Genomic DNA, 72,089 nt, shown 5'->3' on the forward strand with positions numbered 1-72,089 from the left:
ATCAGTTAAAATCTTTCACATAAACTTATTGAATCAATTGAAATAGACACTTACGTGTTTAAAAGGGGTGTCCAAAAACTTTTGTTAGATGAACCTGAAATTTGAGGCCAAAATCGGCCCTTACCGGACCTACTCCTTTTGTCTTGGTGATCCTTAACTTTTGCGTACAGTTCATCTCACGTCCCTATAGCAACTGAAGTCTTATTTTGTATCCGGACAATTGAAGCAGATATTTGTCTGATAGAACTTACGAAAAAATACCTAAACCCATCTCTACATCCCCACGGAAATTTTAACGAAAATAGTTGTATATTCACATTAATATTGTTGTTTGTCTTTTGGTGAGTTTTCGTTTTGCCCTTGCATTGTCAGTTCGTTTCCGAATGATAAGTTTTAATACCGTTTTTGGTATCTTTTATCTCTCTTTGCGCATGTGGAAAGTAATCAGATTTCGTCTACGAAGTTTTACAATTTTAGAATATATATCGTGCTTCGTGATTTATTTAATGAGATCTGGTGATATGTTGGCAACTCAAGACCTACATTTCTAGCTTTGTAAAGCCATGACATACGTAATTTAGTTCCAACTTATAGATAAAATATCATATCAAGATTATAAAAATAAAATGCACTAACTGGCTTCCGTAAACATTTTCACAACAAGTACACGCAATTTTAAGGTATGTCAAATAGATTTTTTAAACATAATATTGTTGGGGTTTGTTTTTTCATATAATATTCATGTACTTGGTAGATCAAATACTTTAATTGTTATGTATGATCCTTAAATAAACTGAAATTGTACACCATGAATACCTCACAATTTGTTTCATTCATATTAAAATACAAGGTGTTTTCTTTCTTTGAAGTAACGTAATTCGATAGTTAATTTTGATATCTACCCATGCATGTAGGTGCATATCTTCAGTGTTATGTAACACATAATATTAATCAAACCTATATGTGAATTATATAATAGTTTGTAGTAATTAAAAACACATGAAACTTACATAGATATTGAATTACATGATTTATAAAAGGATAAAAAAGAATTTTACCTTTTGACAGGACGGAATACACGAATATGTCTTACATTTCAAAAAAATGTATATGAATAATACTGAGTTATATGAGTTTTATAAAACGTTAAAACTTTATGATGTAAACATGTTTAACAATGTTAAATACCGAAACTTAATACGAACGTCCTTGTATGTATTGTAAAGGCGGAAAACTTTATATATAATCATTTACAATGAAGGTATGTTATGTCTTTATATTCATATAATTGTGATAATTGTGGGGGGAAACGGGAAACAAGGAACAAACACTTTCAAAGAAGCCAAGATTATATACATTGTTATAAAAGTGCCCCAAAATATGTAAATAATATATATATATTATGTATTGCACTTGTAGGCTAAAGCCAATAAGACTAGAATAAAGCATTGTATTGTTAGCAAAATAGCTCCAAATTACACGTCTGGCCATTATGACCACCGAGACTACTGGTTTGAACATTATATATGTAAAATCTTTGTGGTGCGGTTCAACTAGTTTGAGTTATCCTCCCTCTCGTATTATTGTTGTCAAGGAAGATAAAATAGTGATAACATCGACCATATCAATACACGCCTTAGAAAAAGATACTGATTTTATTGCAGCATAACATACTAGTACCTCGAAGTAAAAATTATCGAAGTACTCAAGTTTGTTATCAACAATAAAGTATTGCTCTTAAATTTGATTTAATTAAATCAATTATAAATATGCTTACAGACAATTGGTATTGTAATGACTTTTGATTAGCCTCCTCACCAGCAGACTTGTTTTGAGCTCATATATAAAACTAATGTATGCTTATTTGGTCTTCAAATTAACATTGGTTTCTTTTTATAATGTCAAAACCCTTGATGGTAACTGTTAAATATATGGCAATATCCGAACTGTTTTTTATTTCGATGAATTCTCATTTACAAGACATTAAGGTAGATGGGGTGTCTAAATCATAATCCATAGAATCTTTTAATAATTTGCCAAAATGTAGTTCATATCCTGCTTGTTTAAAAACATTAATAAAAATAATGGGTCACCAGACTTATTTTCACGCTACAGGTTGTTCAAAATTGTCAAGATTTTGTATAGATTATGCATGGAAAACCCATTTTTCCGCCATAAAACGCAAACCACACCATAGAATTTTGAGATAAAATATGAGAAGATAGCTTCAATATTATGCTTTCAGATAAGAAAAAGAAAAAATGGGGTCACCGGACTCGTTTTCTTGCTACATGTAAAAATGGGTAAATTCCTAACACATTCTATTGTAAAAGTAACACTATCTGGATTATCTGCCCTTGCATATGAGTTGCCTCCCCTTATTTGACAAAGTTGGAAAAAAATGAATCAAACAAAAAAATTCTTATTTTTGTAAAATACAATCATAAATATGATCAAACATGGCATTTTCTATATTATAATGAAAATTCTTATACATGAATTACCTACTACTATAAAAATTTGCACATTTCATCAAAGATCTAGACCTTGTTTTCTAGTATTTCAAAATCCAAGATGGAGGAAGACACCCTATCTACCTTAATGTTAAATTCACGTCATCTTTTGACTAGACTTTGATTTACAAACCTCGATTATATGCTTGCAAATATGCTCTGTTAAGGTAAATAAACCCCAAATCTATTATGCGTTTGTAATTGGTTGTTTCATCAATGATATTTTAGCACTCATGGGGAACAGAATACAAATAGTATATGATATTTCGGAGCTTATGATATATTTGAACTTATGAAAAAGGTTGACATACCGTAGTGCTCAGTGATTTTTAATAGTCGGAACTCTTAACATAGGCATATCTCCGTAGGAGAAAATACATGTCTAGAAATTTACTGTGGTAGGGAAATGTCAAAAATTAGTCTTTACGTAATAAATATATGATAGCTTCAATGTTACACACCATACAAGTGGATTGTATGCATACGTACCAGTTGCAGTTTACTGATTAATTAGTCCTAGCGCATTAATGAATTTACACAATTAAAGTAATTAGCTATTGAATAAATGAATGAATGAATTTATTTGCAAAAAGCATTTACATGCTATGGCAATCAAAACATATATTACATATATGTCACAATAATAAACAGCAGAAACAACACATCATACAAAGTTAAGTAAGAATTTGACATCTCATTCTCCATGCTGCCTTAATATAATTACATAATTTTATAGTTACAGTTTTATTGACAGCTTTTAACAATTGATCCAGTTTATAAATATTTGGCCAAGAACAAAAGTATTTTGGTAAATAGTGTGACCTTACAGGTCTGTATACAGGACAAATTAAAACAAAATGATATTCGTCTTCAACAACGTTGACTTCATATTACAACAAAGACATAATCGTAATTCTCTTGGAGTATTGGTATATCTACCAACTTCGATATTTAATTGAAGTGTCCCACTACGTAGTTTTGTAAGTAATCGAACATCACAAAAGAAATTTAAGTAATTTTCAAGACAAAAATCTGTCTTGATTCTTCTATACATGCAAAGTTTTTCACAATCACATAAAGATGTGGACCACTCTTGTAAATATTGATCAGTAATACGTTTTTTAACAATATCAAAAACTACCTTAGTTACATCCTGTGAAATCCACAAAAAGTTCAGGCCAAGATAAGACAATAAATCTCGTACACAAGAAACCCAATTTGTTTTACCATTAATAACATCTTGATACAGAAGCATATAAACATCGTAAACAATACTTGTTTTTTTCAATGAAATATGAAACCAATATTGTAAACACTACACTAATGTTTTTGTTAGAACGCATTTGAGTGCTGAGTTAAGATATGAAATAATATGACACCGAAGTTTTTTTATATTTCATAACTGCACTATATATATTTTTTTTAGCAGCAGAAACAACGTTAAAAAACCGAAAAGAATTGCAATAATTCGAAAAGGACACAAAAGCTAGCACTACCCATGCATAGTAGAATACCTTAGATATTAAAAGATTTGAGTCAACTGAACCCCGAAGGTACGTTTTGGTTTTATTTTCCTCCTGGAAATCTGCAAAATAAATCCTTGTATAATACCATTATTAAACTTATTTTTGAACTTTCACGATAAAGCCTTTTGATAAAGACGTAAGAATTGACTAAGCCTTAATTACACAATTTGAAACAGTCACCATTTTGTTCATCAATATTATATGCTCAGTAAAACAATTGGTTAGCGATGATGTTCACCTTCCGATGAAATCAGATAAATATATTTGCAAATTGGTGAAAGATTAAAACCACCTCTGCATCTTAATTGTAATTTGACAATGCAAAGAACAGTTCTATAGATACATAAACGCTGAGATGAGCATTGTCAGTTATTGGTATATCTTGCTGTGCTTGGTACTTTTATGAATACAGTCTTACAAGAAGTCTAAATATATTTTTATTTTGTCATTCAGGTTAAAGGTATTAAAATCTGTGAAAATGGAAGGAATGGTCGATGATATAAAAATTTACTCGATTACTTTAGACAATATTCTCGAAACTGTTGGTGCGTCAGAATACGTCCGTCGAACACAACAACATGGAAATATTATGCAAGAACTTCTGATCTCTGCAACCCAAAATATAACCGGGAGTTCCATTTTAGAGATGTATACCTATAAATTTGGTAGTGCAGTCGAAGGAACAACAACTCCTGGTCTAAACTCTGATCAAGATTGTCTGATATGCGTTGATCGTCCTCAGGTTGTCGAGGAAATTCCCGAGAAGGGTTTGACAGAATACATGTTAATGATAACTGATGAAAATACACCGCCTGGATACACAAAGCTGCAAAATGTCGTAAATAATGAACCAATGAATCTTGAAGAGATGGAGGACGAAGATGAAGAAATCGATATAACGGGAAACCGGGTTTTAGGGAATAAATTTCTGATAGAAAGCATGACAAACGACGAGATACATGGACCTGCTGGAACTACCTTGAAAAGTAAAAAATTGCCAGGAGTACCAGATCTGGACTTTGTGCCTTCATACAGATGTAGGACATGGCCAAGACAGGCTAGTAGTTGGTTGTCCAGACAACGCCCATCTGGCTTTCCCAATGCTGAGATGATTGGAAGATTCACTTCTTATGGATGCTTTTTAGTTCCTGTTGGTCATTACGTGAGCCCAGAAAAGCGTTTACAATGGAAACTTTCATTTTCATTCCAGGAACGACAGATAATGTTCAGTATGAACCCAATTCAATTTAAAACTTTCATTTCATTAAAGATGATTAAAAAGGATTTGATAAGAGCCAGAGTACCCCCAAAATCGCTGACGTCGTACCATTGCAAAACGTGTATGTTTTATACAATGGAAACCTCTCCTGCAAACATGTGGACGTCAGACAATCTGGTTCGGTGTATCAGTGTGTGCTTACAAACGCTTCTTAAGTGGTTTAAAAATGGCTTCATTCCAAATTACTTCATTCCAGAGGAAAACCTTTGGAAAGGAAATACTGATACACGTGTAACAATTGTTGATATTTTGGGATCACTCCTAGAAACTTCACCAATATATCTTACAGAGATCAAGTGTGATTCTGTCGGGATATTCTTACAAAACACCTTACCATCAAGAGGAATTTCCAAAGATATCGACAATTCACCTGCAAATCAGGCCGAATTAGAAAAATCTCAAAGTGAATTGGATAGATTTATCTACAAATTGCATATGTGGACACTTGATTATATAATCAAATGTGCAAAGGAATTAATTATCTTTGCAGCGGACGAAGAGCTAGATACATGTATCACTCTACACAATGCAATTATTCATCGAACGAGTATGAACTGCGATCCAAGATTAGTGCTTGAGCATTCAAGTTTAGATCGACGAATGGCCTCTGCATATATCCTTCCATTTTTACAAACAAGCCTTGGGTCTCAGCTAAGTGTGAAGTATCTACACGCAAACAGTAATGAGGAGAAAGAACATCTTTGGAATGAATCGATAAAATTCCTTACAAAAGGTACAGAATCTGATTTGATGTCCGGGCAATTGAAACTTGCAACCATTTTGTACATGATCGGAAGAAACGAAGATTCCAAAGAAATGTTAGACAGAATTGACAAAATGTTTGTCCCTCAAATTTTTAATACGCATTGTGGATGCAGCAAGGAGTCTGGTTATGTCTGTGAAGCTCTTCGAAACCGTATCAGAGAGGAAAAAATGTCTACGCTCGAGATTCTTAGAAAATATATTGGAGTTTGTGTTTGGTTTTTGAGAACGGAAAGGGATATCGTACCAAAAGATCTCCACTACGAAATGTTTCGATCTGTCTTTAGTGAGGTAAGTAAAAAGTAAAATCACAAAAATACTGATCTCGGAGGAAAATCAATTCGGAAAGTCCATAACCACATGACAAAACACATCAAAAACGAATGGACAACAACTGACATATTCCTTACTTGGTACAGGCATTTTCAAATGTAGAAAATGGTGGATTAAACCTGGTTTAATAGCGCTAAACCTCTCACTGTGTACGACAGTCTCATCAAGTTTAATATATTGTTCATTATCTTCCCCTACACAGATACACTTTGTCGATGTGTTTAAAGTATACAATATAGTAAAAGGGAATTGTGGATTTTTGCATACTCACTAGAACAATGAAGATGTGCAGATTCATAATTATGCGTGACGGAATAGGCATTGGGTTGAAGTGCAGATACATAATTACGCATGCATATTGTCTCTTTCAATCGTTAATGTGATCAAATCTACAATTTAGCCCTTACAGTTGCACAGAAAAAAATAAACGAACTAAAATCATTTCTGCAAACAGTTGATTAATATGTACATAAACCCCACAAAAAGGTTAACTCTGAATGCACTGATTCTAATATATGAAAAGGATAAAAAAAAAAAGATACTTGAAATGTAACACTTCCTGAAAGGAACCACAATATCACAGTACACATTATTTATCAACGTCATTCATAATTAGATGATTTAAATGAATGGACACATTTAATTTAAATGTAAATATGTGTGTACTGTACCGATTTTTTTCTCAATTTTCAGACTCCCAGAAAACCATACGTTGACGACTGGTTTGATTGCGCAGCCGTAGACTCTGATGTATTCCTGTTTTATATGTTATTCATGGTTAATCAGAAGCTTGGAAATTATAAAGCCATGGAAATATCAAAACTTTCTTTACTTATGGTAATAAAACAAAATGTTAATCTTACTCATGTTGATACGGCACACAATCTGATTGGCTGTCTGTTCAAGGAAAGCGGAGATCTTGATTCGGCATGGGAATGCTTTATGGCGTCATGGGCTTTTAGACCAGACCATAATGCTGCAAAATGGCACATGGCAATCATGCTGTATGAGGGAATTACATGTCTAGGTCTTTGTGATGAAATCGTAATCCATGGATCAGAAGAAAGAAAAGAGCTTGAAGATGAACTCGAACTAATTTATAGTCGATTATTTGATAATATAGTTGATGAGTAGGGCTAACAATACCTTTCTGGTTATAAGCATTACTGGTCAAAGGAGCAAAAATTTTCAATCACTCATAGGAAACAGACGGTCCAATTTTAAAGAAAGTGCACCTGTCTGATAGATAATATTTTTCTGTTCTTATAGTGGATCATTATTCCCTAATACGCACACACTTGTGTTCATATCCTTTCTTGAAAAATAAGTATAGATTATAACATGCCCTTTTCCATATTGGCCCTGGTATCATCCCGAGACTCCCATATCGGCCTCGAGCCTTTAGCCGAGGGCCGATATTGGTCGAGGGCTGATACCAGGGCCTATATGGAAAAGACATGTTATAATCTATTTATCACATATAAGTTTTGAAGAAAAGAGAAAAAAAAAGTTCAAGTAAAACAATTTAACGAAATAAGTAACAGGTATATCTCGTTAATATAGTCGTTAAGGACGCAATGACGTCACGTCATTTGGAATCAGGGCACACTATAACCAGTATACTCCCCCCGGGCAACTTAGAGGTTATTACATATGCACGAAACAATACTGTATATGGTTGCAAACTGAATCATTCTGACTAAAGGAAGAAATGGATTGGGTGCATCAGCTCTTTATAATCTATCAGCGCTTGCGTACAGATTATATGTCTCCCATTTGATACGATATTCCATTTCCTTGTATTTTCTATCATTACATCTTTGATTAATAGTTGATGTTCACAAGGGAGCTAATAAACCGAGATATAGAGTTGAACTCATCCCCTTGTATAATTATCGTATACCCTCACGAGTTGCGTTATGGAATAACTTTCACAGATGACGCCTATATGTTCCAATTCTCGTAACTTAAAGAGTCATATTTCGCCATTCGTGAAACTTGGACATTTGTAAGTGCAGTCGGGGAATAGGGCATCGTGTCTGTTATGGAATATACATAGCCCTTGTTGATAAATATTCCGTTTAAACTTCACAAATAATACATGATGGTCCTGGTGTGAAGTTTCTAAGTGCTGACGTTGACTATCTTCTTAATTATATATACTTGTTATAGTGTTCTTTATGTATTTGTAAATTATCAACTTTTACTGTTAAGGATTTTTTTTGTTATAATCCTTATGGCGTGGCCCGGTATTTGGCATCCAACCAATGTGTTATGATGTCGTAAGTTTTGGAGTCTTATGCTTATGAACTTTGACTATATGCCATTTTTTTTTACATATTTGCTTGTTCTAATAGTGATTAAGTCTATTATACAATTTTGAATGTTATACCCCTATTTGTGACATTTTTTACTTATTATTTCTGTTTGTTTTGTTCACACATTGTTAATATAATGAAATTTTATGTGACTGTCATACAAGTGAGAGGTTTTGTTAGCTATAAATCCAGGCTTATTCCATTATTTCATAAATAGGGAAATGTCTGTAACAAATCAGGAATATGACAGTTGTTTTTTCGTTTGTTTGATTTGTTTGAGCTTTTAATAATGCCATTTGATTAGGGACTTTCAGATTTAAATTTTCCATGGAGCTCGGTATTTGACTTACGCTAATGAATTTTTTTAGGTCCTGATGTATCAGCGGATAATTGATCCCCTACCACATGTAATACAGACCGTTGAGACATGCAATATATATTTGTATAAAATAACCACTTGATAATAAAAGTATGAGACTTTGCATTGTTGTTTACAATCCTAATAAACATTTTTGTATATGAAGCCATCTATAAAAATCTACAAGGGAGAGGCAAAAGAAACCAAAAGGATGTTTAAAACTCAGACAACGCCATGGATAAAAAGACTAGCAGACAAACAACAGTACACAACACACGACTAAGAAAACTGAATTCAGAACAACGCGAACCCTACTAAACACTGGCGTGATCTCAGATAACCTGGAAGGGTGAGCAGATCCTGCTCCTTGTGTAAGTACAAACCCGTTGAAAAGTGTAATTCGGTAGGTCACATTTGGTGAAAAGGGAACGACATTCAGTGTCATTTGTAAAATATTAATCAACTAATTGAAGTTCTTTTGATAAGTTCCTCTTGCAATAAATTGGAATGTCAACGTATATCAGCGATTTCTGCTTCAATGAAATTTGTAAACACTTAACCAGCCATTTAACCACCTCCGAATTTAAAATCGGTCATATGCTATCAATGGTCAAGTATGGTGTATATTAAATAGGATTTAGCATTTCTTTTCTCGCTAAATGGCACACCGATGTTTACACAAATTCTGTCTAAATCTGCTGTGGGTGAAGAGGGCTGGATCTGATTGTAACCCTTGGCTAGCGAAGATGCTAAAAGTATATACACTTTTTGATTATTGTTCAAAAACGTACGGTGATTTGGATTTGTGCACTTTCTACGGTTTTTGTTACAGTTGTCCATTGAATATAAAAGCACATTTCCGCATTTTCATATATAACATTGATCTAGCAATATTTTTTTCTGTTGTATAGAATTCACTTGCATGATAATACGTGGTTAGTGATGAGCATAGCGCATGAAGCAACAATAAATCTATAATAAAAGTTGTATATAAAAATGTGAACCCCTTAACCTGAACCTCCAGGTGTATTTGTCAGATTTGTCATAAAAAATGAGGAATTTGATGACTTCATATTGAATAACGATGAATTCGATGTGATGTTGAAATCTGTAGAATTACTGAAGACCGGAATAGGCTCTGTGTAAAGCATGCCTGAAAAAGACAAGTTTAAGTAATTATAGTCAATGCAAATAAATATAATAAGAATGTGTCTCAAGTATACGGATGCCCCATCCCGCACTATCATTTTCTATGTTCAGTGGACCATGAAAATTGGATAAAATCTCTAATTTGCCATTAAAATCAGAAATATCATAAGGAACATGTTTACTCAGTTTTAAGTTGATTGGACTTCAACTCCATCAAAAACTACCTTGACCAAAAACTTTAACCAGAAACTCGCACTTTCATTTTTTATGTTCAGTTGACCATGAAATTGGGGTCAAGGGTCTAATTTGGTTTTAAAATTAGCAAGATCATATCATAAGGAACATGTGAACTAAGTTTCAAGTTGATTGGACTTCAACTTCATCAAAAACTTTAACCTGAAGCGGGACAGACAGACGAACAGACGAACGGACGAACAGACGGACGGACGCGCAGACCAGAAAAACATAATGCCCTTCTACTATTGTAGGTAACATAATGCCCCTCTACTATCGTTGGTGGGGCATAAAAATATGAGCAAGCACATAACTGTGATCTTTGCCGTTTAACTTACCTGAAAAATGTCTTTTGTTTTACTGTTTACGCTCTCCGAGTTTAGGTTCAGCAAAGATTTAAATATAATTGTAACAGTAATAGTATTAACTTATGATGTTAATAAATCATAAGGCAGGCTATTTTTCTTTTTGATTGACCATCATCTTCTCCGTTTATTCATATCTATACTTTCGTTAAGTTCCATAAAAATCGAGTCAATCAGTAAACAATTATAGATCATTAACTGACATTTTCCAATGTAGCCCTGATATCATCCCGATGTGTACTACATGTAACACAGTTGATGATATGGTTCGAGGGCTGATAGTAGGCACAAAATCTTCGTCAGTATGTTGAGCCAATGGATGAATATTCTTTCGACTGCTTCGATGACTTTTTAAAATGAAATGATTAATGTATTCATTTGCTTTAGGCAGGATTGGATTATATACATTTGAATAAATACAGATGTCTGAAAAAAAGTTTAGCAGTCACAATATCTTTATCAGTTCCAAGATCCAGGGATCCAGTTAGCCCCTGAGAAATCATGCAGCGTATAGTTTAAGGATATGTCTGGAAATGGAAATAATATGGATCAAACGTATTGTTAAAAATAGAGGCATTTTATTTTATCGATTACAGGATTGATGTCCTATTGATATATACCCAACTTATTTAAGTTTATTATCGCAGAAGTTTAATAACACCATATACTAACCTGCAATACAAGCAGTCATGAAGCATGCAATATTTCCACAAACAAATGCTCTGAACACTCCTCTGGCGTAATCTCTCCGTCTACTTGGTTCAGCTGCAATCAAAGCTCCTAAGTTTATACCCATAGCAGCTATACTTCCAAACCCACATAATATGTATGTTGAGATAACTGCAGAGCGACCCTGAAATATGGATATAGTGACAGCTCACCACAAAGATCTGTAAATTGTAAACAAAACAACACCGAGGGCAATTTTCGTTTCTTTTCTAAATAATGTTGTCGAGGTCAATCTGGTTTTAAGAAATATTTGTTTAGGTTTGGAAAAAACTTTAAAGCATTTAAGCATTACATGAATAAGCAATAATCTTACCAGATTATTGTCTCACACACATTCCCCCTTAAGAAGTTGAACAGCATTAGATGAGAAAACGCTTCAAACGGTATAGCATGCTAAAAATATGTTGAACCGTATCAAATATGGTAATTTTGTATAAGAAATGCATAATCGCATGAAGCCTTAAAACAAATTTCATGGAGCACTTACGCATACATGCAGTTCCATAGAAAAATGCAACCAAAATTTAATTCGGAAACGAACAGACGGACAGACATAAAGTATCATATGCTCCTTATTTCGAGCAGCTTATAAATTGAAATCTTACCTCAATTTTGTTTTCTCTCATTAGAGCTCCTAGGTCAATATACGCTAAAAATTCATTAAGTACAATTTTCTTTCCAATCAAAGTGGCGACAACTCGGCAATCTTTCCATGGTATTCCCATAATGACAGCTAATGGCATGAAAATGTATGAACAGAGCCACTAAAAAAGAACAAGGTTCCCTATTAAAACGTGCGTTGGGATTTCTACAATATTTAATTGATGAATAAAATGACGATATAAAGGATGTAGGATTTAAAGAGTAGATTGTTGGTCTCGTCGAATTTCAACTTTTTTCATCTAAAGTCCATAAAACCAAATGTTTACCTCATTAAAAGACAATTATGGTACAATTGTACTAGTAAACGATATTTGTTTTTCATATATTATATTTTCATGTAGCTACCCATAAACAGAATTCAATAAGAATCTATAAACTGGTATCATATCATCATAGCTTTATCATTTTGTTCTCAGAAAACGTCGGATATGGTGTTGCTTTATAACAAATTATTTGTTTGCGTGGATTTAAAGTAAAGGGAAAAATATGGTATATACAAATATAAATACCTCAAAATTGACTTCTGGATGACCAACTCTGTCTCCATAAAATGAAATAATGGCGTCAACAAACGATAGAATGGCAAGGAATGCTATCAGGTTGACAACAACATAAGCAATAAGTTTGACGGTAGATGTCGCTCCGGCAGATGCTGCTTCCATTAAGTTTGATTCTTTTCTAAAAAAATATTATGCATAACTAAATGAAAGACATCAGAAGGTATAATACTATACATTTTTTTTTCGAATTTCTATATATTTATTTTATCAATTTACTATTTCATATCCTGTATGTACTTTAACAATTTTTACTGTATATATAGAATAACCATACCTTGTCTCGAAGTATCAATGTTATTTGTACAAGGCTTAGAAACAGGTAGAAAGCGAGGCTGTGCCGAGCATTTCTACCTGTTTCGAGCCGAGTACAAATAACATTGATATTTCGAGACAAGGTATGGTTATTCTTTATATACTGCAACTCTCATAACTGTTCTAAATGAAGTATTTCATTAAAATCTTTATTTATATTGAATCTTCACATATGCATATGCGCATGGATTATACAGTAGAAATAGTATTCTTAACAGTTACATTCAGGAACAAGCAAATTGTTTCTTTCAATAAACCCGACAAAACGAGGCAATGTTTAAAGAAACATGATGCACAAGAAATTAAACACTAAGTACAAAAACATAACAAGAATTGACTTGGGTTTTGAGGTATGGTCAACTGTATATCGCCCGTTTGGCAGTAAACCAGCCAGGAAGTTTTGCTTAGCAGTACGTGGTGAATAAAAATACATCCCCATTCCCTCAGCATGTGGATGTTTCATCACTGTAGGAAAAGAACCATTGCACCAATTGTTAACGGTTCAGTATTTGACAAGTGTGTCCAAGGCAACACTTACCTCTAATCTCCTGTTCTCAGTAAGGAAAAGCTAGGCTTTATCTCAATCACAATCTTAAACTTAATCTTAAACTTTTTCTCATCCAAACCATTATGCTGAACATAGTAATGAGGCTAGTTTATGTGTTCTGGTCTTGAATATGCATGAAATATTTGCCATCGGACGTAATACAATCAATCAATCAATCTAACAATTAACATTTAAGACATGATTTCCTACAATCTTTTTTAACTAACCTATCCCCTATTCCCCTTTTTCATACATGTTCCTATAGCACGTAAGACAAACTAAACATTCAAAATAATCATTGGCGATTTATTTTATGATAATTCAGATTGATATATATTTATACTTACCCTACGTTAATGCTTATATTATCCATACTAAATCCATCTACCTTCTTTTTCTCTGGCCATCCCAGTTTAGAAACCGCTAATGCCGCCGGAGCTGACATAAACGATGCCGCTATTAAGTGGTTGGCAGGAACCTGTAATGTTAATAAGTCATAATCCTTACAGTTAAAACATTTTGGACACGTTTCGTCTCATTCGTTTGTGCTGGTTTTTTTTAAATTCAAATTAAAACGAAAGCCAGCAACGATCATATTTTAACAAATTAATGACAATTTGTTTTTTCATTTACATTTGTAATTTTACATTTGGGATCGGTACTTGTAAAGGTCACTAATTTATCAATTAATTATATTTATTTATTTATTTATCTATAGGACTAAAAAGTATTTGTGATAGACATCAATGAGGCAGTAACAGAACGAGACGAAATTCTTAAAAGTTGAGAATGTGAATTTGAGTTTATTTACTTTGAACTAGCTGTCAGCCACAGCGAGTAATCTCAGATCAGTATCTTTTTTGTTGTGTGGGATGCATAAATATCCTGCCACGTTCGGCCTGTGTTTTATTGGGTTTTTTTTCTGGTTTGTTTCGATCTGATAAGTCTTATAGTTTGTTCTTTATTTTATACTGTTTCATGTACACCACAGTCCTGGGTTCTGGTTTGACACAAGCAAACATGGGGAAACTCTGCGCGCCAAATTCTGTACATGCCTGTCCCAAGTTAGGAGCCTGTAGTTCTGAAGTTGTCCTGTGTTGCTGTATATCATATTTGATTTTCGTTCATTATTTTGTACATAAATTAGGCTGTTAGTTTTTGACGTTTGTACTGTTTCACATTTGTCATTTTGGGGCCTTGTATATAGCTTACTATGCGTTATGGGTTTTGCTCATTGTTGAAGGCCGTATGGTGAACTATAATTGTGAATACCACGCTATGTGGTCTCATGTGGAAAGTTGTCTCCTTAGCAATCATACCACTTCGTTCTTGATATCTTTATAGGACTCGATTTTATCGTTAATTCCCTATTAGTCATTCAAAGTTTTACAGTCTAACTTTACACTTGCATTGTTCCACTCCTAATGCGAGATATACTATTTTTTTTTTTTTTTTGCTGTCTTATAGACGTAAGCTTCACGTTGCATATTTATTTATATTTTATTTAGTATTTTCAGTCAATTTGTCTCAAAATCTATCTAGAAGAATGTGTTATTTTTAACCTCCTTTCCTTTACCATGTTTACCAAGTTTTAGCTGTGAAACAACTGTTTAAAATTGTAAAATACATGTACTAGAAGCAATACATACATGTACAAGCCAATTTTGAGGCTAATTTCAACAAAATAAAACCAAAAGCAGTAAAACATGTTATAGTCAGTATGTAACTCACGTGTCAATCATTTGTCTATTCATATGTCAATCATCACAATAAATATATCTAATGACCTTTACAAGGATTGGCAGGTGCATGTTCCCTGTCAGATAATGGCAACACGAAACTGTATTGTTTACAATTCAAATAGATGGAGAATGTGATGTTCATTGTAACACATATGATATATTATTTGATTTATTACACTTGACTGGGCGGGGTTTGACAGGTTCGCTTATACCCCGCTTCCATATACCCATGTAAAGGGACATAACTTTAGTTAAAGAACGGAACCACCAAATTCAGCACATTGTCAATTTGCAAAGGCGAATAACAGTAGAACGATTAAAGTGACAGCACATAAATTCATCTTTGATCTGTGTTTTGTGGTAATTAACATTGTGCATAGGTTTCATAACATTTGATAAAGGCAAGCTTAAGTTAGAGAAGAGAAACTATTTTGTGCATTATTATGCGTTCACGAGTGAAATTTTTGCTGGTTTTAGTCTGCAAGTGACAAATATAAAACAATAATGTCCTTGCCTGGTAAGAGATAAAAAATGTTAAGATGAAATGAATTATTGGCAACAGAGAATGCAGGAATTATTTGTTAAGTTAAGTGAAAATAAAACACCAACGAATAATATAAAAACAGTTTGTTGCTCTGTTTTGACTTTGAAGTGAATATAACGTAATAAAAGCACTGTTCCTTTGCTTTTTGTGCGTGTTTTGCTATTCATGAACTGATTTTGTTTCATCAATTGATATCCCATATATTTTTTTTTCTATCGAAAAATGGTATGATTGGCAATGAGACAACTCTCCACAATAGTTAAATTGAAGTGGATGTACGGAATAACACCATTTTTGACATTTTCAATCAAACAAGAGTCTGATTTTTTTACTAACCAATAAATAAGTACCCCAAATTCTATATAAGCTCCAATGACAGTTCCAGCAACTGTAGCAAAACCGCCCGTCATGATAGCGTTTAATTCTGACCTTGACACATCATTGATAAACGGTTTCAGGGCTATACTCGATTCCACCTACAAATAATATAAAAAAAAACAAGCTATATTTGGAGTACAAAATTAACTGAATTCGTGGAACAATTATCTTTAACCTGCAATAATATCAACTCGGGTTTTAGTTTACCCTCGCAAAGGTGATGAAAGTAATAATAGAACAAGTTTATTTTCAAATATTAAATCCACCGTTTTATCACATGGTCCAGCATCGCCATTTGTGGTATCTTATCAAAATATAGACACAGAGCGTTCCTACATGTGTTTACACAAATTCCTACTCTTATAATTAAAGAGAGGCAGACGACAACAAAGGGATAATCAAACTCATAAGTCGAACACAATTATGATGTCAATTATGATACAACTCCAAGGAAATTAACGAAAACGATGAAAAGACAGTCTTCAAAAACAGACTGAGCGATACGATTCCAGCTCTACATGTGACACCCTCCATGTTGCTCTTGTAAGTACATTAACTACCACTTTTTTTCTTATTGGAAAGTTCTTTGTTTTGATATTATTAGAAAGTCCGTTATACTGATATTTTCTGTTGCAAACCTCCAAAATTATCCATTATTAAAAAATAGCATTTACTTTTGAATAGATTGCCTTAACGTTACTAATGTTTACTGCCCATTTGAACAACCAATGTTTTTTCAGTGACGCTCGAGACCAAAGTAATCTAGCAGAGACATAAATATGTCTCTGATTCTAGTAACATGTCGAAAATCCTAAACATATTTCTAATGTTGAAAAGCTTATTGAACCTAACCATGCTAACGGAACCAACAGGTAAAACCAAATTCTGATAATGAATCAGAGCCACACAATGGGAGGTATTTTGTGGCCATTCATTATTGATTCCAACTGATTTCCAACATTGTATAATAAAATTCCGTATTTAAAACTTAATTCTTTAAAATTATAATTGATGGAAAGATTGTCGTACCTGTCCAACAAATATATGAGCTGATGTGGCAAACGATTCCATTGGTGACGTTTTCATTGCAAATCTAAGCACACGTGCTATACCTTTAATTATTACTTGCATGGCGCCAAGATAGTATAGGATGTTGACGATGGCACTGAAAAATACAACAACAGGCAAAACCTGAAATAAAAATAAAAGTGCTAGAAATATTATGACTTTTATTTAGTGAGCATGCGTCATTGCCATAGTAATGTCTCACTCCGTTTATAGTTCATGTGATTATTCAAATGTTCCCTTCTTTTCGATTTTTTATTCACAACGGATTACCCAGTTTTGAACATTGCTTTAATGCAAATGTTGCTTCTTATTTATGTTTTATACAATGATCGACTGTATTCCTATCAATAGCTTCAGCAAAGTCTTTAAAGTACCACGATACAGCAGTTAGTGTGATATTCGGTCCTGGAATGTACTAGCTATTCGCCTAATATATTCAGTGCTTTCGAGGTAAGTGGGATACTTGCCACTTAATGAGTTATCTTATGATTCCAATTATATGCATGATTACAACTCCTAAGGTAAAATTTATCGTAAAAACTATAAAGTTTCAATTGTTGTGTTCAGATTCGAATTGGCTTTGAAGGTCTTAAAGTTTTATCTGGTTGGCTTCCAAACCTTTGTGACCTTGAGTGTATGCACCTGATATAGGTTACAGGTATTCTTGAAACACGTGTCGAGCGCACGTTTATCGGTATCATCGGAGCTTTAAATTCTGACTGTGTATACTAAACACATGTTTTAAATTTTGAAACTAAAGTTATTGTCTGGAAACCAAATGTGTCTTCGGAAGACGAAGATGCAGACGACGACATCATAGCATCATACGAACCCAAAAATAATTGTGCGTTGGTATAAAAACACATCATGATTATAATGCCATGCAATTATTGCAAGATATAAAAGATTTAAATTTAAGTTGGAGTGCACAAAAACAAATGAACTTACTTTAAACACTACAGGGTGGTCTTTCAATCCCTCGTCACCAAATACAAATCTGGATCCATTGTCTGTGTAGGCCAGGAAGGCTGTCACTTGGTCCCCTATAAACTGACATACTGCATACCCTGTAGGCCACCGTAAGATAATCATACCCAAAACAAACTGAAGAATGATGCCCCATATAACAGGGGTCCATTGTACCTGCAAAAAATGTAGACCGATATAACATACAATACAAGTGAAGGAAAAGATCACACACAGGAGTCCCCTAAACTTCAGTGAACACGAGCAAGTCCATATATATCTGAAATACACAAATAATTGGGACTCATCAATTCTCGTTCAATCGATATATCATCAAATTACTAAAATAAAATGCTATAGATGTACAAATGTATTTAAAATAACAGTTAGACAGCAGACCGTACAATATTTATCCCATGTACATTGAAAGTCCTGATCGTAGTTATTTTTAAATCTATCACTTTTAAATACATTTGTACATCTATAGCATTTTATTTTAGTAATTTGATGATATATCGATTTATAGAAAATTAAGAAAATGCTTCTTATTTAAGATATATAATATAGAAAAAAGATCCAAAAGATGAACGAATATAAAAATGAAGAAACCCAAATTCTTACCCCGTTACAAAATTGCCTTTTTGTGGTGACAAGTAAACTTATAGTTTTTAGTTTTAATATATTTTTACAACACAATTATCATGTTTATTTTAAACATTTTAAAAAGTTTCAAATAATTTGTAAATCATTTGATAGAAACAGTTCTGCGTGTTTCAATGTTTCATCCTAGCTGAACATCCATGAGATATTTGCCTCTGGACGTTAAGCTTAAGTAAGTTACTCGAATAATTAGAGCGCTCTTGTCCTTCAGGCCTTGAAGGCATAAAACTTTGCCCAGTGCTCGGAGCACAAAAATCATGCTCGAAACCTGAAATCCAGTAATTTGATTGGTTGATATTCGAAAGTACAAAAATCATGCTCGAAAGTTTTATGACAATGTAGTAATCGTAATGAGCGGAAAACAGCGACTGGATTATTCGGGTTTCAGAATACGTAAAATACTTCAAGACGAATCGTGTTTCATTTAACTTACCTTTGAGGGTGATCGTGACGTAATGAACACAATAAGAATGAAAAATAATAGTCCACCAAAAGGTACCAGTTTTCGTATATCTTGGTACCAGTCGTAACATAGAAATCCAAATATCACAAGAAGAGTGACTGTTGTGATAATTCTGAAAAATAAAATTCTTTTCAACATATTTATTATGGAAAATAAAATAATTCTGTTTATAACAAGGTCATTCTGAAAAATAAAGGATTCTTAACATTTGTAACATGAGCGACACGAACAGAGCCACGTCACGTATAGAGCAGGATCTAACACTTCTAAAGCACATCAGGTCATCAGATTTTTTCTTGTTGTTCAGTCGTTTGTTTACTAATTACTGGTACATGTATGTGTTTTGTCAATGTTTGTGGGCTGTTGTTTGTCTCTTCGTCGTTTTACGTGTTGGCCATTGCGTTGTCAGTTTGTTTGTGATATAGGAATTTGAAGATCCCTTTTCCGTTCAAAACTTTTACATATATTAACAATACCGTTTAGTAGACTTTTAATTTGGTGGATTATTTTTTGACGATTTTGTTCTATCCGCGAAAATAAGCGAAATTTTACTTCCCGCGAAAATAATCCACTATACGGTATCCTTTAACCCCGAGATTCCATTGACGTCTGACGGGATTTTAATAAGGCTTATAGGAACCTCAGAGCGCAGTCTATGCAGAAATCATGAAAATTAACGGCCATAAATTTCTCTAAAAGCCGGTCATCCGGAATATGAAAACGGAAACTAAAATGACAGTATGGACATGTGATTGAAAAAATGATTCTGCGAAAGCAACTTTAAATAAAACATTTTTTTCTGGCAGATCCAAAATATATACAGGCTGTTTTAAATTAAGATTGCGACAAAACAGATCTTTTTATATAATATTCCAACAAGACCATTTACTATTCTAATTCGTACAATACATTTCAGTAGTGAGAACTCTTTGTAATTCATGCAGTGGCGGATCCAGAAATTTTCATAAGTGGGGGCCCACTGACTGACCTAAGAGGGGGCCCCGCTCCAGTCACGCTTCAGTGATTCCCTATATAAGCAACCAATTTTTTTTCCAAAAAGGGGGGCCCGGGCCCCCTGCCCCCCCCTAAATCCGCCTCTGTCATGCAACATGTTGAACTATGTGTTGCTTAAACATTTCAAAGCACACTTACAAAACTTTGGTAAACCAAATATGCGCTAAAAGAGAAGTGAAAGAAATTTTGAATCATAAGTCAAAAATAACATCAGAGCCAAAAAAATGTAAAAATTCCAAAATACAAAAACAACATGTTAAACGAAAGGCTGAGCAATCTGAAGGTGTAGTTCTCAGGTGCTCCGGAAGGAAGCAAATCCTGTTCCACTGTGGCACTGTAAAAAGTCTAACATATCTTCTAACATATCTTAGATTAATAAGTAAAATTATTTAATGGGGTTCGCGGGTCTAAATCTTTTATATAGGATTTCTCTATATTTTTCTATTTTTGTAAAGGCGGTTTTTTCTATTGAAGTAATAGGAGAAATAAAGGCAGTAATATCGAAATAAAAAAAAAGAAATTTATTACAGAAATCGCTAAAATTTTACAATAATTTAGTTTAAGTACAGCTGATATGGAAATTATATTAAAAAAGATAGGTCACCGATGAGTTGAAAAAGATATTTCTATTTTAGAGCTAAAAAATGGCATTTTTCCACCAAAGGGAGATAATTTGGAACTTTTTCAATGAAGTATACGGTTACAAGAGCGCAATTATTTGTTTACATTTTACCCAAGATGGTACTCAGAATAGAATCCTACACGGCTTCTGATTGGATGATACAGAATTGAAATTACATTTAATCGAAAGCTTATCCAATTAGGTTTAAAAATTGCCGATAATCATATTCACATTTGACGAAGTATAGAAAATATCTTTAATTTCTGCACGTCGGAGCCATTAAAAATATGCCTTTTTCATTAAGCGAAAAAAGTAGACGATCTTATTCAACTGCATTTTAAGTCAATTTGAGCCGCATGACCCTATATTTTTTTGGTTGTAATGCATTTCTAGTAACAGGAACTGCCACCCGTTTTTCCCTAGTTTGAGTAGTCTTCGAGAAAAAAATACGGAACACTAGTGGTACCCTATGGAAAATGCATTACGAATAATTGCGCTCTTGTAACCATACATTTTGAAAGTCGCCAATGAGAGAGCTCTTCAAAAGAGAACAAATGACACACAAGTTTTAAAACAGCTATAATAATAATAATAATAATAATATCTTTATTTAGAGAGAGTAACTCATTTGGATTACACCAATTTTCAATAAGGCTCTCTTAATACAATAATAATTACATTACAAATAAACAATGCATCAATAATAATGGTAAATATATCAATTATGATATGGCATTACAGTAAAAATATGATGGTAATGTTAAAAGTACATAGATTTGTATTTATGTTTAAATTCGGATACTGTATTTGATTTTTTTTATTGAATTAGGAAGAGCATTCCACACTTTTGGTCCATTGTACGAGAAACTAGACTTATACAACTCTGTATTTGGTTTTGGAATAATAAAATTATCTGATTACAGAGGATGAAAATCTCGTATTATATTTTTGGTTTGCAGAAGCTGATACAATAAGACTTGACATATATTCTGGAGCTAAGCCATGTTTTGCCTTATACATAGGCCACCGTATGGCCTTCAGCAATGAGCAAAGCCCATACCGCATACTCAACAAACCACATTTTTATAGTTCCCGGAATACCACTAGATATGATTTTTACAATCTAAAAGGAAGACCGCGCTTAAATCGAATATTACCACGATTACATGTAATATATAGATTCTATAAGTACTTTTAACACGGTATGGAATAATACATCTCAGGACTAGTTGTTTTAAAAAATACGAAGCTGTCCAGATACGTGCAAGTTTATTCATTGGATCATTTTAAAAGCAATTAAATCAAAATTAGAAAGAGGGAATTACTCTTAAAAGTTAAGTTTTTTTTTGTCAAATGTTCGGACTCCTCGGTTGCTTTTTTTCATACGATACAAGGTAAAAGTAAATATTCAACTTAATACATCAGATCCGAAATTATTAAACCTATATATTTAACTTAGTTTTTATATTTTATTTTTATATTAATAAGGCAGCGACCATTCATCAGTTGTTCATGCACATTGTGTAGTGATTGGACATGTACCCCTCACCAAAACAGAATTGTCGCTGCTTAACATATATTTATCGTTCATAGTCAAAATATGATCATGTCTTGCTTCATTGGTTTCTTTAATCACTGTTATAATAATCTCGTAAAGGAAAATGACTGACCATGACCAAAAAGGTCAAGACTTTTAAATATTACTTAACGATATACGTATTATCTAATTTTTATCCATTTTCTTTCTTCTATGAGTTTATCAGGTTGTATGTACATGGCGGATATATAGAACAAACGTCCAAGGATTTTTCGGATTTACAATCTTGATAAAATGAAAAGATAAAAAATTAAAATGCATTTTTTTCAAGTATTGGATTAATTCGCACGTAAAAAAATGCTCGAGGATCAACTAATATGCCAATCTAAGAAAATTGCAAATATTAAATGTTTCGTTAAAAATTACAAAATAGATATACAATGTATATAATTATCATACGAATTAAGCGTTACGCCGATTGAAACTGGAAATAACGTCAACATTATTACCATGACATGCATGATTACGTATATGCAAATAGTAAAACAACAGAAAATCAAACAACGAACACTTTTTCTTAAAATTTGCATACTTACGCTCGCATAAACGGGACTTTTAAATTAAGAGATTTGTGAGCTTTTACAATCTTCCTTCCAGCAAAAATAAAAACTTTTCTAGACTTCTCGGCATGGGCGGCAACCCATATAATTACTATTATACAGTCAAATATCAGTAACATAACATTGTCGTTATCATACCAAATCGCATAGACCATATACATCACATATAATACCAACGATAAGATTTGTCCAAACCAAAAAAAAGCTTTTGTTCTCTTTTTGTGCCACCATTTTGATCGAAGGAACCACAAACGACCGAAAAATGAAAAGGAATCAACACTTTTTACAGAGGTCAATTCGTTTGAGTATGCATTGTCAGTACTTCCACAAGAATTTATTTGTATTCCATTTTCTACATCTGAAAACTTGTCTTTTGAATCCTGAAGAACATATTTATCCATGGTCATTTTCAACTTTCGGTCATTTTGTCCTTTTAATTTAAATTCCGATTTAGATCAACACAATCTTTAGAATTATCTTTGTCCGTCGGTCAAACGCCGCGTGGTTATTGAAAATGTATTTGTTTACTTGATACTATCTAGGTCACCGTGGTCAGTTTAATATGTATACAATATATTATTTATAAGTCTTGAGTTTAAATGACCACAGTATATACATACATGTATAACTATTCAAATAACTTTGACCTAGAAAATTATAACAACCGTATTATTTGAGATGTGATATTAGTTAGGTTCTATTTACATGTATTCTGTTGATCCATGCATGTGGGAATAGTGCATGGGTTATATAACCCCAGTACACAAACATACAATTACGTGTTACGTTACATGTATTCATGTACGTGTTACTTATACAGATCTACTGGTAATTAATGAATACAAGATTTACAAATTATCGTTAAATATTGATAACAGTTCAAAACTTTATCTTTATAGTAAACTTAAAAATGAAATTAAATTCGAGGACTACTTGCACAATCTAAACAATTTTAATAGTCGTCAACTTTTTACAAAATTACGTGTAAGTGATCATAATTTGGAAATTGAATTAGGACGTTATAAAAAAATTCAAAGAGAACACAGACAGTGCAAAGTTTGCAAAATTTTAGATGATGAGGAACACTTTTTCCTTCCTTGCCAAATTAACAGTAATGTAAGACATTCCCTTATAAATGCAATTAAAACCCATTATCCTAATTTTAACCAGCTCGACTCAAACTCTAAACTTAAAACTATTCTAGATCCCAATAAAGATATTTTGTCTAGTGTTGTAAACTATATAAAGCAATCTATGGAATTGCGAAAATAAGGTCCACATTGGTCAATTATTATATATATATAGATACGTTATTAATATCAACTTGACTTGTTTAAAACATTTATCATGTATTATGTTTCTTGTCACTTGTGTATACAATGTACTATGTTTGCATTTTAACCCGTCAGGGTTTCATGTTTTTTTGCAATAAAGAAAGTTAAATATATGTAAGTGGGAAATGTTTATAGATTTAAAAACAACTTTAAGCGACGTAAATTTAATTCATAATTATTATTTTACATCGTGAAGGCAGAAACACATGTGAATTATACACTTAAATATTTCAACATGTAATCAAGGTCTCAGTTCAAAAGAAACAAATTGTTGTAATTTTAAGCAGGTTTGATATGAATTATTAAAATAACCAACTGTATCAAAAGAAAATTAAGGTAAATGTTGCCACGGTTTTATTATAGGGATCAAGTAATCTCATTTATGGCGTAATAGAATAAACTTAACTAAGATTTCCGATAAGAAACTATTCTATTTGAAGTTGTGTAAGAAACATCAAAATTAATCTTGTAAGTAAATTTTGCCACGGTTTTATTATAGATCAGGCAATCATAACTTCCCATATGCTGCATGGTGTTCAGCTATACTTTATAAATTTCAACATACATCCTGCCGATGTTTCACGGTATTTTGACATTGTACAATTAAGGTCAAGATTTTTTAAAACTTTAATGAAGGGTTTACACTTGAACCGTAAGAAGTGAGTGTACTGACTAATACCCAAGCGGTAAAACATGATTATTCTTTTTTTTTTTAATGTAACGGATTTTGTTAGTTTTTCTACTTAAGAAAACATTCACATTTTCGACAAATTTCAACCAATAAAGCCTACAATCTGTAAAATATTCTCTTTATCCGAAGATCATCCCTGAATGGTATTCATGACTATCTGAGGCGATAGATATATCTGAAACTCTGAATCCCCCTATATATAGTGGCATCGATCTCCAATCTTACATCGTTAGATCCACACCAACTTATTAAACCACCAAAGCCACTGTACATAATCATAACTTATACTCTATGTTAATCAATTAAGATAATTGATATTCTTTAACAGTTTAAGTTTTTACTTATGATAATCATTGATACATCCTAATTGTTGATACTGCATGAGTACGTAAAACATAAGATTCGGGGTATTGTAGAACTAATCGAGACAACAACCTAATGATATTAAACCAAACCTCTTATGGAGAGTTGTCTAATTGGCATTCATATCACATCTTCTTTTTTATACATACCAATATTATCCGAATCCTTCAGTCTTCACAAAATGAATGTACCATATAGTTATATTACTATTCTTATTTCCAAAGTGATAAGAAAAATACTCACGATCTAACATAAATTGCCTTTGATATCAATAACCGGAAATTGATGATGAGTGCTGTTTTTCCTCGATTCGCTAAACGTCTTGGTGTTTGCGTGAATAGGAAAATCCATACAATTAAAACACAAATATCCCATGCAAGCAAACCAGCTCGGTCAGAGTTATACCACACCGCATAAATTATATAACACAGATACGCAACAGGAATTAATATTTTCAAGGCTGTCAAGACAAAAGTTTTTGTTTTATTTCTCCACCATGAACTTTTTAACACAGGAGGAGTGTAAAATTGCGAGAACGAGTCCGAATTCATACATGATTTTTTTATTTGAGATTTTCGGTCAACTGAAAGCGTGTCGTCAATTGTAAAACTTTCACTTTTCACAGTAGAACTTTTCTGTAGAAGAGGCTGTTCCGATGCCATCTTGAATTAGATCACGACGTTATTGAAATATCACTGTTCATTCATTCTTCTGTAAAACAAAGAAACAAATGTAGCATTGCTGGTGGAGGTTTCCTATAGTCGTCAGTACTTTTGTGTTGACTAGAAATTTCGTTGATTTGGTAATGTCTATCAATTACAGTTACCGTTTACTAAACTGAATTGTTCCAAAACTATTATTATAATTTTTGTACCCAAGACAAATATTATATAAGCTCTATTTTGAAAAAAAAACTGAAATTTTAGTTCTCAAAGCTATAAATATGTTTAGGATTCAGCAATCACTAATGATTTTTTTTTGTTTACGAACTATGCGTCTGACATTACAAAAAGTGTTTAGTGTTTTATTTACCAGCAAATTAGACAATCTTGAAGCTGTGTCATTGTAATAATGTCAAAGGTCACTTAGACCAATTTTTCTGATGTCGTGATAGCTTAATATTTTAAAGTACTGTTACAAGTTTGTTTGATGTGTTTTTAGTATTACATGGACTTCTGGTTTGCTTTATTTCCAGGAAAAGGCAACTTGTAAGATTTTCAAAGAACATAAGTTTAACTTTAATGCATCAAGTACTTGAACACAAATGCATTTAACAAGTAATTTCCGGAACACATTTAAAACAAAAATATATATATATATCAAAATTAACCAGTAACATTGACAAGTAAATATTGATAACGACATTTGTCGTAAAAAAGTGTCATCGAAAAAATTGCCATTGGTTTTGTTATGGTTGTGTTGGTTTCGATTTCTGTTTCCTTTAGCCGTTTTTGTTTTTTGTTTTTTTGTTTTTGTTTTGTTTTTATTATTTTATCAAGAAGCTTTGTTACAATTACATGTATAATACTATTCTAAATAAAATAGCTTTGAGAATCGTGTAAAAAGCGTTCGTTGTTCAGTCGTCAATGAATCATTCAACGTCCGTGTATCGTGCGTGCGTGTATCGTCCGTGTATCGTGTATTTATCATTCATCGTGTATCGTTCGTTCATCATTCATCATTCATTTTGCGTTAATCCTCCGTGTAACGCTCATCGCTCATCGTGCGTGTATCGTGTATCGTGCGTGTACCGTGTGTGTATCGTGTATCGTGCGTGTACCGTGCGTGTATCGTGCATTCACCGTGCGTGTATCGTGCGTGTGGTCAGTTTGAATTTTAGAAGGTCTGTATAATATGGGCAGTAATATTGCAGTACTTTTGTCCAATTACAGCTGAGAGTTGAGATTGCACATGGGTCCTTCATTTCTTTAATGTTTAACATTTCATTTTTTCTCTATTGTTTTTCTACCCTTATTCTATTATGTGCATTAATTACTTTTACCCTTATTCTATATTCTTTATTTATTTTTAACCTTATTCTATATTCTTTATTTATTTTTACCTTTATTCTATTATTTATCAGTACTCCTTTACTCTCTATTTGTTATTTCTTTTGTCCTATTTTCCTCTAATCTTATACTATTTGCCATTTATTGTTCACTTTTCATCCATTGTTCTCTTTTCCGTAAACCCCTTCCAGACCCCCATTACTCTCACCTCCCAACCTAGGCGATATTCAAAGAATAAGAAAATTAAATATAAAGATGACAAATTTTAAGACTCATCATTACATCATGGCATTTTAAATAGCATTAGGTCAATTGTGTGGTTCTTGAAAAAATTGGGTTTTCTATGTCTATAGATATAGGAAGATGTGGCATGAGTGTCAATGAGACAACTCTCCATCCAAATAACAATTTATAAAAGTTAACCATTATAGATCAAGGAACTGCCTTCAAGACGGAGCCTTGGCTCACATCGAACAGCAAGCTATAAAGGGCCCCAAAAATTATTTATGTAAAACCATTCAAACTGGAAAACCAACGGTCTAAATAAATCTATATAAAAAACGAGAAACGAAAAACACGTATGAACTCAATAAACAGACGACAACTTCTGTACATCAGATTCCTGACTTAGGACAGGTGAAAACATTTGCAGCGGGATTAAACGTTTTAATGGTACCTAACCTTCTCCCTTTTCTGAAACAATAGTTTAACATCACAACATAGAAAAACACACTATAAAATATCAATTGGATTTTACTCTGAAACACTATGTATTCTACTCTGAAACACGTTTGACAGCTTAACATTGAGATCTTTGACAGCTTAACTTGAGATCTTCACCAAAATAGTGATGGTGTCCTTAAATAAGGGTCAGACCACCTATTCAAAGTCTTCATATATTAATAATTTTGTTTTTTTCAATATAAACGAAGTTTTCAAAATTTTTTCTTTGACTTCAACTTCATGAAAACCATGCATGTATATATCCTGAATTATATACATGCATCAACATTCAAAATGTCAATTTGAAACCCATCTTAAACGTCGTGTCGTTTTTGAAGTGGTACGGGTGTAGTTAGCTATAAAATAGAGCCAAATACAGAGAAGCAAACCGACCTCCGGCGTTGGAAAGACTTAAAGAAATATGCCAAAGAGACAACAACCCAACCAAAGAGCAGAAAACCGCCGAAGACCACCAATGGGTCTTCAACATGCATTTGGGATTACTAAAAATCTTCATTAGAATACTATGGAGCATAACAAATCTAAAATTGTGTTGCAAGTTCATACATGCACATGTTTATTTGGGTTCAAATAATTTTTCTCAATCAGAAAAAAGTTACATTGTGAAAATTCAATTCAGTTTAGAGTACTGCCTAGTACTCTAAACTGAAATGAATTTTCACACTGTAACTTTTTCTGATTGAGAAATATATAAATATGATTCTAATGCCAAAACGGATATCATAATAACCATAAACATGATAAAAAAAAACATGCCTCAACAGCAACGCCAAAAGTACATTTTTTTTTCGAGTAGGGCTACTTTTACATATACTCTAAATGGGAATTAATAAAGTGTTGGTATGTGCGGATATCGATAAAACCACTAAACTAAGATTTGTTCCGAACGGACGGATTTTTCTACATGTCCTACGATAAATAAGTTTTACGATTGAATATCTTATTATAACTTAAGTGGTTTTATACATATCATCCCTGACTCCTAAAAGTACCACTTATAATGTATTACTTAATTTCCGATTCCGGTCGCATCGGTGTCATTCTGTACGTAACACTGATGAGTAGCATCCGTAAAAATTCTCCGAATGGAACATATTTAAAACACAAATCTGTTAATCTGTTAATTTGTTTGTAATTGTGTTTTTTTAAACCCAAATAAGTTTAAACTTCTTCTTTTACAATTGATCATGTTCATGGTTATTTTGATATCCAAAAGTTTTGTTATTTGAATTATATATATTTTCATTTAGATAATAAAACCCATTCAAGGGCATAGCATTGCAATCTTTTGTGTCTTATTTAATAACACTGCACTCGCACGTACATGTACTAACACCGGGTACAGATGGTCGTTGCTAATGTCGGAACAACATTTTAAATGTATCGTTTGCATTAATTTTCTCTTCAAATTTATATTCAAAACAGTACTCGGCCTCCATACTTATTTTATGTATTCATTGGCATGCGCCAGTGATGTGTTAGACATACTATACACCCATTCTGGCACACTAAATGATAGTTTGTTGTGTTTAATGAGATTTTAATGCAATCTAGTAGGTGCAGTTGCTGGTTTTGGAGGCCAATATATAAATCTAGATTGATAATTTAGTTTTAGATGCACGATTATTATTTGTTTTTTATACGACCGCAAAAATTGAAATTTTTTGGTCGTATATTGGTATCACGTTAACGATGTCGTCGTCGTCGTCCGTAGTCGTCGTCGTTGTCGTCGTCGTCGTCGTTGTCGTCGTCGTCGTCCGAAGACATTTGGTTTTCGCACTCTAACTTTAGTAAAAGTAAATAGAAATCTATGAAATTTAAACACAATGTTTATGACCATAAAAGGAAGGTTGGGATTGATTTTGGGAGTTTAAAGTCCCAACAGTTTAGGAATTAGGGGCCAAAAACAGGTCCCAAAATAAGCATTTTTCTTGGTTTTTGCACAAAAGGAAGGTTTGGATTGATTTTGGGAGTTTTGGTCCCAACGAATTAGGGTCCAAAAGGGTCCAAACTAAACTTTGTTTGATTTCATCAAAAATTGAACTATTGGGGTTCTTTGATATACCGAATCTAACCGTGTATTTAGATTCTTAATTTTTGGTCCCGTTTTCAAATGGGTCTACATTAAGGTCCAAAGGGTCTAAAATTAAACTTAAGTTTGATTTTAACAAAAATTGAAATCTTGGGGTTCTTTGATATGCTGAATCTAAACATGTACTTAGGTTTTTTTTTTATTATGGGCCCAGTTTTCAAGTTGGTCCAAATCGGGGTCCAAAATTAAACTTTGTTTGATTTCAACAAAAAATCAATATATGGGGTTCTTCAATATGCTGAATCTAACCATGTATTTAGATTTTTAATATTTAGGACCGGTTATCAAATTGGTCCACATTGAGGTCAAAAGGGTCCAAAATTGAACTTTATTTGATTTCATCAAAAATTGAATTCTTGGGGTTCTTTGATATGATGAATCTAACCATGTATTTAGATTTTGGATATTGGAATACCACAAAGGGATGGTAAAAATTGTCTTTGGGAGTTATGGCTCAAACCGTTAAGGAATAAGGTGCAAAAAAAGGGAGAAAAGGGTTTCCAGGTTAATGGACAATTGCTTAAGTACAAAACATAATTTAAAAGCAGTGTAAGGTTGGTAATTGAAACTAATTTTAATAACTCACCTAAACTGCTCTTAAATTATGTATATTGGAAATTTGCCAAAAAATTTGTTATTAATAAATTCCATTGGAAATTTGCCAAAAACTTTAGTTTAATGAACTTCATTGGAAATTTGCCAATATAAAATGTTGCATTGGAGTTATCTTTCTTTGTCCAGAATAGTAGTCAAATCAACTTAAATCATGACTGTATGACATTTTATATTTTATGATGTATTTAAATGAGTAGTTATTGTTGAAAACTCCATTAGAAATTTGAATTGATATCATTTTTGGAATAAGGGAAAGGGGGAGGTGAAAAAAAATTGGTGGGGTTCAATTTTTCTTATTTCAGATTTCAGAAATGAAAAAGAAAATTTCTTCAAATATCAAAGGATTAATATTCAACAGCATAGTGAATTGCTTAAAAGCAAAAAAAAAAAACATTTTAAGTTCATTAGACCACATTCATTCTGTGTCAGAAACCTATTTAATCACAATCCAAATTCAGAGCTGTATCCAGTTTGAATGTTGTGTCCATACTAGCCCCAACCGTTCAGGGTTCGACCTCTGCGGTCGTATAAAGCTGCGCCCTGCGGAGCATCTGGTTGCATTTTAACTAGCTGTCAGTAACTGCGAGTAGTCTCAGATCTGTATTTATAGTGTCTTTTTGTTGTTTGAATGTACATGCAAGTACCCTGCCACGTCCACTCTGTGTTTTGTTAGATTTTTTTTGTTAGATGTATTTCTATTTGTATCCATCTGATGAGTTCAGCTTTTATCAACTGATTTTTATAGTTCGTTCTTATGTTGTATTATTACACCACTGCCCTGGTTAGGGTGATTTGGGGAGGGGGGAGAGGTGGGGAGGGAGAGGCGGATGTTGAATACCGCTAACATGTTTAAACCCGCCAAATTCTGTATGTACATGTGTATGTGCTTGTCGCAAAATTGGTAGCCTGTAATTCAGTGGTTGTCATTTGTTGCTGTGTTACATATTTGTTTTTCGGTCATTTCTTTTAACAAGTTAGAATTGGGCTGTACGTTTACTCGTTTGGATCGTTTTACTATTGTCATTCCGATGCCTTTTATAGCGACTATTCGGTAAGGTCTTTGTTCATTATTGAAGTCCGTACTGTGGCCTGTAGTCGTTAATTTCTGTGTCATTTGGTCTCTTGTGAAGAATTGTCGCAAATGGCAATCATATCACATCTCCTTTTTTTTATACAAGGTAAAAATTAATAGTTCATAATAACATAGTTTTAAACTTCTGTTCAGTTCATAATGACATAGTTTTAAACTTCTGTTCAGTTCATAATGACATAGTTTTAAACTTCTGTTCAGTTCATAATAACATAGTTTTAAACTTCTATTCAGTTCATTATAACATAGTTTTAAACTTTTGTTCGGATCATAATGACATAGTTTTAAATTTCTGTTGAGACAGTGGAATACGTTATTCTAAATACGTGTTAAACTAAATTTCTATTCTGTTCATAAGGACACTGATTTAAATTTCTATTCTGTCCATGCAATGACATAGTTTTGATCTGGTATATTGCTTTTATTTTTATTTTGAATACAACAATAAGGGAATGAGGTATAATTGACAACGAACATAGTCGACATAAAGGCGTTCTACGCTGGAATTGTTTATTGACTAATCAAATATTTGCCACTGTACTTAACCAGCAAGTGACAATTGAATACAAGTGAGATCTAATGTTAAAAATCATCTTACCATGACTGCGTTGACTGTTCCTCTAGGCTATGGAGCAAATGTTTCGACCCTTGTACTATACATGTATATCATATATAGCATATGCAGGCACTGAATGATCTCGCATGTATATTTGGCGGATATTATATATTACACTAATAGGTTTTATCCTGAACTCATCATAATGTCACTTGAAATATTCGTAAAAAATAATTCATTAGTAATTTATTCCACTCAATCTCAAATCCAACACATTACGACATGCAAAAAAGAAGTAGTTTGTCCACGAAGGTTAATCAAAGCGACCTTTACTCGAACTGTAAATTGATTTTAAAGCTTCATAATACAAAATTTCTTTGCCTATTACTACACAAGCTGGTGTCCGTATTTATCGTAAGTTATTATCTTATCCGTAAAATTGAACTTCTAAGATGATTTGACAAATACATAGAGCTCAAGAGATTATCTGTAAATCGAGATATCAACATTCAACTTCTTATCATGAATGTCGACATTTTTCTCTTCTATATTGTAACCCTTAGAATATGTCCCGTTTGTCATTGCACGATTTCGAAGTGTTGGTAACATACGGTTATCAGATCGTATTGACTTCCATGATTGCGCGACTAACACGTAAGAGTAAGATGAGATAATTTGATAATACTTCAATGGACAGCAATCCAACAGCACAATCATTTGGAAATTCCACAAGTCTTATTAATAAACGCGTGTATATTTTTCGCTTTTATTACTTAAATTCCATGCTATAAATCCACGAACAACGAAATCGTTTGATCACAAATTATTTTCTGTCAAGTGCCTTTAACACAATATATATATAATATGTACTTTAATAAAGTCTACTTTATACATTCATGATTACTTTTCCTGTTTCCGATTTTAATAAAATTTTAGAATAGAAAAATAATTAAATCACATGATATGATGTATAATGTTTTCCCCCCGCTTGTTCGCATATACACAATACACAGTTATTGTTACATCCAACTATTTAACAATAAACAAAGTCTCAAGTTTATAGTATGACGTCATTTAAAAAAAAGTAATTTAAAACCTGTATAAACAATATATCTATCGCGATTTTTCTCAGTAGTTATAAAAAAAAAAATTAATCGACACATTGTCCACTTTCTTTCCCTGATTAATATCTAGTATTGTTAAATCATAGCGCATTTGACAAGTTTCATTAGTTTACTATATACATTTAAAAAAAGTCAAAATATATGTATAAAGTTTTAATGAAACACCAATAATACACCAAATATCAGTTTTCTTTGATTCATTTTAAAAAATATTTGGTTTTAAAAGAAATACTTTACTATTTTATTGATACTTAAATAATTTCCTAATGATGTTATCTTTTCACTTACGGTAGTGTTGACTTAACAGTGGCGCATCCTGAACTTTTTATAAAGGGAAAACAGGGGGCGGGCGCTCCAGTCATGCCTCGGTGATTCCCTATATAACCAACCAAATTTTCCCCACAAAAGAGGACACGACTATGCTGAATATGTTGTATAGATTATATGACGCAAATTGGTGTTTGCTTTCTATTTAAAAAGGGGAAGGGTAGCGTATATATATAAATTTTATGTTAAATTAGATTAGATCTTTAGATAATTAGAACACACTTAATTTGATGAACGGATTTTGTATCAAAGGTTTTTTTTTTCATTGTTTCTGTTTCAATTTTTAAAATGTTAATAGAGAAAATCGCACAAACCTGAAAATGATTATGATATCGGTTTAGATGTCAGCATATAATTCTATTGATTGATTGATTAATGTTTCTACACTGAATAAGGAACAGGGAAGTAATATTCCCACCATTATTTGTCTTTTTTTTTTACACTCGTTAACAATTATTGGGTATATTAGTTTCAGATCATATCAGTATTTAACGCCTTCCTTCCGTACCGTATAATAACATGTGATTACGGACGAATCACATTATAGAAAGATGGAAGTACCTTTTCCGCGGGATATCGGGATTTGGGTCCTTATTTTTTTTTAGGGATTCCAGGAACTCAGATAATTTAATTAATGATTATAGTTTAGAGATCTAGGAAACAATACTTACTTCTTGAAATTTCAAGATTCGTCGTTTATTCTTATTGTAGTCTGTATTTTTAGCATTGAGATACGCACATACAAAACATTGTTAAATACTCAAATAAAGTATGAACAGTACTAAATATAATAATGAGGCTATATTCTTTGAAAGCTAAATACAACCAAAGTGTGATAGTCTAAATACAATGCAGCAGATAAACCATGGTGTTTCAGAAGAGAAATCACCCTAACAAAATAATAAAACAAAATGATCAATATAATCTGTTTTAAGAAATTTCCAATAGGTGAAAATATTCTATTTGGTATACGCCTTGTAGTTATAATACTGGAAAGAACGGTTTTGAAGTACAAGGGTAACATAAGATGGAGTAGATGACGGTTTTAAGTAAATCGGAGTTGTGACCACGTAAATAAGAAAGTGTTGTCACATATATACTCATGTTGATTTATCATTTAATTCAGGGATCTGTTTTATGGGTACTTTGTTTATTTTTTGATATTATGTAAGGCTAATGTAGTGTATATTTGAGTTGGCTCGTTAGTCGTTACTTATAAATTGTGGAATTGTGCTATCGTAAATATCTGTATTCTTGTCTTTCGGTTTTTCTAATGTGTTTTGTCTATATGCATATACATGTTTCTTTGTTGACATATTTGATTGTAGTGATTAAGATTATAATACCATACTGCTGCTTCTCAGCTTTTGACATTTTTACCTATCATGTCTGTATTTTGTCTCCCTTTGTTGCCAATATAATGGAATGTTATACGATTGTTATACACCTGAGATGTATAGCTTGCTATAAAAGGATGTTTACTACACCCTTTTCAACGTAATAAAAATCCCATTCTTTGTCAGGACTATGATAGTTATTATCCAATCGTTTGATTTGTTTTGAGCTTTTGATTTTGCCATTTGATGATTGACTTGTCGTTTTGAATTTTCCACGGAGTTCGGTATTTTGGTTACTTTTACAGAATGATATGTGCTATAATATTTGTGGTTGTCCGTTTTGATTCAAACTATTCTTTTCATGCGGGATATTTGTGTCAGTGTATTTGAGTTGGTACATATTATGCTTATTGCAACTGCTCAGTCATTACACTCGTCCCTCTTTCGTTTGACGTGTCTGGGTATTTTATTTGTCTTTATATTTCGTCATTTTTATGTCAGTCTGTGCTGTTCTAGTTCGCTTTTTGTCGTGTCTTGATCTACCTTCTTTCACTAGATCTTCGGTTTCCCGCTAACGCGTATCAGTGGAGTGAAAATTCACCACTATTAACTACATGAATAAATATATCGGAGTTGGATAACACTACCCGCCCTCTTTGGTTGCAACACTTTCTAGCCCTTGTATCACTCATCTGAGTTTCATTTAAATTAATTTTGTCACAGAAATAAGGGACTAATGTTGCGTCAGTCAAATGAGAAAAAACAAAGAGACAAATACATACGCAGATCCTTAAAAATAAGATGATAAGATGAACAAATAGGACAAAATATGTGGTCAGAAAAGATGAGCAATTCCAATTATGAATACGGTATCATGTTCGAGGATGTAAATCCACGAAATACGGAGAGAGTACACAGCACTTCCAATAACGATCGATCAGACATAGTCTTAGAGATCACACTCAATATAGTTGTAGGGATAGGGATTTCATATCCCGAGCTTATTTTAAAATCTAGAAAAAATATGCCTCTTTTAAAATGGTTGCATTTTGCGATGCAGGACTGGATGATGATTTACAACAAAACTAATTATGAAAAACAAATATGACGGACATGAACATTTCGGCAACGTCTATCTAAATATTCATAAGGAAAAGTTATATCGGGTCAGTGACTGTATATGACATTTTGACTGTTTAAAATAGAACGACTGCAGTATAAAAGCCAATAACAACTAGTAAAAAATCTAAGACAATGTGTGACATTCTGGTCCCGCTTGTGTCTTTTTCAAATTGTCTAATTGTAAAAACTTAGTACATTATTTGTTTTGTGGCAAACTTGACACGTATTTTTCATTTAAAGATTGTTTTAAGAAATAATATATCTATTTATCATTGATTTTAAGAAAGGAAGCTGATAAAGTTGAGGATGAGCGTCATTTTTCAATCGAATGCTCACCTCATAATGATTTGAGGGAGGTACTCTTTTAGCATATTTCTAGCACATGTCAGAACTTTAAAAAGTTAGAAAAATATGATAAGTCTTCGATGTTAACACAAGAAAACTTTACTATTATGGTAAAAAATGATGATTATATTGTTTGTTTGTTTGAATTATGTAGTACATGTCTTGATACTGACTGTTATTTGATATCAATGTGTTAGTTTTTTTTTTTTGTTTTGGCTCCGATTTTGACTGAGGCTTATGGTGCTATAAAGGTAATTATAACATGTATTGTAATGTCTTAATGTTGACCATGTTGACCCAATCATTATACCGCCGTTTTGAAAAAGTGGGGGTATACTATTTTACCTCTTTGGTTGCAACACTTTCTAGCCCTTGTATCACTCATCTGAGTTTCATTTAAATTATTTTTTTCACAGAAATAAGGGACTAATGTTGCGTCAGTCAAATGAGAAAAAACAAAGAGACAAATACATACGCAGATCCTTAAAAATAAGATGATAAGATGAACAAATAGGACAAAATATGTGGTCAGAAAAGATGAGCAATTCCAATTATGAATACGGTATCATGTTCGAGGATGTAAATCCACGAAATACGGAGAGAGTACACAGCACTTCCAATAACGATCGATCAGACATAGTCTGAGAGATCACACTCAATATAGTTGTAGGGATAGGGATTTCATATCCCGAGCTTATTTTAAAATCTAGAAAAAATATGCCTCTTTTAAAATGGTTGCATTTTGCGATGCAGGACTGGATGATGATTTACAACAAAACTAATTATGAAAAACAAATATGACGGACATGAACATTTCGGCAACGTCTATCTAAATATTCATAAGGAAAAGTTATATCGGGTCAGTGACTGTATATGACATTTTGACTGTTTAAAATAGAACGACTGCAGTATAAAAGCCAATAACAACTAGTAAAAAATCTAAGACAATGTGTGACATTCTGGTCCCGCTTGTGTCTTTTTCAAATTGTCTAATTGTAAAAACTTAGTACATTATTTGTTTTGTGGCAAACTTGACACGTATTTTTCATTTAAAGATTGTTTTAAGAAATAATATATCTATTTATCATTGATTTTAAGAAAGGAAGCTGATAAAGTTGAGGATGAGCGTCATTTTTCAATCGAATACTCACCTCATAATGATTTGAGGGAGGTACTCTTTTAGCATATTTCTAGCACATGTCAGAACTTTAAAAAGTTAGAAAAATATGATAAGTCTTCGATGTTAACACAAGAAAACTTTACTATTATGGTAAAAAATGATGATTATATTGTTTGTTTGTTTGAATTATGTAGTACATGTCTTGATACTGACTGTTATTTGATATCAATGTGTTAGTTTTTTTGTTTTTTTTTTGGCTCCGATTTTGACTGAGGCTTATGGTGCTATAAAGGTAATTATAACATGTATTGTAATGTCTTAATGTTGACCATGTTGACCCAATCATTATACCGCCGTTTTGAAAAAGTGGGGGTATACTGTTTTACCTCTGTCTGTCCGTCCGTCCAACCGCCCATTCGTCAGTCCGTCAATCAGTTTGTCCGTCCGTCCGTCTCATGAATATTTCGGTTGCATCTTTTTCATGAACTACATTACAAGGATTTCTGAAAGGTTTATTGAAGTCGGCTACATTTGTATATCGTGTGATGCGTTTTCAGATTCATTACTCAACAACTTGAAATCCTGTTTACCGAACACTTTGCACATGACAGCCAAGTTGAAAATTATCGTCACATTTTTCTCAGGAACTACATTACAATGATTTCTGAAATTTGGTTTCAAGGTTTATATAAGTCAGCAATACTGTGTTTGGGCGGGGGCATCACCAGTAGCTCGCACCATCACTGGTTGAGTTATATGCTCTTTTTAGAGCCTCTGATTTGGAAAATGTAAATATTCTTTTCTGTTCTATTCTATATACAGATTTCGAATTGAGTATATAGAAAGTTTTCGAACTACCTTAGCCCTATTATGTTATATATACGCAGTTATTTCTTAAAATATGTTATTATATATATAAACGTAATAATACAGACAGACACATTTTATTTTACCCGGATTCCCCGATACTTGACCTGATAAGTGTCGGACTTGTGGGTTATTGGGTTGGATGGTACAAATGCTTATTTATTATGCAGCAAATATCCTGCAATCTGATTGGTTAATTACCCCGGTGTAAATAACACCCACCCTTGTTCACCCCGGGATATATAAAAATTTCCCCCCACAAAAAAAAAAAAAAAAAAAAAATTATGCCGAAATAAAAAAAAAAAAATGAAATGTAAAAAAAAAAAAAAAATATAATGTCAAAAATCAAAAATAGATAAATTTGAGGACAAAAATAATAATAATAAAAAAAAATATTTAATTTAAAAAAAAAAAAAAACCACGAAATTTTTCTGAATTTTCCCCACAATACACTGGAATTTTTCATTACCAATTTTCAATTTTACATCCTGGTTTGAAAATGAGTAAAGGAATTGTTCCTAAGAAATAAATTCGTTATCTTGGTGTAATCAGGAATGTACACCCTGATTACACCAAGATAACTAAAAATATCTTCGAAAAAACATCATTTTGTGTGTGTGATATTTAGGATTTAGTCTTCAACTACTTGAAATTTTGAGTCTCCACAAAATATTTAATTAGAATTTTTATAAATGTTTATGAATTTTTGAAAATTCCACCTGACAACCGATCAGACAATAGTCTTAATTTGACGAAAAGCAGACAAGAACATTAACTGATGCTCATTAGCTAGTAGATACATTTGTCTTTTAAAATACAAATGAAATAAAAGGATCGTTATGGTGCTATGTGGATACATTTATCGGTTTTCAAGAGCAAAATTGGCAGCGCGTCATCCCTACAATGGCTTCCATTTCTACGATTGTAAAAATGAACTGGCGTAAAGGGGAGATAATTTTGACGAAGTAGAATCCTGACTGAAGTGGATTGATTTTTGATGTTTCTAAATTGGCATTTTAAGTGTTGGTTACTCTGAAATAGTGCATTTTCTGAAGGAATCTACATGGAATTTTGCCATTTTAGCCGGAAAAAAACTTTTCTTTTGATATTTTCAAAGCATTTTCTAAAAGCTTTTTTATTGTATTTTATTTTACAATTCTATCATTTATTTTAGCTTCTAATCAAACAATGATGTTTTTTCCTGTATAAACCATACCAAATGCGATTGTGTCATTTTGTCACAACCTGTAGCTTGAGAAAATGCGCGGTGACCTTTCATTTTTATTATATTTTTGAACATGTATCACTATATACTACCTTTTGGCAAAGTATGAACAAATTCTATCTTTTTTAATTTAGACTCCTATACCACCTTAAATACGTTTCATATGTTTTAATTGATCAACACAACTATTCGATGTTTTATTAAAAATAAACATGTCGCTGCACTCGCCAATGAGCGCAATACCCATTCGTATTTTTGATGTGCTCGTTGAGGAATGTTGTGCCAGCATATATTGTATTTTTTTTTTTTATAAATACTATATTTCTCGTTTGAAAGAATTTATAAAAATCAATCGAAGTTTGTTTCAATCTATAAATATATATCTCTAATCTATGAAATTAAGATAAAAAACAAATAATAAATTCATAAAAAGAAGAAGATGCGGTATGATTGCAAATGAGCCAACTGTCTACAAGAGACCAAACGACACAGAAATTAATAACTATAGGTAACCGTACGGCCTTAAACAATGAGCAAAGTACAACCCACATAGTTAGCTATAAAAGGTCCCAATAGACAAACGTAAATCAATTTAAATGAGGAAACTAACGATCGAATTTATGTACAAAAAAATAGCGAAAAACAAATATGAAACACATCAACAAAAGACAACCACTGAATTACAATCGTCTGACTTGGGACAGGTACATACATACAGAAAGTGGCAGGGAAAAACTTGTTAGCGGAATTACAATTCTCACCCAAAATTCGGATAGTGATGTATCAGTACAACATAAGAACGAACTATAAATATCAGTTAGAAATGGATTAACTCATCAGATGGAAACAAATAGAAATACATCTAACAAAAACACAGAGTGGATATGCCCGGGTATATTCATGAATACTAAAGAAATATAATTGTTATAATTATAGAAAAAACATATCTGAAGGTTTCTTTAATTGAAACTTGTTTATTCTTGATCTTATTCATTCATATAAGCCATCAATGCTAGTTTGCGATGTGTTTCTACCGTCTTACAGTCTTTTTTTTTTAGAATTTGGTATGATAATCTTATGTCCACTAGCCTTCACTTTAGAAATTATAGAAATGTTTGCCGAGTCCTTGCATAGGCGACAACTATCTGTCCCGAATCTTCCTAGATCTTATTGCAGTCGATAAATTATACATTATTTCATCCTAAACCAATTTTAGTGACGAATATTTATCTTTAATTCAACACTTGTAGCACAACTATTCGTATTTTTTGTTCTTTCACGTTAAAAACGCGTTAAGTTGATTGCATTATTGGACTTATTATTTGTAATTGTCACCCGCCTTCCCGTTGTTGTATCTTGACGAAAACGCGTGCTACTTCGTATTTCTTGTTTGCAAATCATTCTCTACATATCTTTTCATTAAAATTTGCATGCATAAAGTATTTGTCACTGGACGTCCAGGAAACAACATTCAATCAATCATATGTCTTCTTAAATAACAGCACTACATGTAGAATGAATTTAAACATATTCAAAAGAATAAAAATAAGTATTGAATATGAAAGGAATAAAATGCATCATAATTAAAGACATCTTGATTGTAAGACGTGTGTTTCGCATACAAAAGACTCATCAGTGACGGTCGAATAAAAAAATGTCAAAAGACCATAAAAGGCTCAATATTCCGATTTTTTTTTATGCGATATACAGCTAATAAAGGTTATTTATTCCTGAATATATTATCCGTAGTTTTTGCAAACAATATAAAGTTTTGTAAACAGTTAATTCATATAATTGACTATTTTAATAATAATTCATGTTTACACAAAGTGCTAACTTTTGGACATCGTGTTGCTGCATGGGTTGTTTGTTTCATTAATCTTTATTGTGCTATAGCTAAAAAGGTTACAGTCCACAGGAAGATATATTACCCTAACTTGACACTCCGATCCAACTAGTCTTTGTTCTTACCCCTTAATGCCAATTGATTAACGGAAATCAGCAAATACCAATTTTTGAGTCTTAGGTTTGACCAGGCTGGTGTCAGAACCCACGATATCAGGCGTTTTAATTCATTTATTATATTTATTTAATTTTACAATGAATTAATAAAAGGGTGCATACTGTAAGAATCCATCTTATATGAATCCACGCTTAAACATACACATCCACCCAAAAGAAATAATTTTTGCAACATATATAGAAATAAGAAGATGTGGTATGAGTGCCAATGATACTACTCTCCTTCCAGGACACAACATGTAAAAAGTAAACAATTATAGGTCAAAGTACGACCTTTAACACAGAGCTTTGGCTTACACCGACCAGCAAGCTATCAAGGACACACAAGTGACTAATGTAGCAATTCAAACAGGAAAACCAACGGTTTAATCTTTATATTAAAAAACAAACTAGAAACGAGGAACACGTATGAACCACAACAACCACCGAACAGGTTCCTTACTTGTTGCAAACAAACACAGCATGTGAAAAAAGTTTAAACAGGCGACAACCTTCACCCTAACCCGAACTTATATACTTTTATTAGTAACTTGCATGTCCAATTATAACTATAGTTCATTTTGATAAACAAATTACAAAAACACAAAAACAAAACGAAACAATCAAAATGCAACTTAATCACATACATGCATTTTACATGATATTTCACAAATCATTTGAGACTGACTGGAAAGTGAAAACATTTTTCGTCATTGCCAGTATCCACATCATAATTACAGATAACAAAAATGTTCCTTAGATATAGGAAGATGTGGTGTGAGTGCCAATGATACAACTCTCAATCCAAATAACAATTTATAAAAGTAAACCATAATAGGTCAATGTACGGCCTTTAACACAGGGCCTTGGCTCACACCGAACAACAAGCTATAAAGGGCCCCAAAATTACTACTGTAAAACCATTCAAACCATAGTCCATTTCATCGTGAAAGAAACATCAGTTTATTCTGTTCTCAGTTTTCACTTGTCTTTGTCAATTTTCCCTAGCTTCCAAGATGAAATGAATGGATACATTATGTTAAACATAACTATTCTTCTTCTTTTTTGGAATTTTATTCTCATACACACTTGTCCGGGTCTACACTTATTTAGTTTTTATACATTGACTTATGATATTTGGCATACAGTGTATAGCCATGAATCAGATATCATAACAGTCTAATATCATTATGACATTTACCGTTGATTTCAAGGTACAATTAATTGACCTTTAACTTTCATGGTTAAATGATTGTCCAACCCTTAAACCATATATATATATATTCTTACAGGGTATGCCATTTTTTTACTGCACAATAGGATTAATTTCTTAGGTCAATTAATGCCTCGTTAATAACTTCAAAAATGATTTACCCCCCCCCCCCTTTTTTGCCTTGATAAGTCGTTTCTAATTCACTATAGGTTTTGTACCCATGCAGAGGACACATTCCTATTCCAACCCCTACATCATATTAATTCGTAATTGCCTGGATTAGACATTTTATTCCACACAATGTGATTATGTTTGTATGTGGTACAAGTCACGTCTCTTTGGTTCCATTAACTGTTAAGTATCTTTGAAAGCTGTTCAAACTCATTCAAATTCTTGTTTTCATGAAAAAACTTTCACATTGAAAGTCAAACAAAGGTGTTGTAGTGGTCTACAATTTAAAAAAAAATGTTTGCTGTTGCTAAGCAAGATGTGGGATTCTATACTCGATATAGAATTCGTCCAAAAAATAATGATAATCTAGATGTTTATATTATAGTGTAACACCGTATTAGGAAGTATATTCCTAAAAAATAACTAAGTTCATACTTCAAAAAATATAAAGAACCTATTATTGCATGGTTGATATGCACTTGTTATGTATCTTAGTTGTTGATCAGCGTGTAGTGACCTACAATTGAACTAAGTGTTCATTTCTAACTAAACATGTTCACAAACAGACAATCTGCATTGCATTCAATTTAATTTGTTCAATATAATGACTAATTGATTTGTAGTTGGCTTTAATTCAAACATGTTTTGCTGTTGCTAAGCAACACTTGTGTTGCTATGCTCAATACGAAATTTGTAAAGAATAAAAAAAGATGTATATGAAAAAATATTGGAATGAAACTCCAAATGGAAAGAAAAATCTTCAAACAACTGCTTAATTCATATTTAAGAGTGGCAAGCACCAATTTTTTTACTGTTGCTAGGCAACATTTCTGTTGCCAAGGTTGTTTTAAACATATAATAAACAAATTCAAAGGGTATTTTCATTTGTGACTTCAAGTTCTTCTTGGACAAACAATATTATTTGCAAATATTTAAATTTTTACTGATAAAGCAATTATTATGTGATAATTTTCATTCTTAATAAAAACCGTTGCTAGGCAACCTTCCTTTCACCGGAACACAATAAAATCATTATTTTTTCAAGTGTCTACACTAAGACCATCGTTGATATCAATATAAACTTATTTGGAGAGGGGGCCAAAAATAGCCCTTATCATACCTTGTCCTTTACGTGTGCATTTGATTTCAGGAATTTATCTATTGATATGGCAACGTTGACCCTCATAAATTAACTAAATTTGCATCTTAGTCCAATCTATCACATGCACACGTTGTACACATCCATCTACTTGAAACAAGTTGCATCCATGAATACATGTTCTATGCAAACATAACGCGTGGTCGTAATATAAAAGCAGAAGCACAGGCGCGCCAATGATATGCATGAATAGAGGTTTGATGGAAACAAAGCTTCAATTTGTGCAACAAGTTGATACATATAGCTAATACATACAATTTCCTCATGTTGCTCCAGGTTTCATTTATAGAGTTTTGATATCTCATTTAAACTAAGTTTTGTGTGTTGGATATCTGTGTTTTGGAATTCTGTTAAGGAACAAAATAAGCTAAAAATGTTGATAGGTTATAGAGCTCCTTTTTGAGATATTCGAGTCTTTAAAAACGGCGGGAAAAAGATAAAAAGTAGTAACTAAGATTTGACCATTAATATAAAACTTCATATTTATAAGGAAAGGTAACACGTAAATTGGATTAACACACTGTATTCTCTTAGGTACTGCTTTACTCTTTATGAGATTTCCTTTATATGAATTATAACTTTATAGATTACTAATTGCCAATAACAAGTCACACATACAACTAAAAAACTATGTTGTGATCTAATTCAATTAAATTTTCATACCCCGATATTCTCCCAGCAATAACGTCAACATCGTGTTCCATATGAATACTGTTTTTCAGATACAACGTAGTCAATCTATCAAAATGTTAGTAAGGGTACGAGTAGAAGTAAAGACAGGGGGAGATCTGATAGGAACGATTCAAGGCCTGACCCAGTAGAGATGTCGGTCCGATCAATCCAACACCAATCACAACTTATTGCTGTTCCATTAAGATCAAATGACGATGCTTTAATGAACGATAGTAGGGATGTAACAGATGTATCAAGAATGATTGAGCCGTTGGAGATAAAGGACAAGAGGTCCAAATTACATACAGACAAACAAAAGCTGGAGAGCTTTCGTAAATTTTATATGACAATGACAATGATCATGATCGTAGTATGAACGTAAGAACAGCATGATGAGGATGGCACGGGCATACTAAAATCGTACTATGGTCTTGAAAAGCGTGGTATAAACTTGGCATAAGCGTCATAGAAGTATGTTTGGGTCGCGTTATGAACGTGATTGTGGTAGTAGTAAAGTCGATGTGAGATCGTAGCGCAGTCTCACCGATTAGAATCGCGCTGTCGCTATGCTGGTACAGCGACCTTTGCAATATTACCACGACCTTAATGCGCTCTCACTTCGCTTCTTCTACGATCCGATTTCGCCACGACCACACCACGATTGTTTTGAACATGTTCTGCACGATCGAATTAGATCGTCAAACTTTTCATTATTTTCACAGATGGTATTGCGATCGTGGCCTAGTGGGACTGCGGCATAATTATCATATAATGTTTATCAAGTTAGTGTGTTGACAGGTAAAACAAACTTACCACAATTAAACTATATTACCTGTTATGGTCAAAGACCTTTCTAATTTCTAAGAAGAGACAAGTCCATGAAGGCTTAAATAAATGCAGAGCAGAATTATTTAATTAGTCCAGTCTCATTACCCGCTATAGTTTGTTTTTTTTATCTTTAAAATATTTGATAACCAGATTTTTGTTATTAAGCACTAATTAACAGGAATTGTAAGATATTTGACACCTGATAAATCAATCTCATTATGAATTTATATATTTTTCCAAAAAGCGATCCCACAGACATATATCAAATTCTTCGTTTTCAAAAAAGAATATCAAGATCAGTATTTGATTTTAACAACCGATAAACATCAGAAAAATATACACATTCGCCATCCGGGATATTATATGATTTTGTATATTAAGATCAAGAATATACAGGAAAGTAAAATGCTTAATTTTGTAAAACCCCGTTAAAAACAAATTCGTTCTTTTCAGACTACTTAAATGGCTACAGCAAATTTATGTGATCCGTGCACTGGGGCAAATTTATCAATACACAGTTACTGTAACATCCCATTATTTAACAATAAGCAAAGTCTAAAATTAGTATGACGTCATTTAAAAATAGTAATTACATATAAATATTTAATAATAGTACGGGAACACATGTATTTGTTTTGGTAAAACACATATGTTTGTTTATTGTTTACATCAACACGTGTTTTTAGAATACCTTTAATGTTTACAATGTTTTCCATTGGACAATATTCTGTTTCATTTCGACTTAAAAACAGATATTCTAGGTTTCGTATGATTTTGGCTCGTGTTTCTCGTGCTTGTTTGATAAAAATTAAACAGAATTTATAATGTTATTATTCGAAGTTCTGCCTTACGCTGGTTAGCATACGCCGTACAACTGCATTACCTGTATGAACACCATGACAGACCACCGTTCCGAAGACGAAGACGAATTGTTACTACACGAGTCCTCAACTCCTTCAGTTCTTAACAGAAAAGCTGCACTTTCTAGTTTGCCAGTACCAGTACCGTCGACAGCAACCCAACAAAGAGCACCACAGCCATAGATAAATGACAGCACCTTTCAACTGTTTACGTCGTACTTCGATTCTAAGATTTCAGCACTGAAGAACGAGTTAGTGTCGGGCAACGACTCCCTAGCCACTAAGTTAAAAAAGGAAGCGTCGGTGAAACTAAAGAGTAACCAAATCCAATTTACTTTCAATTTCGAAGTCCTTGCTGACCTACATAAGCTGCAAAAACATCTTTTGCAAGAATATTTCGTTTCTATCAATTTAAATTCTGGACTTATCTTAAAAGTTGAACAAATTAGAATAACCGATAAATCTCCTGCTGGTTGGATAACAGTGCGTGAGTACGAGAGTGACGAAATAGCATCAGATTCCGATGACGAGAAAATACTACGTCAAGCTGAAAGCAGAGCACTCAAAACCATCAAGGAGAAGAAGATTCGTACAAAGCCTTACACTAAGCCTTCAGCTATTGTTTCCAGACCTCCTACTAATACTACAGATATGTCTCATCAACAGTACAACCAGCCCTTTCGGAGGAACAGTCGCCGTGAGGCGACTTCCTATTACATGTGCTATGAATGCCACCAGTTTGGTCACTGGAGGACAAACTGTCCCAATAGAAGCAGCAAGCAATTTACAACACGAAACAACCCAGCCACATAAGATAAAAGATAAGTATCTTAATTTAGAAGATAAATATTTGTTGCATGGGCACATGCATATACTTTCCGAACATGTTAAGTATTTTGATAAAGTTGATTTATCAAAATTGGCAAAAAGCGTCAAAAGTAGTTTATCGAAAAATGTAGCATTTTGGGAGCACATTGGAGTAAGCAAATTTATTATTGATAGTACTATAAAATCAGGGTATATATGATTCCTTTTGTGAGTTTTCCATTCCCTATGAAATTCCGTAATAATAAATCTGGAGTTGATAATACTGATTTTGTAAACGAAGCTGTTCTCGAACTTTCGAAAAACAGATGCGTACACAAAGTACCATTCCAGCCTTTTGTACAATGTAGTAAATCCATTAAGTGTTGCCATTCAAAAGTTAGGGAAAAAGAGATTGATATTAGATCTATCTGAATTGAATTTATACGTCTTGAAAAATAAAATAAAATTCGAAGATTGGAAAGTCTCTCGGCAAATTTTTTAAGAAAGATATATACCTGATAAAATTTGATTCAAGATCTGGATATTTTCGTTTGGATATCTGCAAAGAGTAACATACATATTTAGGGTTCTCTTGGAACGGACAGTTTTATTGTTTTTCAGTTTTAGCTTTTGATTTAAGTACAGCGCCTTACATTTTTACAAAATGCTTACGACCTATGGTTAAATACTGGCATGAATATGGTGTAGATATAGTGTTTGATCTAAACGATGGTTTAGGTATGTCAGAAGGTTATTTCAGAATGTCAAAATATATCTGAATTCATAAAGTCCTCATTAGAATTAGCTGGGTTTTTGATAAATGAACAGAAATCTATCTTTGATCCAGTTCAACGCTTGGAATGGCTCGGAATAAATCGGGATTTGGTAAACTTTAGTTTAGCAGTGTCCGAACGTAGATTAAATGATGCAAAAGAATCGCTTGACAATATTTTGAAAAAAAAATCCCATTAGAAGTGCTCGTCACTTAGCACAGTTCACAGGTAGAATTATTTCTATGTCCCCAGTTATGGACAATGTCACTAGCTTGATGACGAGGCATTTATATTTTGCAATTGAGAAGTGAAAGTCACGGGATAGTATTTTAGCTATTGCTTACACTGAGTGTGTATTAGCAGAGTTGAGATTTTGGTCAGACAGTTTGACAAATCTTAATCAGAATACATTTGTGAATGACACCTTACCGAACATAGTGGTGTATCCAGATGCTAGTAATGTAGCCGCAGGTGCTTTTACTGTAGAAGTGAATGAAAAAGGTTTTCTTTCCACATGCAGCGAATATGAGAAAAACATGAGTTCGACTTGGCGAAAACTAAGGGATATTCAATTAGCTTTGTATTCATTTAAATCTGTTTTAAAAAATAGTACTGTTAATTCTAATGCAACAAATTTGTAACGTTCATTTTGATTGGATAACGTCACATATTTACATGGCATCAATTGACAATTGATGCTATGGGACGTACGCGCAAGCGCAGACGGCATATGGCAAACTTTAGATACATGTTTTAACTCGTTGTTTTCAGTCAGTTTCATTAGAATGGAGATAACAATATTGTATTTTAAGCTCCGACGGCATCAATTGGGGATTTGATGGTCGCAAATACCCGTTTACTGTCTCCGCTAACGCGTCGCCAGTAAACTTAATTTGCGACCATCAAATCCCCAATTGATGCCGTCGGAGCTTAAAATACAATACAGTTATCTCCTAAATGGCACATAGATAATCAAAACTGTGTAAAAATAATCAATAGAGGTAGCACGTAAATGCATTTACAGTGTTTCGCATGATATTTTTAAAAAATTGGGTCGAAGGAACGAGTCATTGCACAACCAATATGAGTACCTTGATCAGAAAATTGTAGAGCTGATTTTTTTGTCTAAAATGATAGATATAGATGACTGGCAAACATCTCCGGAGTGTTTCGAATTCATGGATAATCTATGGGGTCCTTATACCGTTGATAGATTTGCCAATTTTGCTAATACAAAATTGAAGCGTTTTAATTCAAACTTTGGAATCCCGGGAGCTAAGTTATTGATGCTTTTACACAAAATTGGAAAAATGAAAATAATTGGATAGTACCAATTGATTTAGTTTCTAAAAGTATAAATCATTTAGTACTCTGTAAAGCAGAAGGAACCCTGATAGTAACAAAATGGCCGTCCTCATCGTTTTGGACTTTATTATTTAGAAAAAAACTTGGAATTTCGACATTATGTATTGGAAGTCATTGAATTTGCAAGTGAGCAAAATTTGCACATTTCTTCAAGGGAACAACAAGAATTCCATTTTTGGCTCAAAGAAATTAAATTCTGATATTTTAGCAGTTAGGCTAAGTACAATATGCAGATAACTGTTTTTGTTTTTCTGTGATATACACATGAAACACGTTGACAAGGCTATAGAATGATAGCGAGGTCTTTTTTTATGCCCCGTCTACGATAGAAGAGGGGCATTATGTTTTCTGGTCTGTGTCTCCGTCCGTTCGTCCGTCCGTCCGTGCGTCCGTTCGCTTCATGTTAAAGTTTTTGGTCAGTTTTTGATGAAGTTGAAGTCCAATCAACTTGAAACTTAGTACACATGTTCCCCATGATATGATCTTTCTAGTTTTAATACCAAATTATAGTTTTGACCCCAATTTCATGGTCCACTGAACATAGAAAATGAAAGTGCGAAGTTCAGGTTAAAGTTTTTGGTCATGGAAGTTTTTGATGAAGTTAAAGTTACATCAACTTGAAACTTAGTACACACGTTCCTTATGATATGATCTTTCGAATTTTAATTTCAAATTAAAGTTTTGACCCCGATTTCACGGTCCACTGAACATAGAAAATGATAGTGCGAGTGGGGCATCCGTGTACTATGGACACATTCTTGTTTTTAGAAACATGACAAGGCTACAGTATAGCTAGAGCAAGGTCAGAAATGATTATATACGAAATGCATTTGCCATGTATATACTTTTTTTATTTACTATTTGTTTGAATTTTTACATTTTTCAAATATTTTCAGCGTTGGTAGGTGGTGATCAGACATTAGTACACAACACCAGCACCTACAAAATTTAGCAAAGTGTCTTCCTGAGTTTTGTCTACAATCCAGAGCCGAAAATACGCGAAAGAAGTACAGGTACGCCTTTAACAATTTGTGTAGATGGTGTAATTCGTTTAATCTTAACTCTTTAGCAGCATCAGACTACAGTGTTTCGTTTCGTTATACCTGATTCATTTAGGTAAAAAACACAAATCTGCATCTATTGTTGAAGGAGCTTACTATGCAATTAGTTGGTATCAAAAACTAGCCGGATTTACCGATCCTTGTAATTCTTTTTCATGTACAATTATTCAAGAGGGAGTTCATAGATCAATCGGTCATTATATTGTAAAAAAGAAAGCGCCTATTACACCTAGTACAAAAATACGGTAACACGTTCAGCACTTTAAATCATGGAAGAATCACTTGTATGTGTCTTACAAGTTATGCAGGATTTTAAAGATTTTCCGAACTTGTTAATTTGAAAAGATCAGATATACAATTTTATTCTACTTTTGTGTCTTTATTTATCAAAAAAGTAAGACTGACCAACACAGAGAAGGTAGTAGAGTGTTGATTGAATAGACTAGTTCTATAACATGTCCGGTATATATACTACAAACATATTTATCACAAGCTAACATAGCAATTGATTCTAATGAATACATTTCTAGAGCAGTATCTTTTCGTAAGAAAACCAACACGTATGCATTAAGAGGAAATACTCCCCTATCTTATACAAGGGCGAGAGAGTTGTTGTTAGACGCTCTTGGATCTTTAGGTCTAGAAAAATCTAATTTTGGTCTGCACAGTTTGAGAGTAGGTGGTGCGACTGCTGCTGCCTCTGCTGGTATACATGACAGGTTATTCAAGAAACATGGAAGATGGGCTTCTGAAACTGCAAAAGATGGGTATGTTCAGGAAAACATATCAGAAAAATTAAGTTTCTAAAAACCTTGGTATATGATCTTCCTATTTCTTTCTTTGTTACTTTCGAAAGTATGCTACCCTCACAAGGAGAGCTCATTTCTGATACATGTGTTGAGTTTTATTGTATAAATAATTTATGTTCGTTTAAGTCTGGCGAATTAAAACATAAACGATATCTCTATCGTAGTTATATACAAAAAAATGAACCGAATCATGGTCTGTCCACTTCCTTTTAAATACCGTGACTGACATGATACATATCTATCATTGATAACCACTACGCTTTTGGCATGATTAAAAATGTGTATTTTAAGAAAGAAAGTCAAAATATATGCGTTTACTTTTAATATTATCACAGAAATTGCAGGTTAAACTGAAGTGGTTTTATTTTTTTAATTTGTTTTAAATGGTTTGATTTCAAAATGTAAATATAACTTTTCATTTTATAATGATGTGATTGTATTACTTACAGTATATACATTGCACAGTGTGTATGCCGCAAAAGCTTATACTCTCTTGAAGTTTGCCTCCAATGTTAAAAAACTTAAAATTGTTCATCGACTTGAACAACATATTATTTCACTGGCATTTGTTTCTATCGGTTGAATGATATATTGTTTGTAATTTAAAAAAGAAACAAAGAAGTACTAGTAATCACCCCACCACTTCTCCTTTTTATACCAATGTTATTGGTTATTGAGTACATAAGTTTTAGATAAGATCAATTTTAACGCCTTCCGTCCGTTCCGCATGAAAACGGATCGTAACTTTGTGTATAGATAGATAAAACAAAAGGTATTGTTTTCGAATGGCCGAAAAGAATTTAACAGGTCGGGACCACTACCTTATATGGAAATGCATAAATTAGCATACTTATGTTCTCGCACATGTAATTGTTTATTTACATGTGACGCAATTTATTTTTACCTAGGTTTTTGACCAATCCACTAAATGAGTCACAATGCATGATGGACTACTACGTGTTTACAATCAACCAAGAACACGTGTTATTTACAGAAATACAACACATTTTTTCGTGCAATGCGGGATTCACAATTTCGCTTAGTTTTTCATTTTGTGTATCCTCATTTATAGTTCGTGATATAAAGTATTACTTCCATGCTCAGATTAACGAAGAGTTGTTTATATGCGAAGAAAAAAAGGTTTGAATTATCCGATATATAGCCATTAACATGTTTGATGATGGCACAGAGATTTCATGTATTTGTCCACCAGAGGCAACGAAACAACAGCGAAAAAACACAATTACCCATGAGACAAACTTACTGGTGTAAAGTAAGCCGTCGATAACAGTCGGTGCTGATATTCAAGAGTACAGCAATGTTCGCATAGATAATTAAAGGCAAATGTGGGATCCTTGAATTTTGTGTTCGTAAAAAGGCGAAGAAATATTTACATACATGGCAGTGTTAACAAAATCTATAAGTATTTTTGTTGGTCACATTTCAGTATGACTTCCAAACTGTTCACTTTTTTTTGAAGGTAGTGAAGTCAGCAACTGTAGTTTCAGTTTGTTCGTTTTTTAACGGGCTCGGACATTTGCCAAACTGAATAAAATCATTTCAGCTGATTTCTTAAACCTGCAAAGTAAAACTTTGGTTGGCTTGCTTGCTTTGTTTGTATAGTTGTTTATACAAGCTTTGAAAATAAGATTGACATCTTTAAACAATATATATATATATATATATATATAGGCATAGTTTAACTTGTATATTTTATATTTTGTACAATATACAAACAAAGCAAGCAAGCTAACCAAAGTTTTGCTCCACATGCATTAGGAAATAAGCTGTAATGATTTTATCCATATGTATGTGCGACAAGGTGGAAAATTTGATATGTTTTGTGAAAATTGCAGCGTTGGATCTATAATAAAAAAGAAGATGTGGTATGATTGCCAATGAGACAGCTGTGCACAAGAGACCAAAATGATACAGCAATTAACATTTATAGATCACCGTACGGCCTTTAACAATGAGCAAAGCCCATACCGCATAGTCAGCTATAAAAGTCCCCGATATGACAATGTAAAACAATTCAAACGAGAAAACTAAAGGCCTTAATTATATAAAAAAAAAAAATGAACGAAAAACAAATATGTAACACATAAACAAACGACAACCACTGAAATACAGGCTCCTATACAATATATTTTTTTTGATGGGATAGATTTCTTGTCCTTTTATATATTTAATTGGGCCGTTTTTTTGTTTGTTTTTTGTTTGTTTGGATTGTTTTACACAAGTAATTTTTGGGTCATTAATAGCTTACTTTTCAGCATTGGACCTATGACTGCTTACTTTACTAAATTATGTCTTTGTTGGAAAGATGTCTCATTTGGCACTCATACCTCATCTTCTTATTTCTATATACAAAGCACGTTTTAGAAAAAAAATAATAGGTAATATGGCACCCACTATGATCCAGAGACTTTTAATATTGGAGATATTTTACATATGTCAACAGAACAGCAGCCGAACGATAAAAAAAACCTCTGAGGTATATTTTGTGATAAAATTAGCAACAAACGGATATTATCGATGGATGAAACTATAAAAAATGTATTGAGCTATATACCGTACCCGCTCAGTGGCGGATCCAGGGGGCGGGGGTTCCGGGGGATGGACCCCCTTTTTTGGACGATCAGTGCATTTGGATGGGGACATGTAGTTGGAACCCCCTCCCCTTTTGTCCAGGGTTAGGACCCCCTTTTTAAAATGGCTGGACCCGCCCCTGCCGCTTTCATAACACTTCTTTTTAGCATACTGAGTATTATGATGTTCTTACTATTAGTTCAGGTCCTGATAAAAAAAATACACATTCAGTACAGAAAGAAGTGTTTCAATGAAAGTTTCGTGTTTTTCTAGGCAGAAATGATTTTGCAATGACATTATACAGGTTTAAAAGAGCTCAAATGATTTTCTTACTGGACAGTGGTCACTTCATTGGATATTTCACTGTGTCATGTCGTGAAATTAATGCAGGTTCAATTCATAACAATGCACAAAACCGTTTCAACTACTTTTGCAAGGCGAAAAAGAAAGTCAAATCGTGAAGCCAATAAACAATATTTTTTTAATCTGAGCATGCAAATTGAAGATTACGTTATATATTTTACATTAAATATATTTGCAGAATAAAAACTTTGGTAATGAGAGTCCCAGACAATATATTAATTGACTGTTTTCCCACTAATTCCACGTGTTTTAAGTAGTAGTTTACTCGTAGTAGCCCACAATGCATTGTAGTTCATTGAGTCGATTGGTCAGTTTTTCAAGGCCATATTGGCCTTGTGTTTTGGAAATTACTATGCAAATATATTCTGACGTCAGAAAATCTAGAGTTCTCGACCTGTTTAAGATTCATTATTTAGTGTGATGATTTAGAGATTGCAGAATGCTTAAATTACCTTGGGTTGTTAATAAGATATAAATGAACCTTTGAATTTGATAAAATTATATCAAAGAAAAGATTGGCTGAATAAACTCAAAAGGCGATGTAAGCATTCGCAATCCAAGAATGTCAACGTTCTTTTAGACCTGCAATTTGACTTTTTGATTGTATTGTCTCTCTTATCTTACTGTATGCGTCATGCTAATGTTGACAAAATTGAAAAGGTGCATTTAAGATTTTTTTAAAAGAGTGATATCAACATCAAACAACTACAAGAAATATTATTAGATTCCGTGATTTTTAGAAGTGTTCAGGGTTAAAAGTCAAATTTTCCAAAACCGAATCAACATGGATTAGAAGAAATAAATTTAACAAAGAATGTTCTTCCTATTAAATGGACAGATGGTTTCAAAACCTAAGGTTTAAAATTTAACGCTTTTGAAGAAATAGTTTGTTCTAATTTAGACACATGCATAGAAAAAATGGAATCAATAATTAAAATGTGGAGGATCAGAAACCTTTCCTTGATCGGTAAAATCGTAATTCTTAAATCACTTGCAATATCAAAGTTTATTTATGTCATTTCATCTACACATGTTGTTTGTTTTAGAGGTGTTAGTACTTCGCGTTGTGTTCGATTACGGTTTGACTAACAATAAAATACAAGCAAGTGTATGGTTCAATATTCATTCAAACAAGCATAGAATCATAAGTACAATATAAATTGAAACGCGAAGTCGCATCGTTAGTGGCGACGGCACATATCGGAACGCAAATACGTTCCCGCAATCCTCGACATCCTGAGGGCCACCGAAATGGAAATAACTAAGAAAACGGATAAAATTTACAATCACAAAGGATACAAAAAAAGGATACAAAAAGATTTTACTTTTACTGTCTCTGTAATATACGATACTTGAAAATTACTCGTCATTGAGTGTAATCGAGAATTGTCTCGTCAGGAAATCTCGTTAGAATGTTATCTACATATATGTTCCTTTTCAGTTCTGAGGATGTGTTAGATGGGTTTTCTCTAAAGTGTTTCATCAATGTAGCACTCAAAATAAAAGGTGAATAGGTTGCACCAAAAAGTACTACTTTGAACCTGTAAGTTATTAATGAACTGTTCGGATTGTTGGGGTTCTGTAACCAAAAGAATCTCGTAACATCTCTGTCATTTTCTTATAATTCTATGTGTAGAAATGCTTTCTCTATATCAGCTTTCATCATATTTCTCCATTTCAAAGCGTGTCAAAATTGTAGTAAGGTCGTTCATCATCGGCGGGTATTTTGCTAAACAATCGTTGAGACTAGCGCTGTAAAAATTTGCTTTACAGCTACAGTTATAAACTATTCGTATAGGTGTGGTTGTGGAATCCTGCTTAACAGCGTGATGTGGTATATAATGAATTAGATTTTCAGTAAGAGTCTTATCGCTTACCTTTTCGATGAAACCTCTCCGTTCTTGGTCAGATATAAAATCTCCATACATTCGGAACATTTCTTTGTCTTTTGAAAAACGACGTATTACATTTTCTGTTCTTCTTTTGACGATCTCTTTGTTTGTTGGTAACTCCAGGCAGTTTTCTTTCCATGGTAGTTTGGACACATATTTCCCATTTTGTTTTGTCATGGACGATTCGGCAAAGGTTTCCATGACATCTATCAATTGCATATCAACTTCCTTTTTCGTCAATTCCTAAAGACTCCAGTTTCCAAAATTTCTCTAAATCGCAAGTTTCCTGTTTATGAGATATCAAAACATTCATCACTGAAGTTGACTGGTTATTGTTCTTTACTGGAACTGGGCCTGACAACAAATATCCGAGTTTAGAGCTTACAGCAGTCGGACCATTTCCACGTATTACTTTATCTTGCACTATATTCCAAAAAAGGTCTACCCAATTAGAAGAGTAAGCTCAAACGACTCTGCGTCTGTAACGGAGTGAGCTAGAGATAATCCATCTACATAGTGAAGTCCCTGCGTGATTTTTCTACTCTGGCTGTAAAGCGGCGATGCTATGGTGGGTACTATCAGTACTTTTATAGGTATAATATCTCCATTTTTGGCTTTCAACTGTACCGTGGTTTTGTGTAAATTTCTAATACCGCTAGTTTTATTCCCGAAATAAACTATATTCAGATTTTCGGATTCCTCTTTCTGTACATTTAATTTAGTAGCTAATTCTGCTGTAATAAAAGACCGTTGTGCACCCTCGTCGAAAAGTATGTTTGACCCTGCTGTATTATTCACCGCCATTACCTGAGCTACTGCTGTTTTCAGCAAAAAGGTTGAAGTTTCTTGACTTGCCGATGTGTACAACATTGACGTTTCTGTGTTGTCCTTATCTTCTGATTGGTATTTTTCTTGCAAATTGATGTATGATGTTTACGATGGCAAGTTCTACAGTCGTATTTAGAGCGACAATCTGATACTATGTGCGTTCCAAAACAATTAAAACACAATTTCTTCTCTTTAATAATGGATATTTTTTTTTCATGTTCGGCGATATCCGTGCAGTCATTGGAAAAGTGTTTCCCCTCACAGAATGTGAATGCTTTTCTTTGTGCGGAATTAATTGTTTTTTTCATACATTGATACTTCGATGTTTTCCCTTGAATGCCTTGTGAGCGATTTTTGCCAAAATCCTTCTTAACACTTGCTACAAAATTTGAGGTGTGATTAGCTGTCGACGGTTGATACATGTATTCAGTATGTCCTGATTCCTGAATTGAAAGTTCTCTGCAAATAGCGTCTCGTAGTTTCTGTATATTCCAATCATCACTTCCGTTTTCCCATATAATATTTTTTCTGAAATCTGGCGGCAATTTCCCTAGAATAACTGGAATCAGTAATGAACCAAACATTTCTTGGCATTGTCCTAATGATTCTAGACCTCTGATGTATGCCTCGGACTTATCGTAAAATGCTCTTAAACACTCTAAACGCTCATCAGGCACCGACATATCCAAAAGTGATCTCATGTATGCATTGCTTATCTTGTGAGTTTGACCATAACGATTCTGTAAAAGTTCAATAGCCTTGTAGTAATTTGGGTTGGTCATGGTGAGGCCTGAAACTACGTTTGCGGCATCTGATTGCAATAAGGACTTCAAATATAAAAATTTCTGAATGTCGGATAGTGTACTGTTATGATGAATTGTCGATTCAAATGAATCCCAGAAATATTGCCATTCTAATATATCTCTGCTAAAATTTGGTAGCGTTAATTTGGGTAGGCGATGATTTTGGCTTGAGGTTAAACTTGTTTGTGATAGCTCCCGACTGAAATGCGTAAATGGGTTTGAATGTGGTATAAACTCTTGGGCGTTGCTATCTAGAATTGAAGAAGTGGCGGTGGCGACGGGTTTCAAGAACTTTTTGTATTTTCTAATTTTACTTTCTAACTCTAAATAGTACTCATCTGTTTCTATAATTTCATCAGTAATTCCCTCCGAGTCCATTGTATGTAAAATCTGTTCGTCGATATTGTCTAAAGTTTTCTTTTTCTTTTCAACTGCTTCCAATAATGTACATATTACCCCCGGGTCTAAAGGCGTATCAACGATGGCGTCCTCCAGTTTGTTAAAAAACTTTCATCACCGCTGCTCTGTTCCCCGCTCTTATGTCCATTCTCTCTCTCCGTTAGTCACTGCACCAATGTTGGGTTTTGAGGTGTTAGTACTTCGCGTAGTGTTCGTTAAGGTTTTTGTTCTCAATAAAATACAAGCAAGTGTATGGTTCAATATTCATTCAAAAAGCAAGCATTATAAGTACAATATACATAGTAACGCGACGTCACATCTTTAGTAGCGACGGGACACATACGAACGCATAACGTTCCCGCAATCCTCGAAACTGACCATCAATTCCGCCAAGCAATTACCACTAGCCATGTGGTCTACCCTGTCTTCAGACTGCTGACGTTGCTGAGATATTGCTCCAATCTGTTCGTTATTAATATGCATTTCCTCTTTCTGTTCTGCTTGAATCGTTATGAGACCAACACATGTTATATCAATTCGTGCTTCGCTCTGTTTTATATTGCGGTAAATCTCAGCTGTTCTTTGAGCATTAGATTTTCTATCTGCTTAAAATTCTTGGTACAATTGTTTAAAAGTCATTTCTGAGCTGTCCTCCGTTAACGCGTCTTCAGCTGTGGGTTTCGCGATATCCCCAAGTGATTCAGTTTCTGCCATTTCAATGTTCTTGTCTTTGTTGTCCTCAATTTCTGCCATTTCACTGATATGTGTTTAAATGACTTTCTTTTCACAGTATAATATCTCAAATTGCAAAATATTGCGACCCAAAAAATAAGATAGTCACTCAATAATATCTTAAGGCAGATAAATCCCAAATCACAGCTTTTATGTGTGACCCAAGACAACAAATAGTGCAGCTTTTAATGAAAGCTACTACTACAGCTTTTTATAAAAGCTACTACTTTGTGTATGACATAACAAGCAAGGCAAAATTAAAAAGGACAGAACTGGGACAGATACTAAATGACACTATACATCAATGAAATGCTTATATTCAGGTCAATTTTCAATAATGAATATTTGCGTAGTTTTAAAGGCGGCCATTTTCTATTTCAAAGATAGATCAAAACAAATTTCTTGCTAAGTACACAAAGTCATTCAAATATGTTGATTTTAGTTCTTCTAGCATCAAATCCACTGTGCAATACTGGAAAATATTTTAGAACGTACGGCATCAATCTTGAAATAAGCCGCCATATTGAATTTTGAGGGTGGGTCCATAACTAATATTGCTCAGTATACAAAAATGCCCCATCATGCAGAAAATGGTGCTTTCCTCATTATTTGAGCAATTTTTTCTACGATCGGCCGGACTATATGGGTTTTTGTGAGAAAAAAAAATCATGTGCAATTTTGGGAAAGAAGATCTTTTTGCGGCGCACTGGCTCATGTCAATTGTGAATATACTTACCAAATATATTTTCTTTATCATGATACTGACGTCGACATTATCAAGGAGTACACATTGTAGGAAAAATGCACAAATTATTGATTATTAATTAAAACACATTATTTTGTTTGCATCTCCTACCAAATCAGTATTTGTTGCATCTATATATATAGTAGATGAGTAATAAATAATCAATGTAAATATGGTAAATTTTTGAAGAAAAAACCCAAATTTTCTAAAAACAAAAGCCCCAAAAATGTTGTATCATAACCCCAAAATCAATTTTAATCTTCCTTTTGAGTATTGAACCTTCTAGCGCAATTTCATAGAGATCCATTCACTTAAACTAAAGTTATTGTCTGGAAACCAAATGTGTCTTCTTGAAAACAGAGACATATAATTGTATTATATGTCTGTTGAAAACAACTATGACATGATTAAGCATTACTCGAAAGCGATTTTTTTACATCCTTGTATTTCCCGTTTCCATTCTCAATTTCATTTTGCTGTCATATAATAAAAACTTGAAAAGTAAGCTAGCAAAAAATATATGCAAGAAATGACATAAAACTGACTCTGAATTAGTACATGAAATTGATGTAGAACCCATAAACTCAGTGGCGGATCCAGACATTTTCATAAGTGGGGGCGCACTGGCTGCCTAAGAGAGGTCTCGATTTCGTCATGCTTCAGTGATTTCCTATATAAGCAACCATTTTTTTTTTTCTCAAAAAGGGGAACCTGGGCCCCCTGGGACACCCTAAATCCGACTCTGAAACTGAAAATGATCAGGAATACGAATGGTTTTTTGTTAGAGTCAGATTTTTCACTAGTTCACTCGGCCTGAACTCGCATGAAAAAGTTGTATGTATAAATATTGTCTTCGTAAAAAGCTGGCATTTAAGGTAACGGCTTTTTCATAATTTTATAGATTACTTATTGCTAATGACAAGTCAAATGTAATAATAAAAACATGAACAGACTTACTATTACCGTAACGGAACAAACACACTTATTAATAGTCCAATGGTTTCTATGTTAAATTCGAAAATTTCATTTCCAAAGCATTTATGGCTGTTTGTAAGTAAGAAAACGTGTACTTCTGATCCGAACTATGGAAAAACATGTCCTCCGATCATAATTTCATACATTTTTTAATTATTCAAAATAATCTTTCCTATCATGATTTTCTTGATAGAGGACTGCTGCTCACAAGGCAGCTATCAAACCAAGAGTTTCAAATTTTGAAGTTGAAATCATCCCTTCGTTAAATTTACGGATGCCATCACGAGTTGGTTGACCGTTATGGAATAACCGTTTCACAGATGATATCGGATATGTTTCTTATGTTGTAGCTAATAACATTTACGGTAACAGTTAATGGTTATACTTATCCTCGCTGTGTTGTTGTGATACCAAGTACAGACAAAGCTGTTTTTTTTCTAACGAGGAGTCTATACAATTTATAAACACGACAACAATGACAAAGAACGACAAAATTAACATTGGATTTACATGTTATGGTATCATTACTGGGTGTGACAGAATTGACATTGGGGTTGAAGGTTGAAGGTGGTACTATAAATACGTGAGACACCAATGGTAAAATTCTATGATCAATTCAACAGGGATCTGATGATATTTACTTTATTTCGTATGAAATAAAGTACCTGTTGGATTAAAATACCACAATTGGCTGTTAATATAAGATTTGAAATAAAGTATTTATATACGACATGTAGAACATCATCAAATCTATTTAAATTGACGAAAGAACAATGCATTTCTTCAACACCAATCAATTTACTCACGATATTTATTAGAAGAAGATTAAATATGCTATGGGCGGGAACTAAAAGATTACAGAAGTATAAAGCTGATAACTCAAACAGTTGGAAACTTAAAGATAAAAAAGAAATAATGCCAATGATTAACTCAGTAATTCCAATATTAAAGAGTGAATGTTCGTTCAATTATCATTGATATGATAATAGTTATAAATAAAATGTATAGTTCACTTAAATGTTTGATCGAAAAACTTAGGATTTGTTCCGTCACAAAGGGATTACCTAAGATTTGTAAAAAGTTTTTGAATTTGATCCCTAAATGCTCTTCAACTTTGTATTTAGTTTGACCTTTTTTACTTTTTGATTCGACCGTCACTACATGCACTAATGAGTCTTGTGCAGACGAAACGTGCATCTGACGTACAAAAGTTTAACCTTGAATTTCTGATGAGTCTATCTACAAAGGGTAAAACTAAAAATGGTCATACTTTCGTGCAACGTTTTCATCAGATCTGATTTCTGACATTTCATTTTGAAGTTAATTTAAAAAATGGTCACTTCGACAATAACAAAACGACAGTTGTCTAAGCTTAAGTTTATCTTTTAGATACCAATGAACGAAACCTACAAAATAAATAACTTAATTGAAAGCTGTCTGCAAGTTAAACAATTTGAGTTAACTTATCAAAACTTTTTTTTATTTCTAGAGAAATATAATAGTTACCAAGATACCATGATTATAATTTAGTACGCTAGACGCGCGTCCAGCCTACATAAGACTCATCAGTGACAAAATCAAAATATTTATAAAGCCAAACAAGAACAAAGTTGAAGAGAATTGAGGATAAAAAATTCCAAAAACTTGTGCTAAATACGTCTAAGGTAATGGCAACAGGGTATTGTACCGCTTCGAAAAGGAAAAAATCGCAATGATTGAAATATATTCTGTATGATGTCGTCCAACTGAGTCAATACTACAATAACAAGTGAACTATAGGCTCTTTGTTTTGGATAGGCTCAAAATACGAATATTGCTGGGTTAAACATGTTTTTGAGCGCTTGACCCTTTTACTAATATGGGACAGTGGTGTTACATCACAATATGAAAATAATTTGACTAGGGATTAACTCATCAGATCGATTTAAAGCATTAACATCAAACAAGAACGGACATGGTTCACCTACGATGCAAGCACTCACCAAAAGGTAGATGTTTTATATTCCTGAAAATATCAATACATATATCTGACAGTGAAATAAAAAAATATTTGCATGTTTTCAGTATAAATTTGTTAACGAAGTCCGCTTTATATTGGGTAGTTCATATTTCGTTTGAACATTGGAATTACAAACTGAATGTGTAGAAAAAGCCAGACATTACTGCATTGTGCGGAATTATTTTTAGAATATTTTAGAATTACATCACAGACTGGTTGTACATAGTTCATAACAATTTTTCTTAACGTTTTATTATACTATAGTACAAATGGTGTTGAGGACTTTAATAAGACATTTTGTCGAAGATCTTTGTGACATGGATATGTAGCATATACCAAACAATCAATGAAGATAAAGTATCCATTAAGATGATGAAACTTTTGCATAATCCTTGTTTTTTTTTTTAAATATTTAAGAAATTCTAATTCACCAAAGAGAAAATAAAAAAGGGAGATTACCGGAGATACGAAGGTGCGGTGCACCAAGTTCATGTCAAGTTCATGTCAGTTAAACAGTTGAATTCTTGTGAATCAGTTTATTTTGATATTTCTAAAATCTATATTTCAAAGTCGAAACCAACAATCGTTTATGAAACAATGCTATAACAGTTAGATTTGCCAGAAATTTTCACTTCATTTCATTTATCATCTGTATATTAATAAATTGGTTAAAATTTGATGAAATAAGTAACAATTACAAATTAGAAATCAGTTTATGACACGTTGAAAGGTCATCCATAATGCAATGTTCATCGTATTAAATACCCTGACTATACGAGTAAATATGCATCCGGTCATGACCATACGCATATGGTCCAAATACTCATACAGTCCAGAACATTAATACTTATTTTAATCATTGGGATAATATTTTTCTGCCTTTTTTGTACTAATACGACCTGACTAAATTTATGTCTGTAAACTGGTATTTGATGATTGTACAGACACGATATTCTAACATTACATTTGCAAATCATTAATTTCCTGCTCAAAAAATGGTCATGACAAGACGCAAATCAAACTTAAACTTGTACAGGCGGAAACGATCGCGAATACAACCTGATGTTGACCAGCGGACCAGATCGCCCACTAAACTGCCCTCCGTAAAAAAAAAATCAAAACCATGCAAATCCTCAATTGTCATCAAAATAAAAACGCCTGCCAAAAATATTAAGTTTCACCCATTGTCAATTACTGAAGAATTTTCAACAAAACCGCCAGTAGACTTGAGCAAATGTCACGATAAAGGACCAACAGGGCCATGCATACGATTGTTCGATCCACCATTTGTTTTCTTAAAATGTCCTGTACCAATTCAGGAAAATTGCCATTGTTATATAATAGTCCGTTTCTGTGTTTGTTACATTTTAATTATGTATTTCTGTTGTGTCGTAGTTTTCCTCTTATATTTGATGCGTTTTCCTTAGTTTTAGTTTGTAACCCGGATTTGTTTTTATTTCTCGATGTATGAATTTCGAACAGCGGTATACTATACTGTTGCCTTTATTTAACACCCGGTATATGTAGGGCCAGATGAAATGTCATATATATATATATGTATATATATATATAGTATCAAAAAGACTTGGTCCAATAAATGACCCCTGTGGAACCCCTGGCTTAACTGAAACTATTTTTTTCTCGAATATTTACAAAAAATGAATCCTGAAATTGAGTGCATGAAATGGAAGCAAGCACGGAACACTAATCCTGTTTTTTTTAATCGTATCTTCATAATGGTTGGTACAATAAAAGGACAATTACATTAATAATTTATTAGTGTGTCACCGACATCCTTCGATATTCCATGTGTTGCCGACAAGATGGTCGTCCAATTTCAATCGCGGACACCTTGCGTGATGACGTAGATTCCTTTGTTATTGTTCGTACTTGTGATCTTCCTACATGTATTTGTTATTAAGTGTGTTTACCTTAAGATCTTTTACTGTACATATTTCTGTGTACTATGATCTTTTACTTTTGTGTCGTAAAACAATCGAGTCGACCATTGTGAGGGTTCTGATCGAATTAATAATGATTGAATTCTTAAATCTGTTTTGGAGAGTTTTCTCATAGGCCATCGTACCCCTTTCCTTTGTTCTCCATATTTTAGTAAACATGCAATATCTGCTGGTGACAATCTAGATATAAAATCAAGTTCAACCCACCATTTTCTTAAAAAAAAATGCCTGTACCAATTCCGGATTATGACAGTTGTTATCCATTTGTTTGATGTGTTTAATGTTTGAGCTTTTGCTTTTGTCATTTGATTAGCGACCTTCCGTTTTGTAATGTGATCGGAGTTCAGTATGTTTGTGACTTCCCTTTTTTTATTTACATTAAATCCACTAGTTCGAGCAATAAAATGAAGCAAACAAATTCTATAAAAACTAGCAGTATAAGATACACAACGTAAAATAACTATAGGCATGGACATACATTTTCAACACAGGCTAAATCATATACTAGTAAGGCGTTATATGAAACCAAAATCATTTTAATTTGTTAAACATATATGAGGATACATATTTTACAATTACCCATTTTTCTCGAACAAAATCATTTGATTGACTAAGATAGGCATCCATTTACAACATGTGTCACATGATATCTGTATAAAGTTTAAAATCCTTTCTACAATATCTGTTGTGTTCTATTATTAATACTGTTAAAATAGGTGTAATAAGATATTGAAGCTAAAAAACGTGTCTTTGCTTGAATTTTATCACTTTAAAGAGGATATAGAATCTGTCACTTCCCAATGTTCTATTGAATAAAAAATACATTTTTGTCGTTGTCTGGGAATAGAAATGACTGAGTTCCTGTCATACATTCACCTTTCAGCGTACATACATTTGTGTTCTTGTCATACTCTGCAGCAGTACAGGCTGTTTTTGTGAGGCATATTATTGTACAGTGAATGTTACTGTCCGCTGCAGATGTTACTATGACAGGACCTACGTACCTGTACCCGATGTATCCGCATGCATAGGCAGTATCAATCCTTGAAGAATCTTAAATAGAAAAAAGAAAATCATTGTTTAAATGATTAATACGCAGGTTTTAATATGAGAGACCTGCAAGGGATTTCATTGCCTTCAGCTACATAGTGAGTGTCTCCCCCTTGACAGATGAGACAATAGTTCCGTTTGAATATCAGACACTTGCAGGGTATGTCATATTTCGGTTTTATATTTACAAAGGTTTTTGTTAACGACTTTGAAACATATAAGTGTGTTAGTGATTATGAAAGAATTGTATTTTAAGGTTTTTAACCAACTTGCGATGCATATTTTTGATTAGCCATGCTTGCACATTGCAGTACGGTGATCTGTGAATGTATAATGTATATTTGTAAATGTATATGAATTTTTAAATGTGGAATATGAATCTGTAAATTAATAACATAATCTGTAAATGTTTGATTTGATAATTCATAATATACATCTGATTCGAGTGACATTGATGAGTCTTCTGTAGACGAAATGTGTGTCTGGCGCAAAAATGAAATTTTAATCCTGGTATCTATGATGAGTTTATTTACCAATAGAGCTTGCAGTTTGATTCACTGGAGTATTTATGCTTAATTCAACTGCAACAGAAAAGATACATTTTATATATCTGTTTGTAGAAATGATCCATCATATCCATAGTAGATTTTAACGTTTAATTACATCAATTTCTTATAAAGAGCATGTCATCTTAACGGATTCAATAATCCAAATTCTGCAGACCATTCTTTGATTTGTTCCTTGATGTTCGTTAAAAATGTACAATAAATTTCCAAGATAATGAAGATTGGCTTTTTCTGATTACCTGATTTATTGAGGCTGTTTATGGTATCACCATAGACCTCTACTTCACATATTGTAAGGTGTTCTGTATCTCTACGTTTAATCCGGACAAACCTCCCTCTTGTGCTAGGAGGGCACGTTATAATGATTCTCGGGTTTGCTGTGTCCTGATAGTGACAGTTAAATACATCTCCTTCATCTAAATTGCCCCACCTATTACATGAACATGATGGCATGATAACGTCAACATCAAAATTGGCCAACTGAAAAATATGATAGTATTAGAGTTTGCTCGTATTTAATATGGAGTTATTATATGTAGAAGTTAACTGATTTGACACGTATCTACAAAGATTTGTTAGTATTTAGTTTGTTGATACAAGATTACTGATTGGTATCTGGTTCCTAGAGAAGGCAAGTGTTTGGTTCGTAGAGACACGAATCCAATGAATAAGGCAAGTGGTTGGTTCGTAGAGATAAGAATCTACTAAATAAGGCAAGTGTTTGATTCGTACAGACACAAATCTACTGAATAAGGCAAGTGTTTGTTTGGTAGAGACATGAATCCACTGAATAAGGCAACTGTTTGGTTCGTAGAGATAAAAATCCACTAAAAAAGGCAAGTGTTTGGTTCGTAGAGACATGAATCCACTGAATAAGGCAACTGTTTGGTTCGTAGAGATAAAAATCCACTAAAAAAGGCAAGTGTTTGATTCATAGAGACACGAATCCGCTGAATAAGACAAATGTTTGGTTCGTGGAGACACGAATCCACTGAATAAGGCGAGTGTTTGGTTCGTATCAGATAAGAATCTACTATATAAGGCAAGTGTTTTGGTTCGTAAAGACACGAATCAACTGGATAAGGGAAGTGTTTGGTTCGTAGAGATAAGAATCTACTAAATAAGGCAAGTGTTTGATTCGTACAGACACGAATCCACTGAATAAGGCAAGTGTTTGTTTGGTAGAGACATGAATCCACTGAATAAGGCAACTGTTTGGTTCGTAGAGATAAAAATCCACTAAAAAGGCAAGTGTTTGATTCATAGAGACACGAATCCACTGAATAAGGCGAGTGATTGGTTTGTAGAGGCACGAATCCGCTGAATAAGGCAAGTGTTTGGTTCGTAGAGACATGAATCCACTGAATAAGGCAACTGTTTGGTTCGTAGAGATAAAAATCCACTAAAAAAAGCAAGTGTTTGATTCATAGAGATAAGAATCTACTAAATTAGACAAATGTTTGGTTCGTGGAGACACGAATCCACTGAATAAGGCGAGTGTTTGGTTCGTATCAGATAAAAATCTATTATAAAAGGCAAGTGTTTCAGTTCGTAGAGACACGAATCAACTGCATAATGGAAGTGTTTGGTTGGTACAGACACGAATACATTGAATACGGCAAGTGTTTGGTTCGTAGAAATAAGAATCTACTATATAAGGCAAGTGTTTTGGTTCGTAAAGACACGAATCAACTGGATAAGGGAAGTGTTTGGTTCGTAGAGATAAGAATCTAATAAATAAGGCAAGTTTTTGGTTCGTAGAGATAAGAATCCACTGAATAAGGCAAGTGTTTTATTCGTAGAGATAAAAATCTACTAAATTAGACAAGTGTTTGGCTCGTATATACACATATCCACTGAATAAGGCGAGTGTTTGGTTAGTAGAGATAAGAATCTACTATATAAGTCAATTGTTTTGGTTCGTAGGGACACGAATCAACTGCATAAGGGAAATGTTTGGTTCGTAGAGACACGAATCTACTAAATTAGACAAATGTTTGGTTCACTAAGAATGGTTATTTTTCTTTATTTAAAAGCAAAGTAAATATTTGGTTTGTTGAAATGTTGTAACACTATGCAGTGCTTATACAATAACTTTAATATTCAATATAATGTTTATCTGCAAATGGACAGTAAAGTTATTATATGTATTATAGTTTAATTTGCAGATTTATAATTGTTACAACGTGACTTAGTACATACATGTTTTGGCTTTAAAGAAAACCTATACTTTTGGCAGGTGGTCAGTTATATCACATTTATTGCTTTATATTAAATGAACTCCAATGCTCAGCTATGGGTGGTCAGTTAAGTCCTGTCCATAGAAGTATTTAAAGGCTTAAGCTATTGAAGCAAAAGTAATGTCCACCGTTTATAACTTTTGTTATCGTGTAGTGGTCAGTTAAGTCACGTTTGTAGAAATATTAAAAGGTTTACGGTATTGAAGAAAAAGTAATGTCCACTGTTTATAACCTTTTAATATATCGCTCTCGCTTTCACTAAAAGTTAGTACCCGTCGAAAGTAGAAACAAACAACATTCTTTCTAAATTTAAGTCACGTTTGTAGAAGTATAAAAGGACTGTCTTTCTCAGACAGTCCAGATTGTAATTTGATCAGTTAATAAAGAAACGTTTGTACCAGTTCAGCCATCGTTTGCTTTATACTTGTGCCTTGTCTAATTTGTTGGGTTGCTGACTAACTTGACATTTCGATAGTCTAACACCTGGGAATTGGTTGCCGTGTACCAGGATAACCCTTTTATTCGTAATCAGGTAAGCGATTTTTCTGATCTATTGTTACTTTCTCATAATGGCTGAGCAAGATATCGGACAAGCGTTTAATAACCTAGCTTTCCAACTGCAAGGGTTATCAAACAAATTAGGGGCACAGGGGGTTAATCAAATCATACCAAAATTTTCGGGGGATGCTACAAAGTTTAGGACATGGATCAAACAAATCGAAAAATATATTGTTTTGGCAGGGTTGGGCAGAAACGAAGCGAAAATGGTAGCATACCAAGCTAGTGACCCGCCGGTTAGTGATTTCATCCATAGGTGGTTAGAGCAAAATGGCGATGATGAAACTGTAGGGTGGAATGAGTTAAAAGCTCAATTAGTTGTGAGATTTTCGGAAGTATCGGATCCACAACATGCTTTCGACCTTTTAAGCAAAATTAAGCAAAAACATGGTGAAAACGTTCCAATCTTTGCGGAGAGACTGTATAATCTCGCGGAAGAAGTTTTCAAGGATCAGAATGTTAATTTACCTATAATACAAAAACAATTGGTAAACTTTTTCATAAATGGCCTTTCTTTAGACTACCTAAAAATGAAAATTATGAGGTCAAACCCAGACACCTTTCAAGGTGCGGTGGCGGTAGCGATGACCGAACAAAATTTGAGAAAAAGGTTTGAATTGAGAAGGGGAACCCCGGAAAGATCAAATAATAGTAGACATTTTGAAGTACAGGGTGCGGGTGAAGAAGCTATGGAAGTAGACCATTATAGGAATGCTAAACGTTGTTTTAACTGTAATAAAATAGGACATAGATCTAGGGATTGTAGGGCAAGAAAACAAGTAAACGCTTTTGACCAAACTCCTAAATTTAATAAAGAAATAGAATGCTGGAAATGTGGCAGAAAAGGTCACATTAAAAGATTTTGTAGGGTTAGGACTTTTGAGAAACAAGAAAATAGATTTCAGGGAAACTAAGAAACTCTCTTTGTTATGAAGCCGACAAAGAGAGAGAAACAAAACCAGAAACAAATGAAATTTTTACTATTAATTTGGCAGGAAATCCTAACAGTTGTATATTAAATATAAAAACTAGAAAACTAAGGGCACTTGTTGATTCTGGAGCACAATGTAGTTTATTACATTATAAAATTTATAAAACTTTAAACAATTTGCCAAAATTATCTAAAAAGAAAGTTAATCTTCAATCCGTAAATGGAAACTCACTTAATTGTTTAGGAAGTATTGAAATTGATTTTTCTATCAAAAATAAGAAAATGACACACTTGTTTTATGTTGTTTCTGATATGAACAGAAACGTTATTTTAGGACGTGACTGGTTAGTAAAAAATGGAGTAAGGCTTTACTTTGATTTAGGAATGTTGAGAGTAGGGGATGTTTATGCAAATTTAGAGGAAGATATTCATATATCCAGTATTTTAAGACTTTCTAAAGAAACCGTATTTAAACCCCAAACTTCAAACATATGCTTTGTAAAGATAAAGGAAAATTTTCAACTTTCGGAGTCGAAATTATACGAAACTTCTGCAGTTACAGAAGGTAGTTTTTGTGAAGAGCCAGGTTTATTAATTGGAAATTCCGTTGTTAAAATTAGACAGTTAAATAGAATTCCGATTCACGTTGTGAATAGTACAAACAAAACATTCAAATTTAAAAGAGGCACTGCTGTTGGTAAAATAAACACCGTTCTAGAAGAAAACTTAGTCTCTTTAAATGAAATAAAAAACAAAGAAATCCAATTCGAAAATGATTGCGAAATAGACGCTCCTCTTGAATACAAAGGTATTATCGAAAAATTAATTAGTAAGAACAAAGATATTTTTGCTGCAAAAGATTCAGAATTAGGTCACACTGACACGGTAAAAATGGAAATAGAAACAGGAAATCACCCTCCCATTAGATTAAAACCATATAGAACCCCTTTACATAAGAGACAAATAGTAGATAAGGCAATTGATGAAATGCTTGATGCTGGGGTTATTAGAAGATCAAAAAGTAGTTGGAGCGCGCCTATAGTTGTTGTCAAGAAAAAGGATGATACTCATAGGTTTTGCACGGACTTTAGGCAAATTAACAAAATTACAAAAAGTCTTTCATATCCCTTGCCTTTGATTGATGATATACTTGCCCAATTAGGCAACGCTAAGTACATTTCCTCCTGTGATTTAAAAAGTGGCTTCTGGCAAGTTTTGATGGACGAAAAAGACAGAGAAAAGACTGCTTTTGCGTGTCATAGAGGTCTCTTCGAATACAACGTAATGCCATTTGGGTTACAAAACTCTCCTGCTGTATTTTCCCAATTGATGGAAATTGTTCTAGAAAATCTACCATTTGCAATTGCTTATATTGACGACGTTTTAATATATTCTGAAACTTCAGAGGACCATCTTTCCCATATTCAACAAGTTTTTGACAGGTTAAGAAAACATGGATTAAAGTTAAAATTGAAAAAATGTCAATTTCTCCGAAAAGAAACCAATTACTTAG

At 33.1% G+C, this 72,089-nt stretch overlaps 2 protein-coding genes across 5 annotated transcripts; one reads left to right on the top strand and one right to left on the bottom strand.

Moving 5' to 3' along the window:
• The first annotated feature begins 1,124 nt into the window (after positions 1 to 1,124).
• LOC143076692 (uncharacterized) lies at positions 1,125 to 9,103 on the top strand. Of its 2 annotated transcripts, none has more exons than XM_076252532.1 (4): positions 1,125 to 1,261; positions 3,940 to 4,066; positions 4,493 to 6,371; positions 7,107 to 9,103. In XM_076252532.1, exons 3-4 carry the CDS (start codon positions 4,518 to 4,520, stop codon positions 7,545 to 7,547), a joined length of 2,295 nt encoding a protein of 764 aa, XP_076108647.1. In that variant the 5' UTR covers positions 1,125 to 1,261; positions 3,940 to 4,066; positions 4,493 to 4,517; the 3' UTR covers positions 7,548 to 9,103. The 2 variants fall into 2 exon arrangements, with proteins under 2 accessions (XP_076108647.1, XP_076108648.1); XM_076252533.1 differs by having other exon boundaries at positions 1,160 to 1,261; positions 3,943 to 4,066.
• Positions 9,104 to 10,060: 957 nt separating this feature from the next.
• Positions 10,061 to 33,619, bottom strand: LOC143076694 (solute carrier family 28 member 3-like). 3 transcript variants are annotated; one of them, XM_076252536.1, is made up of 12 exons: positions 32,799 to 33,619; positions 27,713 to 27,875; positions 25,894 to 26,361; positions 19,440 to 19,581; positions 18,329 to 18,523; positions 17,342 to 17,503; positions 16,285 to 16,410; positions 13,996 to 14,126; positions 12,739 to 12,907; positions 12,172 to 12,330; positions 11,510 to 11,690; positions 10,061 to 10,242 (listed from the first exon to the last, which is right to left on the bottom strand). In XM_076252536.1, exons 3-12 carry the CDS (start codon positions 26,310 to 26,312, stop codon positions 10,097 to 10,099), a joined length of 1,830 nt encoding a protein of 609 aa, XP_076108651.1. In that variant the 5' UTR covers positions 26,313 to 26,361; positions 27,713 to 27,875; positions 32,799 to 33,619; the 3' UTR covers positions 10,061 to 10,096. The 3 variants fall into 3 exon arrangements, with proteins under 3 accessions (XP_076108651.1, XP_076108650.1, XP_076108649.1); XM_076252535.1 differs by lacking the exon at positions 27,713 to 27,875; XM_076252534.1 differs by lacking the exons at positions 25,894 to 26,361; positions 27,713 to 27,875; positions 32,799 to 33,619 and adding an exon at positions 23,239 to 23,710.
• Positions 33,620 to 72,089: the final 38,470 nt, after the last annotated feature.

Source organism: Mytilus galloprovincialis, chromosome 5, assembly GCF_965363235.1.
Source record: "Mytilus galloprovincialis chromosome 5, xbMytGall1.hap1.1, whole genome shotgun sequence".
NCBI lineage: Eukaryota > Metazoa > Mollusca > Bivalvia > Mytilida > Mytilidae > Mytilus > Mytilus galloprovincialis.

What these genes read in the sequence shown, in the direction of transcription:
- LOC143076692 (XM_076252532.1), top strand. Translation starts at nt 4,518, where the DNA reads ATGGAAGGAATGGTCGATGATATAAAAATTTACTCGATTACTTTAGAC. An exon ending in TTCGATCTGTCTTTAGTGAG is followed by an intron (nt 6,372 to 7,106) that starts GTAAGTAAAAAG and finishes CTCAATTTTCAG; the next exon opens with ACTCCCAGAAAACCATACGT.
- LOC143076694 (XM_076252534.1), bottom strand. Translation starts at nt 23,669, where the DNA reads ATGACCATGGATAAATATGTTCTTCAGGATTCAAAAGACAAGTTTTCA. An exon ending in CGTCACGATCACCCTCAAAG is followed by an intron (nt 18,524 to 19,439) that starts GTAAGTTAAATG and finishes CATTTTTTGCAG; the next exon opens with GTACAATGGACCCCTGTTAT. An exon ending in ACCACCCTGTAGTGTTTAAA is followed by an intron (nt 17,504 to 18,328) that starts GTAAGTTCATTT and finishes TTTTTATTTCAG; the next exon opens with GTTTTGCCTGTTGTTGTATT.